This window comes from Athene cunicularia (assembly GCF_003259725.1).
Source record: "Athene cunicularia isolate RWA chromosome 9 unlocalized genomic scaffold, athCun1 chr9_part2, whole genome shotgun sequence".
NCBI classification, from domain to species: domain Eukaryota; kingdom Metazoa; phylum Chordata; class Aves; order Strigiformes; family Strigidae; genus Athene; species Athene cunicularia.
The window spans coordinates 1,459,136-1,529,796 of NW_020799111.1; the positions used below are offsets into that span (position 1 = coordinate 1,459,136).

Below are 70,661 nucleotides of genomic sequence, written 5' to 3' on the forward strand. Positions count from 1 at the left end.
ATGTATGAAACCATGGCTGCTGCTCTAATCCATTGGTAAAAACAGAAAGGTGCAGAGCAGCTCTGCTGCCTGTACCCTCCTGGGCTACAAACCCTTTGTTATCCTGCTCCTCTGAGTCATCTCCTTCACCCAGCCCTAACTGCAAAATGTATTCTGTATAAAGCTTCCTTCTGTGCCCAGCATTTCTAGGACAAAGCTTACTATGCCATGCCCTGTTAGAGTCCACCCACTGATGGAAGGAGTAACTTCTTGGCATGTCATGGCTTTTTTGATGGTAGCTGCCTTTCTTGCCTGATGATGAACACTCCTGGCAATAGAAGTCATGGGCAAGTAACATCATGAGAGGTCTCCAACCTCCTACAGGTAATGAAAAGCATAAATATTTTTTGGGGACATATGGCTAAAAAAAAAAATCACAGAAAAATGTATTTTGGCTGGCCCAAAACGTTTCTTCTTAACCTCTTTTTTGCATCCTTTCCTTTCCTCTTCTAAATCTCTTTATGCTTTTATAAGTGAAGTTAGAAACAGAAATGTCATTTTGAAATGAAAAGTAGAAAAAGTTTTCACTCTGCTGAATATGCATGTGAAGATCTTGGCTCCAGACTAGCTTTAAAAAACAGACCTGGAAGAAACCTGTCCTGAGTTTATCTGCTGCCGCACTCACTCCAGTTCCGTGTTTTCCAGTGTGTTCACTCTTTGCAAATATCCCAGATAAACCGTGTCCACCCAGCTCCCCAAACCCAACCCCCTTTCCAGGCAACACTTGCAGTACGGCAGTGCCTATCCCTGAAAATGGTTAACCCACCTTTTCACTCCCACATACCTGTTTCAGGGAAGCAGCCAAGGCCTGTACCACTTCCCAAGCTCATTTTTATTGACCTCTGGCAGGTACTGCAGGTGCTGTGCCTGGCAGTTTATCTCCTTCACCATGTAGGAGTTCAGTGAGGCCAGGAAGGAGGGATGCAAACAAAAGCGTTATTAGCATGTTATTTGGCTCTTAACGGGTAGAAAAGATTCAAGATTCTTTTGGCACAGTGGTACTTCTTTTCCTCCAAAAAAAAGAGAGGAAAAAGGACTTTAATTGAAGCCTGCAATGTTGTATAAATGGAAGATCTAAGTTTTAATTGAAAAATAATTATAACCACTTAATCATTTTAAATGAGGGCTGTAATTGCAGTCAGTTCATAATAGCCAAATACAGACACTTAGATTCCCGCAATAAAGCAGGGATGGTACAGCTTGATTTGCTAATAGCTCTTCCACTTCTTTGCTCTTTTGTCTCAAAGATTAATTCAGGCAAGGGCTATTAGTGCCGTTAATTGGTTCTGCAATTTAGACCTTGTGCTTGTGAATGAGTGACTGATGCAGACCTATCAGCCAATAATGTGAACACTTTGTCAATGTGTTTCTCATTGTCCAGCTGCACATAACTCCCCCGGCAGCTCCTCTGCCACCCAAACCCAGCTCCCCGGAGGGATCAAGAAGAGTGGGTCTCCTCCGGGGTGAGGGATTCACTTAGCTTTAGATAGGTCACCTAGATGCCTTTGAAATTACGTCCGGCTTATGAATAAAATAATTAGGCAGTCAGGGCGTCCTCTTTGGCAGGGACAAATCCCGTATTCAGGAGCAATCTTCACTGTGCTGGAAGAAAGAGGTTCAATGGGGTTTTGACATTGGTGAGAAGACATGTTAGACAGAGAATGGACATTGCTGGTGGGAATGGGCAGGGTCCCACAAGGAGCCCCCTTTGGAGGGGTAGTAGCGATAACTGAATCACCAAAGTCACGGAAAACAACACAAGCTGTATTCTCAAACAGGTATTATATATCACTTAAGCAGTCAGGGCATTGGTGATGGGCAGTGGGAACAGCTGGTGGGCACAGCTGGCAGGACTGGGGCTAACAGGAACAGCTGGTGGCATCCTCCCTGACAAGGCCCCTAGAAAAAAGACCTAATGACCTAATGAAGGCTTTGCCCTTACCATATCCATTTTGTGGGAGAAAACTGACTGAGATGAAGCTATGACATTTAGTCCTAACTATCATTTTAGGCCCAGCACAAGTGAAACTGCAGTTCTAAATTCATTGCTCCATCCTCCTGTTCTGTTTATTTTTAAATTGGTCTTCTCCCAGAACTTTTTGTTTCTAAGTTTTGTATAATTTATTGTTTCTTTCCTTATATTAATTTATTGATATTGTTATACTAATGAAAAACTACAGTATTTATGTACTCCATTACTTATTCATTTTTACAGTTTATTTACCATTTTCCATAGCTAATCTGAGGCCATTTCACAGAAAAAGCCAAACCCACCACCACCACCACGTACTGAAAATCTCACTGTTGAGTGTTGGCAGGTTATTTTCCTCCAGGGTTGTTTTATCAGCACAAGGAAGTTTTTCCTGGTTCCACTTCAATCTGGAAAAAAACAGAAGGAAGACGCAGAGCCAGGCAGTGCCCTGGGCAGCATGGGCAAGCATCACTCAGCAAGCATTACGTTGTCTCTCCCAAGGTCTCTCTTGAGGTATTGTCCTGTAAAAGAGGGAAGCTGGCTCTCTCCACACATCTCTTCATCGACACTTCACACAGCATAAAGGCCATTACACCCTGTAAGACAGACAAGTTCCAGCTCATCTGCCCATTGTAATATCTCCTTCAACTCCAGCATCTCTTATCCTTCCTCCTAAGCTGTTAGTTTGGAAAATTCACATGGGTTTGACACCCAGGGAAAGACTATGAAAACGGGGTGTCCCTGGCTGAGTGTCACCTTCCAGTGATACCGCTTTTCCTGTCTGCAGAACCACCCAGTCCATTTGAGGTAGAAGGTGGGGAAAAGCATCAAACTGCTTTTTGAGGTTTGGTGTGAGCACCAAGCACGTGAATATTCACAGGCACATCTCTAGGCTTTAATCTTATTTGTAGCATCAAATAAATGTTTACAACTATGCTTCTGTAGAGGTCAGCTCTGGTGCAGTTCTTTTTATCCTGAGATGAGATGCTGTGAGATCGTTGACCCTATGGAGATATTTTAATCTCCTGATGTTTTCTTCATACTGGAGGTGGCAGCTATTCAGAAGGGGTTTACACTGGCATTCTTCCATTATTTGTTAGAAATTAAAAAAAATTTTATCTTTACAGAAGGAATTTAGCAGACCTAGGGAAGAGGTTGGGATGATCTTAATTATTCTGTTTAAGATAGTAATTTAAGTAACAAAAAAATGAAGAAAAGCTACATTTCACCCTCCTTTTTTTTCCTTTTTTTTTTTTTTTTTTTTTTTTTTTAGGTTGTTTAAATTTGCTCCCTTGTGATGAACAAATCCTGCTGATTAAAAACACCTGTTTTTCATACCAAACCTTATTCTGTTCACTGGAGAGTGGACTAGTCCTTGCTGTGGGGAAAAACACAGCAAGGAATAAACTTCTACGGAACACCCAAGTAGGGCAGGATGCATTTTATTTCAGTGTTGGGAAATCAAGGAGAAATTCCTTGGATGAGAGGCACTGTGAAAAGCGAGCAGAGGAGAGAAAACAGCAAAGACAAGAGCCCAGGATAGTGTTTGATCCTCCCAGATGACCTAGGTGAGAGTCACAGATTACACTTCAACATGAGAAACAGTTGTTAAAGGTGCTGGTGGTGAGTTTTGAACGAGGAAAATAAGTGGTACTCATGTCAAGTTGGTAAGTTTAGGTGGCTGAAGGGGTTTAGTCCTTGATTATTTTCAGTGTGAAATGTTGTCAGCAGATAAAACTGTCCTTTTGGATACAGTTATGAAATTTCTGTTTGTGAATGATACTACTCACACACCTGGACCCTACTCTTCTGGCTGCAGTATATTGGCACAGTCATTGAAATAAACGGAGTGATGATTTGGCCAATATCTGTCCCCTTGCATGTATATAATGCTTCCCACTCAGGGATCGAGGTGTACCAAAGAGAAATGCTTTGTTCAGTCCTCTCTTGTTGATAGAATGTAAGGCAAATTTAGCCTTTTAGTTAATTTATTGATAACAATCCCTGGCTGTCATGAGTCTTTCCCATCACCAGGTGATCCCGGTTGTGACAAATACAGGGAGTGTATTTGTGCTCTAGTCTCAGGCTCTATATTTAGCTATGTGATACTGGAAAAGCTTTCTGTGATTAAGTTATGTTGACCGATACTGAAAGTAACTACAGCCACGACATGCAGCAGGTGAGGTGTGTTACCAGAACCGGATATTGCTATGTCCAAAAAAGGGTCTGGGATACAGAATGAATTATGAAAGTGTACATGAATCACCAGTGCTGTTCTTTTGGGGGAAACAAGGAAAATGGGGTAACCATTTAATGTTTAAACCAGAGGACTGTTGGTGAGACACAGGGCATTATCTTTTCCCTGTTAGGTGTTTTCTTTTGAACACTATTTTTCATGAACGATGTGTAACACACTTCAGTATTAGGCATAAAATTTTCAGAATTGATTTTTGAGACTCTGGAATAAATCATCTCGAGTTAGAGTGATATGTCCCTCATGGATGCTCTCAGATGGCAGGTCATAGCTTTATGAGAAGTAAAGTGGCTCTGCTTTGGATGTGGGAATGGACTGGATGACTTTCCAAGCTCCCTTCCAGCTTGCTTGGTTCTCTCAAAAAGGCAGAAATGAAATAATCCCTAGAGGCCAACCACTCTGTTCACAAAAGAGGTTAGATCTTCTTCAGAAGCAACTTCACAGGGAAGCCCATCTGCACGCGAGACCAAGCATCTGGGAGAGACCGAATGGTCCTTGAACAAAGGTGAATGTAGCCAGATGACAGCGACCCACTTCTTCATGCTCCCTGATGACCTTCCACTTCTACCACCTAAATGTCACCCCACCAGGCTCCATTTCTTCTGGCGGTTCTTCCTGGACCCTCCACATGCCATGTGTGAGTTTGGCACTGCCAAAACAGGTCTCATCATCTCTTCCCTCCCATGGAGAGCATCTCTCCAGCGACATCCCCCTCTCCAACTGCAAACAGGTTGCCACCAGTGGAAAACTGGACTAGGAAGGAAGTGGTGAGGGATGTAGCAGAGAGGGCAAAAAAAGACACTACCCAGCAAAGTGATTTTCTGTGATAAGGTCTCTTTGTCTTAGTAATACATAGCAGCATGTCTGCCTTGCCCTCATTTGTTGTCCTTCCAAACAAGTCACATTAATATATGGATGAGGGAGATAAAACAATAGCGAATGAGGATCTACTTTTGTTTCTATTTATTTTTTTTCTTGCTCTGCCTGCCAGACTTGGTCCTTGCACAGCAAACTGCAGGTTCACACCATCCACTTCTTAGAACTGCTGCCTTTCCTGTGGGCTCCCAGCTTGACCTCACCCAGCAAAAAGGTCCATCTGAACATCAGTGCACTGTCCTTTGCTATATGCTATCCTCTTTTATACACTATCCTTTGCTTAAATGTGTTGGTTGAGCAAACATCCCCAGATAGAGGCATGCTAATTAATGCCTCTTCACTTGGCTCAAAAGCATCGTCCCTGACAGGAAATTATTTGGTTCTCCATAATTTTTATGTTTCATCCAATTTAAACATCTCTGTGCTTAGTCTCCTGGAGCGCGGAGTTTTTTTCTGCAGAAGATCTCCACTGGCTGTTTCAGAGGTACCTGCTGGTCACTCTCTACCCTGTGCTGGCTGTACCTCTGCCTGGAGGGAATAAGGTAAACAAAGAGCGAGGCGTTCACGCCGTGCGTAACAAATGGCTCTTGGTACTGAGCAAGGAAAATTATCTCACCGAGACAAATAAAGGGAAAGGGTAGGTTTGTATGGTGAAGACCAGACCTCTCCTGACTCCCGTCCGTGACGTAGGCTGTGCCTCCAGCTAAAAGTCCCTTCTGTCCTGGCTGCCTGCCGCAGACGTGGCTTGTGGAGGCTTGTGTGTGCCGAGGACCTGCCTACCGAGCGCTTGGCGCCATGTCTGTGACTATATGCCAGTCCATGGGCTTTGTGGTGTCTGCTCTAGGAATAGGAGGCATCATCGCGTCAACATGCATGGACCAGTGGAGCACCCAAGACCTGTACAATAACCCGGTGACGGCAGTGTTCAACTACCAGGGCCTCTGGCGCACATGTGTCCGGGAGAGCTCCGGCTTCACCGAATGCCGCAGCTACTTCACCATCCTGGGGCTGCCAGGTAGGGCTTGCTGGGTGCGAGGGCAGAGCCATGGGCATGTGCCAGGAGCTGTGCTTGAAAGGTGGTGATGGGTAAGTTTTAGTGCAGAGTGGGGAACCCAAATTTTAGCCAAAAGGGGTCTGATGTGCTCACCCTGTTTGGATGATAGGTCCCTTGGAGGGGGACCTATCTGAAGCTGAACACCCTCCCATGGCCGAGCTGAGGTTCACCAAAACTCATTACAGTTGATTATGCATCAGGTTCCTGTGGTGTTCTCCAGGCAATACACCTGGAGCAGTGACTGCTCCGTGGGGTGATTCATCCCCCATACCATGGGTGGCTTGCATATATGCTTCTACCCCAGCTGCATGGCTGTGCGTGGCTTCCCACCAGAAACCACTAATATTCTTGGCATAAGGGAAGATTCTTTTCTAAGAGGATATGTCACAGTTCAGCTCACTCTATTTCTGTACAGGCTAACATCACCAAGCTGGATTTCTCCCTAATTCTTCTTTGGTTCCAGCTTTTTCTTCCTCGGGTATCATTCCTGTCCTGGTTGTGCCCAGAGTATCTAGGGGTGCAAACAATTAGGTTACAACAGGATTATCTGTGTTTTCTTCTTGCCTTAATACAGTGAGAATAAAAGGCACTTAGACTATTATATTCATCTCGTGTCTGTGCTTTGACACAGCAAGAATGGATGGAAGAAGTCAATTATATCAGCGAATCATTGCAGAACTTCTGCAAAATGGCATTTTGAAAACACACAGAAATAAGCACTGTGCACAAAACCAGCCTCTTTCACAAGTAGTCTGTGCAAATCAAACCAGTATGACCCAATGCAGTTGTGGCCTCAGACACCAGTAGGAGAGATGTTTCATTCCTCGAGCTGTATTTCCATGTCACTCATCTCTGGATCCTGGTTCCCAGCTGGTGCCTGGCATTAGCCGTACTGCTGTGTCCCCATGCAGGGGCCAGGGAGGCCTTTGAGCATCTTCTTCCTGCTGGAGTCATGGCTTTGAATGCCTCTGTTGTCCACACAGACTCTGGGGTGCAGACATACGTTTTTTCTAGAAGGACATATGCCTGATCCTGCCTGTGCATCCGGTTGTGCTGCCCCTAGCAAAAGCTGTGTGCGGTGGCAGGTATGAGTGACTGAAGGGTGACATCCAAAGAAGGACGTTTATGCAGGGCTATCGCAGTCAGCAAAGCTGAACAGTTTCACCAAGGGAAAACGCGTGCAGCAAGGGGCAGGACAGGTTGGCAAAACTTGACTCCAGCAGGCTAATTGCTTGTAGGTAGAGAGATTAAAGTTGCCATATAGGGAACAAATAGAGGTGTAAAAAGCAAATCCTCCCCACGCACACAGTACACCCGTAACACTCAGTTCTTCAGCTCTAAAAGCTTAAAATTACAAAAAATGTAAGTCTATAGCAGAAGCAATTAAACTTTTCAAGTGTTCAGCTCTGGGAACTACTTTAATCTTTGAAGAAACCAGAGTACTTGAGATCTGGGGGGTTTTGTTCTTTCAGAATGCCTCCATCATAAAAACAGTGCTTTTTTTTTTCAATTCCCAAGCTTCCAGACTGGTGTCTATAGCATGGGTATTAGTTTTCTAAAATAGAAATGCACAGCAACGTTGGGGGGATGGATTTCCTTCATTTAACAGATGAGCTGTGGGAGACTGGTCCATTCCTACAGGTCCCAGCTACCTCCAGCAGCCTCTGTGCCTCCCTCCCAGTTGCAGACAGAAACAAACATGTTATCCTAAATGTCAGGGTTTCTAATGAACCAGTCATCTTAGAGGGGAATTACCACGTGTGTTTGCTGGGCTTACTGCTGTCGCCCACAAAAAGGGATTTAAAAAAAAAATAAAATCCAAAGAATAAAACCACAATCTTTAAAAATAAAGGTGGGTGGAACTCTGAAGCCCCCAAAGTTGCTGTCCTCATCCTCAGTGGTGTTGGAGAGTCTGTATCTTCCCCGCTGGTGTGTAGGTATATGAGTATTTATGTGCTTTTGTTCCAGCAAGATCCTTTTAGTGACTGGAGCTATCAGCACTGTCCTAAAAAGTGCGGTGGGGTTTTTTTTCCTCTCCTTTCCTTTCTGTTTAATGAACAGGGCTTGCTCTTCTGAAGTCACTCCCTTGCTCTATCCACCTGTCTCCCTGTTTTTCCCTCCTGTTATATATTGTCTGACACTTCCAGTCTCTGGAGAAGCTGGTGCAAAAACAAGTGCACCACTGCTGTGCTTTATAGATTGGCTCCGTCTCCTGAATCCTATGGGCATTTCTTCCCACCCACCACCAGCAAGGGTCAACTCTATCCCAACCAGAGTGGGGAGAAAACAATGCTAAAAGTCAAATTAGTAATTTGCTAAGATATTTAAACGGATCATCCCAGTGTTTATTTCAACTGCTGCACCTTGATCTCCATTAAACCCCCCTTGCTAACCACACCATAGTTAATGGTTTGTCAGCATTTCCATTATAAACCCCTATTTATTATTCTGACAATGGCAATTTATATTGGGAACAATAGTGCCGGAGTGAATAAAAATAATAGGACTCTAGCAAAGCAGTGAGGTGACCTGAGTACATCAATGAAGTTTTTGGTTCTGAGGACTCTTTTTTTCTCAATCCCTTGCTCCCATAGCAAAGATTAAACTTGTCTTGCCCATCATCTATCTTCAATTTAGTTGGGAATTTTAATTTCAAATAGATTGAGGAAATATCAAGATAATAGATGAAAACGAGAAATAACACAGGTAGTTTATGGTCTCGCCCTCGCTGCTCAGCTATAAACAGTCTCTGGTGAAATATCTCACTTGAGAACTAAGCCTGTTTGTTCTTATTTTGCTTTCTCTTATTATTTTTTGCCACTTGCTTTGGTGTGTCGGCAGACCTTAGTGTGATTGTCTGGAGGACGCGATCTGAATTTGAACACACTGATAATAGACAAATAGCAGGAGCTGAGCTCTGGCAAGGCTGGTAGTTTTACCTAGTGCAGAAGTCACAAGGCACTCCCTGCTAAAAGGAACATTTCCCAGTTGCTTACAAGTTTGTTAAAACACAGTAACATGGGCAGTAATTTTCCTGTTGTATGGCTTGGTTCCTTTTCCCCAGACCACTTCAGGTAGACCGGTTCAGCCATTTTTGAAAGGACATTTTGTTCTCAAGTTAAAACCCCTTTTGACCCTTTCAGAAGGCTGAGGCACCTCTCTGCTGTGGACCAAAAGGCTGGTGACTTGAAAAATAAGAATATTTTTGTTTTTCCAACAGCAAACTTTGAAAGTCTGAGAACATCCTGTAAAACTTCTCCAACTAATAAAAGGGGTATGTGCTGCTAGAGAGGTCAGAGTAAAAATAGCCCATGGGAATGTAACCATGACTGTCCAGACTTTGGCATAAAACAACGACTTTCAGTTTTACTGGTGCAGAGTAGCAGAGATGTGTAGCTGTTCCGTGAGGAGAATTCATGTCTTGTAAGTCTTAATGTTGGTGTCTCTGTTTTTTTTTCTTCTATATTGATGTCCTGACAAGGTTTTCTTTTATTTCATAGAACCAACACACATTTTGTAACATAACCTTAGTAAAACCCTTGGTCTAGAAATTTTGGAGACGGGGAAGCTCACTGCCCAAGGAAACAGCATCTCTGCTCCCTGGAACCATTTCACGCCTAAAGTTTGTAAGGATTGGGACTGCTAATTGCTGAGTCATGATCCTCTGCTGGTCATGGCCACCACAAAATCTCTTCCAAGCTCTGCTTGCTATTTAAATTCCTTTAACCTAGTCAGTTCAGATCAAAATTTTGAAATGTCTGCAGGAAACTGCTGTAACCTGCTTAAAGTCTTTTGGGACCAAGTTTCATGCACAGAAGGGCTATGCACAGGTGGCTCAAGTGGGATGGAGACTTGATATAACCTACCAAGGGCGTGTGTGAGGCTGCCATGGATTTTCGCTCACAGCAGGAGCTGAAGGAGGTGTGGGGATGGGGAAAGAGCTAATGTGAGACTCTTGGAGAGTTCTTGGGCACTCTGATCACCAGTGAGTCTCAGGGTGAGGAGAGGTGGCAAAGGGCCCTGCAGGGGATATTAGGAAGCTATATGCATGTATCACATCCTCGCTACTGTCTCATGCCTTTATACCACAAAAACATACACATGAAAAATAATCCTAAAGGATCTTGGCTGAGGGACAGAAGAGCAACAAGGCAAGAGGCTGTGGAGATGTGGGGCTGGCTCACAGGCATGTAGGGAAGGACGCAGCTTTATGCACCCCAGCTCTGCTGAGGGACCTCGAAGGCCCCTCTGGACTACCTGAAGACCAATGGGGTAGAGTGGGTCTGAGATGGGATGGGGGCCTTCCATGACACACTTTCCCTGTTGAGTTTCAGAAAGGTCGGTCAGCCCTTCTCATGCTATGGACTGGTGGACCATACACTCCTGGAGGCTGTGGCCATTACAGCAATGGAGGGACAGAAAGAAAAGGGTGGCTTTGCTTTGTTTCAGTCTGAACAAGCTGGAATTGACTGGCAGGGTGTGAACTATATTTGCAAATTTTAAAGTAAACATGAGCTGTAGGTGATTTTTATGGGAGAGGCAGTGATAACATTCAGGTGTTGCAATGGGCCCAGTGAACGGTTTTGAGATAATATAGAGTCAATGCCTGGATAGATAAAGCAAGTATGAGCTGAAATAAAGGTTGCAGAGGGGAGCAGTCACAAAGTACCCTTCCTTTTCCTAGTTTGGGTAAGCCCCTGGAGATCTCCTAATACTCAAAGTGGAAGCCTGTTCTCTGCTCCTTGGTGAGGAAGCTTGGCCTTTCCAAGAGCTGTATCCCCACCACATCCCTTCCTTAGATACTACTCAGCATTACCATGTGGTGTGGCAAGCCCCCTGGCCCAAGTCTTCAACCACCTTGCTGGAGACTGAGCAAGAGGCACATGCTTGGGGAGAGATCCCCATCCTTAAACCATTCCTGGCTGTAGACATCTCCCAGGAGTGGCTGGATATGAACATCAGGTGTGGTGAAGATGCTTAGACATGCTCTACAGCTATCCTATCACCCAACTACTTTTCAGGTTGTGCTCTGAGCTAAGAGTTCAGGTAAAACTCCCAGTGATCTGCTGTTATTGGACTGGGTGCTGGGAAAATGGGGTGATGAGGGTTTTTTTCCAAGGAGAGAAATGTATTTTCCCCTATCATAAGTGGCTCAGAAACAGCCATTGAAAATAAGCTTAGAATAAGAACATTTCAGAAAGGCAGAGAAAATGGGCTAGGGGAAAGGTTGGGATGGACACAAGTTTGAGTTTTTTCTCCAAGAACTTTGCTTCAACCAACCACTGAGGAAGGTATTTGTGGGAGCTTTGAGATCTCAGTGTTTACAAGTGCGATGCTAGTCAGAGCATGAGAAATAGCAAGCAGCTAATGCTAGAATGGCGGGATAGCACCTTAGGCAATATTTTTAGGGATGAGCAAATAGAAACCCCACAAAACACAATAATTCTTCAAAGATGACAACATCTGGAGTGCTGAGCATGGTTGGGTGTTAGCTTACCTCTTAGCTAAGGACTGCAGCATGACCCTCGTTGCTGAAGCTGCTCTCTCAGCTCCGTTTTTTGGAGACCACGCATGAGGTTTCAGGGGAGAATATGCAACCCTGTGCTGGTTTATCCTCTTCAGAGACATGACTTAATCTGGCCCTCAAAATCAAAGACAGACTGGTTCACTCGAACTTTCTTGCCTATCTGGGGTCTGTTGATGTTTTTTTGATTCCTCCACCATTGCTCTGGGGCTATGATGACCCTGAGTAAGAGGGATGATGAGAAGCAGGATCCCCCATTGGCAGGAGGAAACTGTATCCCCAAGGAAAGGTTGGTGAGGCAGCACTGCCTGGGTACAGGCTCCAGCTCAGGGCACAATTAGGGGCAACCCAGGGGATAGTAATTTTTCCAGTAGGTGTGTTGGGGGGAGCAATGGGGCTTGGGGGTGTGAAATGGTGGAGGGGAGAGGAGAAGATCTCTGTTGACTTGAAGAGCTGCTCCAGCTGCACGCAACCAAAACCAGAAGAAAGAGTTAGAGGAAGGAGTGGTGGCTCCCCTCCCAGCAAAGCAAACACACGGGCATGGTGCCTGGGAGGTCCACCTCCACTGGTATTCATGCAACCACACAGATGTTCAATTTATCAGAAAAAAAAAAAAAAACAGTAGCTGAAAAAGTGGTAGAGGGTTTTGGGAAAAAAAGTCTGGAAAAAAAGTGTTTGCCTTTTGTATTCTCCCCCACTTCTGTTTTTCCTCCCAGGGTTTATTTTTTCTGTGACTGGTCCATGGGTCCATTTTTCTGTACAGCCCTGCAAGCTGCTGCACACTAATGATACAGGGTGACACCACTCTTGGGAATAGGCGGAGTATCTGTCCCTGGGACATAGTTTGAGGTGGTCTAGCCTGGAAAAAGTAATGTGGTCTCCTACCATTAGATGGCAAGAAGGCCAAGTCCTGGGGCATGAAGGAGAAGAGACCTGGAAAGCTGCCGAGGACCATAAGGACTTGCTTGGGTGCAGCCAGATCTTTTGGACTGGGACACAATTCGCTATGAGACAGTGAAGGATGGGCTGGAGAGCTGGCCACGCTAGAGAGCCACGCTGGAGAGCTGGCCACGTTGTTCCTCCCCAACCCTTGTTGTCCTCCTCGCTTCTAGGTCCTATCCAGCCCTGATTTATCACAAAGCATTATCCAAGATGAGGAACGTTAGTCAGTATGCTCTCTCCCTCACTGAGAGCAGCTCTTACCACCTCTGGTTCTTGAGGGCTCATGTCACTGTTTTTTGTTCACTCTATTATTTTTGCTGGGAACTTCTGACCTTTACACATGTTGGAGCTAGCCCTTCCTCTGATATAAACTTGCCAAAGTCAGTGAAAATGACTAAATGTTATTCAAATTGCTGGAAGCAAAGACATCTTGTGCCTGACCCAGCAGGGCTTTGGTGGCTGTGATTTGTCGCCCCTAGACATGTGAACTGTGCTCTGGCTGCTACAGCAGAGCCCAGTGCAAAAACATATCTGTCTGCTGCCCACCAACTTGCTGCACAGCCACGGAAGCAAAAGGGGTGTCCTGGGTGGTCATTCTCCAGAAGGCAGAAGCAATAGGCAACATGTAACAACTCCATTGTAACTCATCCATCCACAGAAATCAGCCTCTCCACTCTTCGTGGTGGCTTTCACATGACTTCACAAACAGGCGATGGTATTGACGGTGCCTGTGGCACAGAGTGGTACCGGGACTGGTTAAAGCGGGAATTTGTTTCTAGGTCAGGGCTAAAGTAAATCAGTCGGAGCAGGGTATTAGATGAGAATGGATGAGCGTGAAGTCTGGAAGGTCCTTGTAAGTCACTGCGCTCTGTCGGCAGAGTGGCATGGTGAATTTATATGGCTCCCCTGAGCCCAGCACTTCTCCACTGTGCAAAGAGATAATTAATTTTGTAATTTTTATATCCTCCACCCCTTTTACCAGGACCATCCCCCCAGCCACAAGCAGATAAGCACCTGTAAAAAAACACTTTCCAAACAGTCCCTGCACTCTCCCTCTCCTCCCCACACGGGTGTCAGTGGGACCATGTGGTGGCCAATGGGGATGGGGGTGGGAGGAGAACAGGGTTGCAGGAGCTTTGATGGGTCAGCTTGGGACTCTTGGCTCGGTGCCCTGGGTTGTGCCATGGTCAGCATCCAAGGCAACCTCAGTGATGCTGAAAGTGGCCGCAAGGACCAGCCATGTCCCTGTTTGTTCCCTGGATTGAGCTGGTGGCCCCACATCCTCCTGGACTGCTCCCCGTTGGCATCCCTCTCTTGTGCAGAGGCCTGCATGGGTGGCTGGGTGTAGAGAAGTCCCTATCTTGGTCGGATGGCAGATCTACTCCCACTCTGCATAAGCAGAGGGCCGGGGAGGCGGTAAGCTGGGCTAGGTGCTGAGTTCCCCTGGGAACTTCCCTCTGCCCTTCTGAGCACATTTGCACTGTGCCAAGCACGCAGAAAAAGCCCAATGGAGAGCAAAGGGTTTCAGTGGGGGGACGACATATGTTCCAAGTGGGTTGCCTAACACTTGACGGAGCATGGCTGCTTAGCTGGGGAAGGACAAGCACTTCTAAAGGACAAAAGCTCATATCTCTGGCCCTGCCAGCACAAACCTACCCAGCGAGAGTGAAACTGGACTATCTTGCAAAAACACTTTGAGCAAACACACTGCTCAATGGAAAGCATCTGATAAGGGCTGCTGTATTTCTGGTGGCTCAGTCAAGAGGACTTCGGCGCTCCCATTAGGTCTGCGGCTTCATCAGGGCTGTCTCACATCCTCTCTCCGGGGGAGACAACATGTCCACAACCATCTGTCAGGTGATGGGGTTCATCGTTTCATCACTGGGTGTTGCGGGGTGCATTGTGTCCACTGCCATGGATATGTGGAGCACGCAGGACTTGTATGACAACCCGGTCACGGCCGTCTTCCAATATCAGGGACTGTGGAGGAGCTGCGTGCGGCAGAGCTCCGGCTTTACAGAATGTCGACCATATTTCACCATTCTTGGGCTGCCAGGTAGGGGCAAAAGATGTACCAGGTTTAACCCAGGAGCTCTCCTGTAGCTCTGCATCATTTTCATCCAAAAGCAGGAGCAGATACCTTAAAGCACTTTGTGAGGAATAAAATTTCAGGCTACTCAGTGTATGAGCATAAAAATATGTGCATATTTTTTTACCAAAATAATACCTTTACTCAGTGGAGGTTACAACTTGGAGCATGTGTAGGTGATCTCTGGATGAGCATCATGGGTTCAGCTCTGTTGCTGGCATAAATCAGTACAGCTCCACTGATGTGAGGAGGGTGAGCATGTTTAAACCCACAGATATTATCTCCCTTTGAATCAAAATACAAGGAAAACAGTTGTGTGTAATTTTGCATTGTTATTAGAATAATGGTTTCTATGGAAAACCACTGATTTTTTTTTTTTTTTCCAAAGAGAAAACTGGAATTGAAGAAATCTGCCTGTGAGCAGCATGTGTAGGAAGGGTGAGAAGGGGAAGGTGTGCTCAGTCGCTTTACATTACCTGGGGAGTTTTAGCGGTTGCAGAAGTAGATTCCAGAGGGGTATTACTTTCTCATTTGCTTACTTTACAAATAGAGCTGTTTTTCCCACCCCACTGCGTGCAAGAGTATTCCAGTGCTCCCGAGCTAGCTGGACCCATGGGAGGGTAGCAGCCAGCCTGGCTTGCCATGCCTCCCTGTGACCTGTCGTGCCCATGCCTTGCCAGCTAACAATAAATATGACCCTGGGAGTGTTTTTCACTCTTGGCGCACAATTGCAGATAGGTACAAGCAAGCAGTAATGTACATAGGCCTTTTGCCTCTGTTGATTGGTGTAGAAAAGGGTATGATGTAGGCTCTCAGCTCTGCATCCTCAGGGATGCCAACCTTACTTCCCTACTGTGAGGCACGAGGGAGTGCTTTGCTGAAGACGGGTGCGTTGGCTGTGGTGTTTGCTTGAGAAAAACCTGTGACCATTACGAGGGGTGTGATGGAATAAATGTGTTTCTGTGTACTTCAGGATTACTATGCGACTTCTTTTTCATTTGGAAGAGCAAAACTGATGTTTGAAGTCACTTCTTCTATGGGACCATTTGTTTTAAAGAATAAAAAGATGCATATATTAAATTACATATACAAATGTGGCTTAATAGCTATACATATCCTTATAATGCCATGAATAGGTGATTGTGTTTCTAAAAGAGCAATGAAGCAATGGTAACCATCATTTTGATGCAAATTTATCATAATGAAGATTTTACTTTTTATGTTATTTCTAGGTAATATAGCAATAAGGCAACAAAGCTATCACAGACTTTTTCTGTTGTGTCTTAGAGATATTCTATTAGTTTTGTTCTCTTTATGTGCCCATTTAGCTGATGAGTACCTTAAAGCATGAAGAAGGAATGCCCCTACTTCAATTTGGTTAACTCAAAACCCAGATTTTTCCCCTAAACTTTCTATAGTCCATTAATCTTAACTAGTCATAAAGTTAGATTTCCACCTTTGTATTTTGTATTAGTAACAGAAATGCAGGTGATGTTAGTTCAGATGACTTTAAGTTGTTTGACTTCACTCATCTCTCACTACTTATAGTAACGCTGGGGAAAGAACTCTCCAGTTTCACTTACATCTGAAAAACAGTGATGCAAACTGTGCTTTCAGATCACCGACATTTATTTTGGTGAATAAGTTTGCATTTTTATTATTTTCTGTGTGCACCATCCCTTTGTATGAAAATCCGATGTGCAAAATGAGCAACCGTATGTGTGCAGGTATGAAGCAAAGTTATCTGACCTCATGCAAAATGTCTATGTAAAACAGCAGATAGTTTCTGTGCTTTACTTTAACTGTAGGGTTGTTTGCTACCTAGTGCTCCTGATACAATTTTTTTCCTTAGTCTCCCTGTTTGTCTAAGCCCTTCCACTCCTTCCTTCTCGGTGAGGTCATTCACCTTTGGAAAGCAGCTTTATTGAGAGGACTTTTGATGGATGCCCAAATTCACTTGAAACTGCAGTGCTCTTGTTCCAATCAGCTCTCACTTTCAGTCCCATGAGCCAAGTGAAGAGGCTTTCATGCCACAGCAGACCTGGGAGCACTTTCTTCTCCTTTCTGTCCCTTTGTGGAGATGGTGCATAAGTCAGCCTCATGGAGAGAGAAATTGCTGGTGGCTATTTTGTATCTTTTCTGTTGTGCCCTGCTGTGCTCCTCTCTCTCCTCTTTCCAACAGCTGCAGATTACTCCTTTTCAATGGAGATTCACCACACTGGCACACAGTGCTCCAGCAGAAGTGCAACATCCCAGGAGCTGTTTGGCTTGGCCTGCCTGTAGTGTCCTTCCATGGGCACCCAAGGCACTGTGAACATCTCTCCTGGGAACCTACAAAAACTCTCTGAGATCTTAGCTTAGGGTCGCTGCTTGAAGGGTTGAGACCACCGCAGTGATGGCATCTAGGAACCATAAGATTTGTAGGAAGCATCCCAGAGATGACTGTCTTGGGAACAAGGATCTTCTATCAAGATCTGTAGTGTCTTATGCTGCCCTGGAGTATCAGCCTCTCCTGCCTGCCATGAAACAAGAGCAGTTGCAAAGAAACTTAAGTGACTGTAAAGACAAATGAGTACTGTGATATTCTTCTCTTTGCAGCTTTCTGCTTTGCATCAGGTGCTGCACGAACAACCTTTGAGGGCTGATAAGGCGTATCCGCCAGCTTCTTGTTCTCTGATGAATAATAACTAATGAGCTTGCACCTGGGGGCTGATGAATGGGAGATTGAAAATCCCAGACTCGTTAGCACTTGTTATCAACTGATAAGGGCAAATTGAGTCATAAGAGTAGCAGCCCCAGTGGGATTGCCAGATGGGAGAAGGTGGTGTATTTCCAGCCTGTAGGATGGCAGACCGCTGGCTTCTTTGTGTGTGGTGGTGCCAGGTTCTGCTTGGGGTTGTGATACTCCACAAACAAGGAGACCCACATGGGCACCCCAACATTTATCCTTGTCCTCCTGTAGAGGGTTTATAAACCCTTCTCCCAACCTGTGCAAGGCCAGCAAGGTCTGGTCTCTGCTCTCTTGCTCCAGTCAGGCCTTATGGGATCCTTGGGCACTATGGTCATCCTGGCCAGCCCAGGAAAAGGGGTGACAGGCAGGCTGAGTGAAGTCCCTGGGGCTGTAGGGTATGTTGCCTGCCCTCCTCAGTTGGTCATGAGCCCACATCATTTTCCCTGAAGCATCAAAGCCAAACCCAGGGTTGCAAGAGCTCATGGCAGGCCAAGAAGAGCAGCCCTTGAAATACTTTTGACCACCCCCTCCCAGTGTTCTGCCAGCGCTGCCACCTTCCTGTCTCTGCCAGGGACATGTGCAAGAAGGGATATGTGCTACCGTATTAGAAAATCACCCTGATATTCAAATGCATGGCCTTTTCCATTTACTTCTCCATTTTAAATGGTGCAAGTTTCCCTTTGCTTTTCCATCTCTTTTCTACTCCAGGCAAAAGGAGTCTGGAGGGCTTTTTGTTACCTTCAGCTGACTGAGAGCAGTGCTCAGCTTCCACAGGCATGTCCCATCAGCATCACAGCCTGCCTCGAGCCAAGCATTCCCACCTTGATAGCAGTCTGCTAAACAAATTCAATGCTAGGGTATTTGCGTGTTGTATTAATGAATGTGGACAGGACTGACATCACAATTAACCATGGAAAGGATATGCTGGGGGAGGTCATTGCCAAAGCTTTGTTGCTCTCAGTGTATGTATAATATTTGTCAAGGTGCTTTTACTCTTCTCCTGTGATATGACTCTTAGTGTAGAGCAGGAACATACAGAATTCCATGTTTGAGTCACACAGTAGTTGGAAATACCATGAATAATTGGGTGGAGCTGTCTGCTTCCATTGCCTCTTGGGGAGGAAAAAAAACACTTTCTCAATCAATTAAGTTATGAAACATTTCATGCTTATCCAAGCTGTACACCAACTCCTCTCCATGAATTCCAGCTGAATAAATTGTGACTAGTGCAAATTTACAAAAAATTATGTCTAAGCCATCAAACTCTGTGGGAAGATGAGGCAACGAGCCACATTTCCAGAAGTGTCCCATGTAATGTTGAGAGTAGATCAGGTGCCCATTTTCCAAGGTTTTCTTATTTAATAGTTTTATTTTTAGGCAGAAACAATCTTTAAAAACCTCCCAGGCTCTGATGAATCTCATTTCGGTCACTCATCATGGCTCTTGTCAATTTGTTTTGCAGCAATGTTCCAGGCTGTGAGGGCACTCATGATTGTGGGTATTGTCCTGGGCATCCTTGGCCTCCTTGTGTGCATTTTCGCTCTGAAATGCATCCGTATTGGCAGCATGGAGGATTCTGCAAAAGCCAACATGACTCTGACCTCTGGCATCATGTTTATTGTTGCTGGTAAGTGGGTGGTATCGTGTCTTTCATGTGTGAAGCACTGCAAATGCCTGGAATTGAGGACTGGGCATGTCTTCATGCACTTCTGGTCATAGGTAGCAGATACTCTGGAGCAATCCAAAATGTTGATGCTTCCATGAAGTTACTGGCATTTGACTTCCAGTCTGGTCTCCTGGGGTCAAGTGGTTTCTAACTGATTGGTAAAAGAAAACTAAAAGTTTGTATGGGACACAACATCGAAGGCTGAAAAAACAGCCCAGAGATAAAAAGAAAACGTATGTTTTAATGTTATATGTATACTGTTGTTATGTATTATTATATCCTTTATTTATACATAATAGTTTTTTGAAGAGTCTCGGGCTTTATACATAATTATTTTATGAAGACTCTCAGGACTGTGGTAGCCTAGCTTGTGGGTTATCAGGAAGGCTGTGGGAATGCCTAGTGTTGCCCATCTACCTCAAAACTGCAAATGCTTAATACATCACTCAAAGGTTTTTCCACATTTTTTTGCAGATGACTAATCAAATCCATGTCCTAACGAAGAGAAGGAGAATGCCCCTATTTAAAATCTTTATAGTTGAACAGCATTTCACTTTTGTGGGGTTATGAGACATATGACACAACTTAAAGATGTACAATAGTTGTGTCGTATGTCTCATATCACAACTTTTCCTCTTTCCAACTTAGATGTACGAATATATCTAAGTTGGAAAGGGGAAACCACCTTCTGCAACACAGCTTTAATTTTGCACTTAAAATCTATCACTTGAGCCATTTGAGTCAGTGGTTTGAGAATTTGGCCAATGAGGATATTCTAAAAGACCACTCATGCATTGTCTAAGACAACGATGTGACTGACTCTTGGGATGGGTCATCCCTTGGTTGTGTTCACCCATTTCAAAATAAGGTCCCTAGTCTGAGCTAGCTGAAGAGTTGGGTACCCATGTGCCATGGTGGACCTGGCCCTTGGTCACACCTCTGTGATCTGGAGGTAGTGTTTCTTCCTAAAATAAGGGCTGCTCTCAGGACAGAAGTGTTAAAGACTGACACAAGTACCATGCTAGTGAAGTAACCTGATGGGGACCTGAAGCAGAAGCACCACTGATTGCTCAGACCCTCCCCAGTGCTGTGAGTATTTGGGTTTCAGGAAAAACACAGAGGTCTTGGTGGGTGTAGCAAGAACCAATAGGACTTGGTATGCCCAGAAAAGCTGGAGTCCATATCTTTTGGCAACAAACACTGATATGACCTTTATCCGTGTTTTGTACCCCCTTCCACAGTGGTGTACGGTACAATAATGACCTTCGTTATCATGAATCACTCTGCTAAGGAGAGCACTGGGTGATCTTCAAGATCTTTTCCAACCTAGACAATTCTGTGATTCTGTGATCATGTCATTGCTGTCAGGCTCGTCACAGACAGGCATCACAGCGATAGCCTGTGCAGATGAATGGAAGCTCCTACCTCTTGAGTCTGGTCTTCCAGGCTACCTGCAGAGTCAGGCAGGCATCACTACCTGGTGATGAACAGGTTGTGAACAAAATGTATTTCCTCTTTCACATGGCAGAGAGTGTTTTCCCATTAAAACAAACAAACAAACAAGAAAACCCCCACAAATTTCTGATAGGGAATCTTTTGTCCATGTTTTTCACTGTAAAAAAAAAATAAAAATCTTTAAAACTGAACTACTGGATATTTTCAGCATCTAAAATGATCTGTTTCTTAAACTCATTTTCTGTGAGAAAACACATCAGTAGAAAAATGGCATGACTTGGGATTTTGTAGTGTGACATTGTGTTCTTGCTGCTGAATTGTAAATGTGTAGAAAGCCTGGCAAAAATGTGTAACCCATTTGGGGTCCCCACTTCTGCTGAAGGTACATGCCATGACACAAAGCGGTGCCTCACCCACCTTTCCAGAGCTGTAAGGTGCTTCCCCAATGCCAAAGGTGACTACTTGTATTCTGTGGGTCTCAGTCTGTCCTTCTGTCTCATCTCAGGCCTGTGTGCCATCACTGGAGTGTCTGTGTTTGCCAACATGCTGGTCACAAACTTCTGGATGTCCACAGCCAACATGTACCAGGGAATACAGAATGTCCAGAACAGGTAGGTGGTCAAGTGGCTCAGGGTGCTGCACAGTGCACATCTCCCTCAGGGCCAGAGTGTGCTGTGGCTGATGGAAAGGCAAACTCTGGGTGCATATTAGTCTGGTCCCAGGACTTGGAAAATGTATTGTCTTTTTCTTATCTGCGCTGGAGATAATTTGCCCAAGCAAATCATCTGGGGTGTCTGTGTTCACGTGGCTCAGGAATGATGTTGAGAGGATAAGCTTGTATGTGGGATGGTGTTCATGGGAACTTCTGCAGGGCCAGAGGGAGAATGACAATGTTCAGTGTGTTTCAGAAGAAGCAGACCAGACCACTGTCACAGTACTAACCAGCCACTTCTCTGTGTTTTGTAGGTACACCTTTGGCTCAGCTCTCTTTGTTGGTTGGGTGGCAGGTGGCCTGGCCCTCGTAGGAGGCATCATGATGTGCCTTGCTTGCAGAGGGCTGATTCCAGAAGAATCCCGGTAAGCCTATACATGGCAGAAATGGGAAGGTATTGCATGAAACCTTGGGTGTTGGGTTAGCATACAGCCACCGCACCACAAGGTATGTCTAGTTTAATACCCCTCTTGCAAGAGTTATCATGATGATACACCTGTTTTGACCTGTATCATGGGCCAACAGTGACCATTTACCTTCCCTGTCTACATGACTTGCAAACAGAGGGCAGGAGAGATCAACCTTAAAATCTAAAATTTGCAGTGTGCTGGCTAAGTCAGGCCCATTAATTGTAACCTTGATTTCAAATTGCAGAGCAGATCATCAGCAGGTGTAGATTGCATCAGCTGAGCTATGATTTATACCAGGTAGGGCTTTGTATGCCTATGCAGCTGGTTATTGTAGGTGGGTCCTTCACTCAGCCAAGGATTTACTCTGGGGAAAGAAAGTATAAGTTTATGAAAAAACATAAAAGAGACTTGCAGCCTTTCCATGGACAGTTGGCTCTGCGCTCATATTGTGTCTCCAAGTGCTAAAACAGTAAGAAGCTGCCTAAAACCCAACAGCAAACAGGAACACAGTGTGCAACATTGGGTAGTCACAGACCCTCCACAGGCTGATGCCATCTTTCATGTCTCTTTCAGTTACAAAGCGGTGTCCTACAATGCATCAGGACGGAATATCTCCTACAGAACGGGGCCGTATAAGGTTGGTTCAGGCTATGAACCTGAAACGAAGACTAGGAAGGGTGCGGGATATGAAGAAGCTCCTCGAAGTGAGGATGGAAGACGCTCATACCCTTCAAAATACGATTATGTCTAGTAGACTTTCTGGGCTTGAGTTGTGCTATCTTTTATAAAATATTCTTAACTTCAGAAGCAAAAAGTATATGCAAACAAAGCAGTCTATAAATAGGGCTGTGTTTTCTATCATGTTTCCCCTACTCTGAAGTTGTATCCTAGCTTGTTATGAACATCGGTTTTATTGGACTGCCTGTTAGTATGCCTACCATAAGGAGGTCTATAACAAAAGTGATGCCTTTTTATGCTCTCAGAGTAGAACAGTTTGCTCATATTTTATATATAAACTCTTGATATCCAGGACCAGGATTGTGCCTTGTGCCCTTTTCTAATTCTTCTAATAGGTTGAAATTCCTGTTTAATAATGGTCCAGTTGTAAAAGAGATGCTACCCCATTGCCTTCTTCCCTTTGAACAGGCTTTCATGAAATTAGGCAATCCCCTACTTTCTCAGAGTCTGGAGAGAACAGTATCCTGTGACCTTGACACCCTCTGTTCATCAGAAAAAGAGTGTTTTGCTGAAATGATATTTTATCTTTGCTCTGGTTTTGCCCCCAATGTTGTTTTGGAGCAGGATGAAAAGCAAAAATTATAATCTAGTAGTCTCCTGTATTATTTTACTCTGTATTTTAAGTAAACTCAGTTGTGTCCCGTTGGCTGTGGGCAATGCATACAGACCCCATAGTCATGGCATTTCCCTCCCTGGTGACTGTTTTTACTCAGATATACCTCTGCTTTGCTGGTGGTACTACAGTGTTGATCTGCTGTGACATTTAATCTGATTTATGTTACTTAGGCATTTGCTATAACCCATGATACCAAAGTGTATTTATTTCTTCTGATGTCTACAGGGAACATGTATAATCCATTGTTATTGCTATGCGAGATATTTGCTGTAATAGCTGAAAACCTCTGTGTGTGACCGGTGTTCCTGCAGATGTCATTTTTAATGAAGCCAGAAGAATTTCTCATTTAGAATTAATTAGTTACATTTGGAGCAGAAATCCCAGGGAGCATTAGATGTGTAACTTCATACCGACATCAGGAATTTCTTGTGTTAATTCTTCCCACAATGATGTGAAGATTAACTCCTTAGTGGGCCATTGCTGCTTCTAGTCAATCTATCAGAGAGAAAATTTCTTTGAAGAAGTCAGAGGAAGAGACACAAGAGCTTAGGTGGGAGGGGAGAACTGTGTGCCGTTAGCAGGTCCTCCCATCTGGCTCCAGAGCACATCCTAGCAAAGCTCTGGAAAGTGCCTATGAACAGAGCAAAGGCTACTGAGGGACAAGGTAGAGAGAAAAAAGGAGTCCAAAACCTCCAAAACCTCCAAAGCAGCCATTTTGACAGGTATCTGCAATAGGTTTTAGCCCTGCTTGTAATGATTATAGATTCTCTGCAGTTCACTGGCAGAATTCTTTTGGTGAAATACTGATGTTACATTGAGTGGTTTCATGTTCTGGAGGGATCAAAGGTAGAACTGAATATTTCTTCAGAGCTGGACCTTTGGCAAGTCAAGCTACTAGTCTAGCTGGCATCCCCAGAGGCTTGTATGAATCGGGAGCAGGCTGTCTCATTGAACATCAGTGATCCCAGTGAGCACAAACAGTACTCACCAGATCTCCATAACCATCAGCTCTCCACCACCACATGGAGGTGCCTCTCCCGCACATGTCCAGGAGATGTGGAGACATTGCACCTCAAGCAGGTCAGTGAGAGGAGGAGGGAATGCCTGGCAGGGTGTGGCACCAGGGGTTGATGGCTGGAGGAGATGGCCACCTTGCAGAGAGGCGGGGAGAGCTTCCATCCAACAGAAGTTCTTGGTCCTACCTCAGGCTGGACGTTGTCCCCTTCTGCCACCTGGGTTAGATCACTAGCTCTGCTGGATGGCAGTGCTGACTCTCCCTTTGGTACTAGTGAAGGACTTGTTCTAAGGATCTGTTTTTAAAGGAGAACAATTTAGTTTTGCAGAGGCAAATTCTGTCCTATTTTTAAAATATCAATATTCTCTACTATGGTTTTATCCCCATCTCTCAGTATAGACTTAGCTTTTCTGTCTTTTTTTGCATACTGGGTTTATTTTTTTGTTTGTTTTGTTGTTTGATGGGCAGGATTTTTTTGTTTTTACATGAATATTAAAAAATAAAAAGTCTTTAATACCAAAATCACTGTTTTCACTTGTTGTTTCCTTGTCATGAAAAGCAGCTACCAACTTCCTGCTCAGCTAAACTCACCCCAGCTTTGGGTTTTGCAGGTTCTTGGGAGCAATATAGACAACTATGTGTAGTTGAGGGGAAAAATAAAAGGTGAGGCTTTTTTATTTCCTTTGTAAGATATACGTAGTTATATGCTAAGAGAAAATATCAGAAAAGCAGATGAATAAGCATCAGGGGTCCCCACCGCACTGACGCAATGAAATCAGAGGTCCTTGCTAGGACCCTGGGCTTGCTGAGGAGCACAGTCCTGCAAGCACATGGCTCTTTTTGGGTTTGAGGCCACTTTGGTCAGGCCAGCATCTGCCCAACTTTCAAGGTAGCAGTTAAACACTTCTAAATACTTCACTGCTCTTAGGAGGGCAGAAAAATTGCTGGTATGCTCTCAGTCCTGCCAGCCCCCACTGGAAAGGGGCTGAAAAGAATGGAATGTTTAATTTAGATAGGAAACACATTAAGTGGGGGTTAGGTAAAGTACACAGGGTAATGAAAAATACAGAAAAATGCCCAGAAAAATTTGAAATACAAGTTTCCGACTGCATTAGAACAAAATAAGGTGCACGCATAAAATCATAACGAAGCGCCTTTGAAAGTTACATTTTATTTTTATGCAACACAAATACTCTGACAAACTCACTGAGCCAGATATCTCTTGGTTTGACTCTGATGTGTGCCAGTGTGTGGATTCCTAATCTTCCAAAATCAGTTTTCATTTCCTTACCTCAGCCGAAAACTTGCAGTATGAAAAATTTTAATGCAGCGAAATTTACTGGAAAAAAAATCTCATTCTGAAGCAGAGAATCATTCATTTATGTGCCTGTTTGTGGTGTAATAACACCTGATATTACAGCTGCTCCCCTCTGTTTCTGGCCATAATGGACCTTATCTTGTGGTGGGCACCATGTTGAGTGATGAACATTGTGCATCAGGGGCATGGCAGCATGGAGAGAACCAGCACCTGCGGCCACAGAGCTGTGGTTCCTGCTGTAGAAAGCACACGGTGTTTCCCTGTCTTGAGATGTGGACCCAAATATCCCCTTTTCAGCTGAACCGATCTGTCTCCTGGAAGTCCTGCAGCTGAAACCACTTGCTTAGGGAAAGCTCTAGGTATTTACCGAGAGCGAAGTTCCCATTTCCAGGCTTTCCTCTGCAGCCCCACGAGTTGAGAAAAATGAGGATACCCTAATTATTTCTTGGATTTTGAGAAAAAAATGAGATCCGAGCCCCTCCCAGGATGTCCCATCATTGCCTTGGTGGCAGATCATCATGTCCCAGTGCTCTCATATCCCAAGGACCTGAACACTGTGCCACACCCACAGTCCGTGGTGCTGAGTGCCAGCCGCAGGGGAAGGGGTGATGCCTGGTCCATACGCTGCCTGGGGAGCACCCTGGGAGCCCCCCACCCAAAACAGAGCCTCTACACGCCACGCTGTGCCGAGTTCCCCAGCACTGCAGGGAGGCACTTTACCCTCTAAAAGGTGTGAATTTAGGCTTTGAAACTCAGTGTAACTGTTCGAAGGAGCACACTCAGCTCTCACCTGGTCACCCTGCAGGCAGAAACTTGTGGAGGGTAGGGTGTCGTACCAAGGCATGCAGAGCAAAGCCTCACCATCTTGCCCAGCTGTTTGGGAGGAGCACTTAAATATTTGCTGGGCTGAACTGAGCTTGCTGGTTTGACCCATTGCAACAGCAACAAGGAGGTTTGTGCCTCTACTCAGCGTCTTTGGCTGAGTAAAGCCTGGAAATAGCCAGAACGCAGATACTGCAGATCTCCTGGCCCCATAAATAAATCCAGTGTTTCCTCCTGCCATTTTTACTGTGAGAGAGGGAAGACACCCCCCACCCTCCCCTGATTATTTTGCCTTTATTGACAATAAACTGCAGGGAAAAGGATGCATTTGGTAGGACCTGCAGAGCTGAGGGAGATGAGTCAAGGAAATTGTGACTGGTGATGTGTGTGGGTGCACATGTGCCTGCACTCAGACATGGTTTTGTTTCCATAAATTTGACCGCACTCTGAAAAATGCATATCCCGTTTCAGAGGAGCTAATTAAATGTAGGCTTGTCTAATAAAGCAAACGCTGAAAAGGCTGTGTGTATTATCTGCCAGAAGAGCTCTGTATAGTTTCTTTCTGAGCTTCTGCAACATTTCTAAGTATGTGAGAGCACGGCGGATTTGCATGGACTTTGACCAAGGGAAGCAAAGACGCATATCTGAAGCTACAAATTGGACTATGAGATAAGAACTCTCCTGAAATCTATATGCAATTAAAAGCCCAATCTTCCTTCCTATAGTGACAAGGTTATTGCTTTTATATAGCTGAACAGAGATGAATGAGTCTACGGATTAATAGCACTAAGATTTATGACACTGTGCTTGCCCCAAATATTATGGGAGAATAGCTTCTGGGTGAGATATTCCAGTTGAATAAATTTGATAGGATTTTTCTTTTCCTTTATTTTTTTTCAGCTTGGTACTATTCGGGAGTGTTGTGCTGCATTCAGAGATTGATAGTGTTGTGGTTTAAATATCTACTAATTGTCCCATGCATATTCATGTTTTATGAAAGTATTACCAATAACTGGAGCCCCATAAAGACAAAAGTCATTGAGAAAAACAAAACTCAAAATATATTATTTTGAAGAGCATGAGACTCCAATGGGATTAAAATCTTGGTAAGGGCCTGACCACTGATTTCAGTGTAGCTGGGCTGCTTTGCCCCTGTTGGAAGGGGATCCTGCCTATGGCCATTTGTTGTCCTGTTACAGTACCTGCAAGCTGGAAGCTGGTTGTGCAGGCATCCGCTGGGGTGGTGTTTGTGAAAACCAACCCTTTAATTTGTCGTAGTATTACAAAGGTCCCCTTTTCACAGAGAAACCCAGATTTGTGTGGTTTCTCCTTCATTAAATTGGCTAGTTCTTTATCTTGCTGCCTCCGAACTCGTTTTAGTGTTCCCAGAGACTCCAGACGGGAGGAATCCAAAGGAGTCACTTCTGACTGACAGGAGAAACAAGGTGTCAACAATTAGTGAAGACCAATGAAACCCCTCCAAGACAAGGTTGAAAAATTAGGTGGAAAACAAAAGCCCTTGGGAATTTTAGGGTAGCAGTTTGGGTATGGAGGGATGGGGTTACAGGCCTGGGTGGGGGACGTAGGTCAGAGCATAGGGGTGAGGACTGGGCTGCTTGCACTGAAGGAAAGGTAAAATCATGCCCAGGAAAAGGCATGGATGCTGGACAGGCCCTTCTCCTCCACATCACGTCATGATGCTAGGGTTGCATCTTCCATCATTTCACAAAACTTCAGGGGTTTTCTTAGCTTTTTAGGAAAAGCCTCGGGGTGTTGGGCAGCATGGACAGGCACATATGCTCCACATCATGGCCTGAATCTGCTCCACCACTCTGTTCTCTGCTTGGCGGTGCACAGCCACAGCATGCTGGTGGGCAGGATTTGACCTGAGGTCCAGAGGCTTGAGAGGGAAGAGATGTGGTGTCAGGCTCTGAGAAGTGCTGGCAGCATGAGGCAAGATGCCTGGGGTTTGCATGGGTCACCTCTGCCTGCAGTAGCCTCCCCACTGCTTTTGCTCCTACCAAAGTCACGTTGTCTCATGGTGCTGCAGCATCACATCTTTACAGGGCGAGGCAAACGAATCTGACAAAAGGGAATGGCCTCAAGCTGCCCAGGGCAGGGTCAGGCTGGCTCTGAGGCAGTATTTCTTTGCAGAAGGGGCTGTTGGGCGTTGGAATGGGCTGCCCAGGGCAGGGGGGGGAGTCCCCATCCCTGGAGGGGTTGAAGAGTCGGGCTGACCCAGCGCTGAGGGATCTGGTGGAGTTGGGAACAGTCAGGGTGAGGTTCATGGTTGGACTGGAGGAGATTCAAGGTCTACAACCACGATGATTCTGTGATTCTGTGAATTTTGGAGGTGCCTCTTGTTCTATTGTTGCTCTCCTGTAGGAGAAGCTGAATTTGTTTCCTTAATGCAGACACAAATCTTTGTGCAAAGGAAATATCAGGACACCTGTCTGCCTACTTAACCTCAGCCGTGAGCAAGAGTCCCTGCTTGCAGTTCTGATTTTCTTTTCCACTGTGTGCTTTCTTCTGGCTTTGTTTTGGTTTGCATTCCCCTGGCTGCAATAATCTGCTTGCACTGGGACCATTCTTGCTCTGCTCAGTGCCAATGCACGCAGGACTTGTGCCACATACCCAGCAATGTGGCCCAATTTGGTGTCATCAAAAAAAGGACAGTACTCTAAAAAAGAGGTAGACAAGCAGTTGCTTTATCTGGGGAAAGAGTCCATACAACAACAGGAAAAAAATACTGAGTAAAATTTCTTTTTTGGACAAGATACACTGATGGAGCTGGTATCGTTGGAGTCACTTCCCCCCCTCCTCTTCTCTTCTCTGGAGACAGAGCCCATCACCTGTGATAACCCAAGGTGAATCTTCATGGCTCTTCCATGCCGACCACGCATCCTCTGCTGTGTGTCTCAGCACGCAGGGAACAACTTCCCATGGAACATGCTGGCTCAAAATGTACAGTCTGAAATAAAAATGCTCTTTCTGTATCTGTATTTATTTATTTGTCAGAGTATAAGCGTTACCTTTCACTCAGCACAAGGCTGTCAGCTATTTTTGGAGTTTCCTAAACTTAAGGGAAGTTTTCCCTCACCTTTCTGACACCATTTGGACTTGGAGCTCACTGCAAAGCTCAGTGCTTGAAAGCCCCTCAGGCATGACAGATGCTGGGAAAACGAATGTAAGTGATTCTTGCACTTGTCACCAGGTGAATAAGTGCAGGAGCAGCCAGAGCAGCCAGACCTGGACCTGGCAGGGTTTGGTCAGCAGCCGGCAGAATGGGTGTGATTTAGATTTTAGTGCCAGGCAAGGCACCTGCCTTGGCCCAGAGCTTGCCACGTAGTCAACATGAAACAGTTTCTGCTTTCTGCCCTGTTTGCTCTTTTGAGCAGAAAATTATTTCCCCATTGGTTTTGGACCATGCCAGCACCAGAGCCCAGCCCAGGGCTGCTGTAAGGTAGACAGCGAGGGCAGAGGTGTGTGAGCCAGGACAGGTTTCCTATCACCCCTCTCCCAAAAGCAAATGCTCACTGCTACCTCCATCTATAGTTTTTACAGGTAAAAAGCTCAGTTCTTTTTCTTGGTTACCAATACCAGTGCTCTGAAAGGGGTGAAAAGATCCCTTCTAAGAACAACAGTTGTTAAACAGCATGAAGTAATACATCTGGCAATAGCACTGTAAGCTATGAATAACTCAAGCCAGATATCCTTAAACTTGAAGGATTAAAATGTAAAAAATCCTTTTCAAGGTATGCAGCTATAGAGCCACACCATATGGGTGGGTATAAGCATGCAGGTGAATGTGCATTTATCAGAGGACATGGGGATTTGCAAAATATCAGGGGTTTTCTGCAGGTTTGTGAACAGTTATCTGAAAGGCACTTTTGCTCTTCAGTGAAATTAAATTAATTCATCTTGTTCTGCTCAGCCCTGCTTGGGCTTTCTGCTCCCTAGCATTAAAACCCACATGTAAATTTTAGAAATAAGGAATTGTAGAAGTTTGAACCAGTGATGGAGTGGTTGGAAAAAAACCCTGAAATTAAGAACTGACAGGTTTTCCTGTTGCATTTTCCAAAATTTCATGCTTTTAAGGGATCAAGATCATAAATGCACTGCTGCAAATGTACAAAATACAGAGAGAATTAGGAAAGTGAACTTAATTTACACAGATAAGCAATATCTGCAGAGTCAGGCTTATGTGGTCATGTTTACAGTGCAAAAAATCATTCTTTGGGCTGGAGTTTCCACTGATTCAAGGAGGCAAGGAGGGAGACAGAAGCTGTGGTCTGTTACTTTGTCCAAGTGCATTCAGAGCAGGTTCCTCCTGGAGCAGAAAACGAGACCTTTTCCATTACCCTCGGGAGCACCGGCAAAGAGATACAACAAGAAGGAAAGCTGCTTTCTCTCCTCCGTGACTTTGTTTTCTGGACTTCTTAAAGAATAAAAAAGCCACACACAAGTGCCAGACTCTGTCTGGTACAGAGCTGGACCCAGCCTGTGGGATGCAAAGTCCAGGGAGAGCTGCTTGGGCTCCAAAAGCTCATGGTACCATCGGACATTGTGTTACTGCTCGTGTGCATGACGGAGGGAGAGCAGAAATCACTTCTTTTCGGACCATGAGCATTTATCCTCGGTGGTGCAGTTCACAGCGGCTGGCCAGGGAGGACCCAACACCCTTGTGCTGTCTGGGAGAGGCCCAATGTTGGGATCTTCCAAAAAAGAGGGGCAGCCAGAGCCCGGGAGCAGCCATGGGAAGGCTGCAGAGCGGTTGCTGCCCGTTTCTGGTCTTGTGGCACCATCCAGTGGCTGCTGGCAGAGGACTGTCACTTCCCAATCACCAACACGTGTGCCCTCGCAGCTCAGCTCCCCAGGGCTCTGGGGACCGAGGTGGTCCCCTCAGCATCAGTGGTGGCTCGGCCAAGTCCTGCACGGAGGAGGTCTCCAGGTCACTGTTGTCACCGGCAAACTGGGGAGGAGCACAGAGAAGGGGAAGGGGAGGGACAGGGACAGACCCACAACCCACATTTGCACCCTGATGCAAAAATTAGAGCAAAGAGGACCAAATGTAGTTGCATCAGGACACCACCCAAGAGACCCCTTTTCTATTAACCTGGCTTACAAGTTGTCCCATAAACCTTATGCTTCACATTTTAATTTTTTTTTTACTCTGCCAGATGAAGGCCTAGAATGTCAGTGTCATGGAATCAAGGAAAAAAAAATCTTCCCAGTATTTATGCTGGGCCTTCCTTGGGTAATTTTTTTTCTAAAAAAAGCATTTTGATTCTGACACTGCCACCATTTTAATTACAGCAGCTCTCTCCCATAAATTGAAGTTATGTTTAAGTCCCATTTTAGTAATTTAATAATTTTGCGATTGCATCACTCCAATTATCTCTGGATTTGTTCCAGAGACCTTTTTTCAATTTGATTCTCTGGTGCTTATTGTTTTGTTCTCAACTGCATGAATACTGATTTTTTTTGCCCCCAAGGAGGGTGCATGGACAAACATCAGGGGAAGGACAGACGTCTGCAACCGGGTGAAGCTGCCAAGGGCCAAGCCTCTGCTGCTGTAAGTTTGAACTCCCTGCACACAGACTATGCCCTGTGGCAGTGCTGATGGGTAGGAATGAGGAGAGGGTATGACATGGCTTTTTTTTTTTTTTTTTTTTTAATGGAAATTATGTCAGAAAACATCCCTGTGGCCATGTGCACAAGATACCTGGATTTTCTTGGTAGGTTGGCTGGTTTGGGGCGATGCTGAGCTCACAGCTGGGAAGAGTTTCAGCCTGCCAGGCTGTCTCTGTGTCATTGCATCCAGGCGTCTCTCCAAGAGCCTCACCATCGTGGATGTGGCTGTCCCTGTGCAGGGCAGATCAGGTTAAACAGGGAGCCCCAAGGCACGGTGATGTCACAGCTGGGTGAGGAGGGAGGGGACCACCAGCCACCCCATGGAGAGTTGGCTTCTAAATAGCTTAAACTCACTAGTGCTGGCTGGGCCCAATGCCAACAGAGCTGTTTCAGGAAGCAAATGTTTTGTGTGTAGAACAAACCACGGGGATTTCCCTCCCCGAGCAAACACTGGGTGGGCAATGTTCTGGTGCATGCAAGGATGCTGGAGGAAACCTCCATCTGCACACACAGCCCAAGTTAGCAGTGGGTGACCAGCACCAGAAGCTCTTTTTTGGCATGGCAGACACCACAGTCATGTGCAAGGAGTACTTTTTGCTGTCCACAGTTAATGCATAGGTGAGAGGTGGCTCCTACTGTCCCCCAACTTTCTGATGGGCCATGGGTCAGCCCCCATACCATCCTCTGACACACGGTTCACATTGGGTTTTACAGTTAAAACAAGCTTTCCTCCTTGTGTCTGACAGCCCTTTGGGTCCTGTAGGCAGTCTGGTTTCCCCCTGCACAAAGGCAGGGCTGCAGGATTTATTGTACCCTAGGAAAATACCCTGGCAGCGTCAGGCACACAAGTTGCTAATGAATAAAGCCACCAGTGCCCCATTGCCCCATCTGGGGATGGGAGATGGCGGGGTAAGACTCAGCCCACCTCAGCCCCAGGAAGAAGGTGACACAGTGGCACTGACAGTGCTAGCCAGGACTGTCCCCACCACTGCCCTGACCCACAGCAGTTGCTACATGAACAGGTGGTACCTGAACCAGCCGTTTCCTCCAGTGAGTCCAGGTCTGGCCTGTTGGAGTCGGTCTCTTCCCCCAGCACCACTGCGGGAAGTGCTGGCTCTTGCTTAGGACTGAGCCTCACCGGGGCCAGGGTGGGCTGCTTCCCTCCCAGCATCACTTCTGAGCTGGTGCAGAGAGAGGTGGGTCAGGCATGGGGTTGCTCTTGTGTCCCCCTTCCCCACTCCTGAGGCAGATGCAGAGAGTCCCTGTGATGCTCTGGGCTGTGACCTGGCCCAGAGCAGAGCAGCCCATGGAGAAGCCTGCATTCCCCGTGGACAGGTCCATCGCATCCACTGACTGCAAACACCTCACTGCTAACATTGCCAACAAATAATCACATTCATACCTTGCCTGATATTGCTTTGCTTAAGTTTAAAACCTGGATCTGGTTTTCTCTTGCTCCTGGAGCAAACAAGGAACTCCTTTTCCTCACCTGCTCTTGGTCACAGGTAAGCTCCTCTTCCTCTCTTCTGCACCTCACACCCTCTCTACATTGTTTCTTCTCTTCACAGTCTGCACAGTTTCTCCAAGCTTTTATTTTACATCTTTAATACTTTTGCTCCAAAACCCCAAGAGAACTCCATCCCCTTGCAGAACCTCTGCAGGGGGAAGAAGGAGCCGGACACCAGTGGGAAATGCCCCATATTTGTCTCCAGCACCACATGGTGGGTACAAGCCCTCAGGTCTGTCTTTGCTGAGTTGTTTGAGTCAGCCCATACAGGCAGGGACAAGACAACCCAGGAAATTCCTTTTCCAAAACAAACCCCTCTGGGGTGCCACATCACCCACCACCAATTGCTGTTTCCACAGGTGCTGGTGGCAGCACTCAGCATACTCAGGGCCAGGTTGTTGCTGAGGGTCCTGGGCACTGTCCACCTGCCTGGAGACCAAAAGGAGATGATGGACTCACTTCTGCCGTGGGACAAGTCCTTGGTGGGGATTGATGGCTTTGGAGGTCTGCAGGGTGCCCGAGATAGTCCTCGTGGTGTTGTGGGTGGAGCGGGATCTGCTCCGAGGAGCAGGCTGCAGGATCACCGAGGCTTCAGGCTCTACTGCAGCTGGCATTGCCATGGGTTGTGACCCATGAAGGGACCTGGGGTTCTTTGGGCTTTGAGCTGGAAGGCAGTATTGAGAGCAAAGAGAATCACCACCCACCCACCTCCAGGTAGCTGGGGAAGCCACGGAGCCCAGCTGACATGGGGTTGTGTAGAAAAAGGGGGAAAGGGATTTGAAAGCACTGCCAATCCTGTATTTAACTCTGATGGGGCATTTGGGGACAGCTGATGTTTTTCCTGAATATGTCAGGCCAACCCATGTAAGGTCAATATGCAGAGAGAAATCTCAGAGACTTGCATCACCCTAAATGCCCTTTCCTGCCCTTCTCTGTCTTGTTGCCCCAGTGGTAAGGGGACAGCATCCCGTGGCCATCAGTGGGTGGCCACAGGTCCCCATGGTCAGTAGCTAGAGAGGACAGGAGGTCACCTCACCTGGAATAATGGAGAGCTGTCGAGGCAAAGCACTGCTGGGCTTCTTGCATCGCCTTACTTTCCCCATGACTGCTTGGAACAACTCATCCCTCAGATGGAGGAGACCAGGAAATTTCTCAGCCTTTTGTTGCTGCTGAAGCCTGACCATTGCCTGGAGGCTTTTGTAGGTCTGAGTGGAGATCCCCTTCACAACCTAAAGCAGAGGGCAGCTGAGGAGACTGACATTGTCCTGACAGCACTAGCTGGGAAAACAAGTGCTTGGCAGCACTACCCATATCTTGAGAGCATCTTGCAAGCTCAAAGCCCAAGGAAGCTCTCACCAGCCCTGACACCCATCATTTCCCCAGCATGATGTTTCCCATGCAAACAGCCCACACTTGCAAAGCCATCATCTGATTTGGTAAATGACTGCTGAAGGGTAAATATCAGGTATTTTTGGCAATATCTAGGCTACAGGTTAAGTGCAGGATTTTCTCTTGGGAAGTATTTACATCTCGAGGAAGTTTTGCAACCATGAACGTCCTGTGCTTGTAAAGATATAAAATGATGAGAAGTGAAGGTGAGTGTATGCCTGTGGGTCTGGATTTGGGTAACTCTGCTGCTTTTGACACCACCTCAGTGCTCGTGAATAACATGCTGGGGAAAGGGGGGACATGCCAGGGCTCCAGTCTATGTGAAATAAAGCCAGAAGTGCTCCTCAGGAAACAATCACATGAGAAGTCATTCAGTCACTGCTTTCCCTCTGTGCCTTCGGACCCGAAACAGAAATGCTGCCATGCTCAGAAATGTGGTTCCATGGAGCAATGTGGCTCCCCAGCACCTCTGTCTGCTGCCTGCCTGCTCACCGCCCTTGCACCAGCTCTGCAAGGTGCTAGGTGGTGGTGTTACATTGCCCAGAGCTCAGGAAGACTTGCAGGAAGTACTATTTAATATGCTTGGCATGTAAAGGACTTGGACAGTGAAAGTCCCCTTGAAATTCCCATGACAGGGGCTTCTGTGCCCTCAAACACCCTCCTTCCCTAGAAGAGAGGGAGCCCTGAGTAATTTAGCATATGAAAGGCTGCTTGTGAGAAAGATTTGCTGGAGACATGCTGATGACCAACCTCAGAGATGGGACTATAGCAGTTTATACCCTGTGCTGCTGTGCAATTCTGCCTCCACCTTCCCATTTGCCTCTCAGGATGTGATTGCTCCAGGTGAGGATTTTTTTATGCCTGTTAGTGTTTCGGTTGCCACCCCCCAGAAAAACAAGACAGTTCATAGCAGTCTTTGTGTCCCTGCACTGCCTTGGGGCTGGCATTGCAGATGCTGGCACTGAAAGGACAGACTTACCCTCTTGACCCCCATACTCTCCAGCTTTTCTTCCAGCACTTCCTCGAGGATGGGGCGAAACTGCTTCAGGAGGTCTGGGTTTCTCTGCAGAGCTTCCAGCAGCCTCTGCTTCCCACTCAGGGTGGCCTCCTTCCTGTCTGCAGTAGAGGTGGGTGCTGGTACCAGTGCAGCGACATACGGGCTGTGCCCTGGGAGGGGCTGGTGGGACCCTTCTCCTCTCTGAGGACATGGGTCTGATCAGTCCCAGAGCAAGCAACTGGTTGCTCTCAGCAACTACATCTCTCTATGAAGGGGACACTTCCACCTCTAACTTGATCAACTCCTTCCCACAAAAATTACTTTGCAAAATCCCACCCACAGCCAGGAGCTGCCTGGAGCAGCTTTCCCTGGTGACGTGTTGGCAGCAGGGCTGGTCATGGTGCTGTTGTACTCTTCCCAGCTGAGAGGGGACCAATGAGCTCACCAGCTCTGCCCTCAGCCCACCACCTCAGCACCACCAGCTTTGCCCAGCGCCCCCTCATCCTCACTGAACAACACCCCAAGCCAAACGCCAGCTTCATCCTGCTGTTTTGGGGATAGGGACGGTCACAACTCTGGCACCCACCTGATGACTCTTCATCAGCCACCGCTTTAGTCACCTCCCGGGTCACTGCAGGGAAGAAAGGAGCCTGTGAGGGTCAAAGAGGAGCCAAGGCCACAGTACAGAAACAAGCACTGATCATCACCTGGTTTTCCTATATGGAAAGTATGGACACACCTGTCCCTTTGGGGATCCGAGGCTGGCCCAGGTCTGGCACCAGCCCTTAGAGAACATCCCCGAGGGAAACCCTGGGGTGCTCGCCTGCCAAGGCCACCAACTGGGGGATGTCAGTGGGTAAACATCTACCCCTCAGGACTGAGGTCAACGATGTACCCCTTGGGTATTTGCTAATAGCCATCCCTGTTTTATGGCCTTTTTTTTGTTTTCTGAGCAGCAGCACCTGGCTGGGTCTGTGACTGCGCCACAGGAAAGTCTCCTTTCTTTCCTTGGCACTTGATTATAGAAAACCCAGACTATAAAGAAGAAACCAAAGCATGCCTTAGCTCCTTATTTTTATGCAAATAACCACTGGCATCACTTTGGAGAAGGCAAGGTCATCCATTTGTTGTGAGTGCTTGATTGAAATCCCATTACTTTGGGGAATGGCTACAATGAAAAAACGCACCCAAGGGACACATTAGTCTTGTGCCAGCGACCAGAACTGGTCACTGTTGTTGCATCAGATAGTCAAGGTACTGGAAGGTGTCCACTCCATGGCTTCATGTGAGAGGACATACAGCCAACTCCCTGGAGAGGCTTTTCCTGGACAGGCTTTTTCATGGCACTCTTTTGTAGAGGGATGCAGAGAAGACGTTTTGCTCTGAAGGGCTGTTAGCTATGAAAAATTTATCTAGACTCAAATTGATTCACTTTAAAAATGCAGTCATTACCTTCAGGTTTGCTTGCAGAGACCAGATTGATCTGTAATGAAACAGACAAGGCATCATTCAAAGATCATTTCTTTGTCTCTAATTTTTGGTAATTTTTCCTCTCTCTGCAGAGTTATTATTATTAAATGCATTCAAAAAAGGAGCAGAAAATAGCAAGAGCCTTAAGTGGACACATACACTCCTCAAGTGTGTAAGCAGACCATGCTTGCAAGGGGCCATCTTAGGGGCTTTCCTTTCCATAATAAGATCACTAGCACACCAGATGCCATCCTGTTATACCTCATGTGCTATTCATGGATCTCATAACAAGTAAAAGACGACCCAAACTGCCATGCAAAGTGTTTCTCTGATGATCTACATCTCAGTGGGCATGGTTTGTGCTGATTATATTTATGTAATGCTTTGTGTTTAATTAGTGTAAAAAAGAGCCAAAAGCACTACAGAATGGGCTTGAAATTGGGCTTAGTCTTAACTCAGGAAATATTTTAATGATGCTTAAACAACCACTTAAACCCTCTTAATGAACCAAGGCCCCTTTTTTTATTTCACTTGCCGCTTTCTCCTGCGACTTTGAGACCCTGGGCTGCTCCCGAGATGGGTGCTGAGGGCATCCATCTGCTGATGGACATGGTCCAAAAATGCCCACTGGTCCTGGGATAGGGCGACATGGAGTGTTTTGTTCTCTTTCTTCAACAGAAAGGGGCAAAAAAGGAACAAGAAGACTTGAACATTGTAAAAATGGACTTGGAGCCACCTCTTCCTTCGCCATCAAGGGCAGCTCTCTGGACTTCCATTCATTATTGAGATGTCCTCCAAAGGACAGATCTGGCCTTGCAGAAGATGTACAGCCAGCTTCAAAGTCTGCTGGTGGCAAGCTTGTGTCTTCTCATCAGCCATGATAGGACACAGCTTTGGTTGCTGCATTTCCTTTATTCTTTCTGTAATAACATAACTACACTCTCTTGCCCTGGGCTTTGAAGTCCAGTCAAGGCTCATTTAAAGTGTGTAGTCCTGCTCTTTCTGCCTACCACTTGCCAGACTGATCTGCAGAGAGGGCATCCTCAGTTCTTCTGAAGTGACCTAACATCTCTGGGTTTTGAACCATAAAGGAAACAAGGCCTTTTCTGAATGAAGTGCCTGGGAGCTGCCAAGGACATCTAGCACCTACCTGAAGCTCCTGTGTGTGGTTCTTCCTCCACAGGTCCTTCAGTGCCTGCCTCCATTCTGCCCTCTGTCAAATGAAACACAGACATTTCCCTCCCTGGGTTGTAAATTGGGTTTTTTTGTGGCTATGGGCACCCGATTGCATCCATGCTCAGTGAAATTCAACTTCCCTTTGGGTCCCAAAAGAAAGCTGGCACCATAATGGCAGTGTTGTTCCCAACTCACTTCCATGCTCAGAGGTACCATGCACAGTAAAGCATTCTTCAGATGCTTTTAGTTGTGGAGGAGGTTGATGCATGGGTAAATAAATTCCCTTTTCTTATTTAAGTGCTTTTCTATATGGTGACCATCTGCAGTGCTCTGGTGAAGACGGGTTTCCCTGCAGTAAGCAGGGCTGACCTGGGACTGTGACATGCCCTCTGCACCCCCCCAGGTCCCATTTCTGGACTGGGATTGTCAGTGCTCTACACCAGCAGCAGCCCATTGATAACTGAACCTGAGCTGAGACCAGACAAACGTAAATCAGGTGCATGCAGAGGTGTGTGGGTCAATCTCCATCCAAACTCACGTCCTGGGATGCACAGTAGGGGTAAGGACATGGGTACCGCAATGCTCACCGGCACTGACACCCTCTCCTGCTTGCCCTGCAGCTCTGCCCGGACTGGTGCCCACCACCGTGCCTCCTCGGTGTCATCGTCCTGCAGGGTCCCCAGGTTGGACTCCGCCACCTCTCTGGCCTGAAGCTCCTGCAGTTTCTGGAGTGGGGAGAGAGCTGTGTGTTCCTCAGAAGGTTCCACTTTCCTTGTCCAGTCACTGCTTCTGACCCCCAAAAGTGGCCTCTTTGGGCTGTGAACCTGTGATGCCACTTGGTCCATCTCCTTGGACATCTCCTTGCCTGCCTTGAGGAGCATATGGGATACTTGCTCACCCCCTCCACGGCACTGCTCCTGCTGGCCAGGTCCTTGAACGCTGTGAGGAAGAGCTGCCTCAGGCCATCTATCTCTTCATGCAGCTTTGTCCTCTCCTCTTTCCACCTTTCCAAATCTCTCCTACCCTCCTCTTCTCGCTGGCGAGCTCTCTCCATTTCCTAAAGAGAGTGGAAAAATTGGGACTGGAGACATCTTGGCTGCAGAGCAGAAGCACCAAGGGCTGGAGCTTCTGTCCTGGTGCCAGCAGGATGAATGCTAACGCTCTCTTCCCACCATCACTGTCAGAGCCTGTGGGCACACCACGGGGTGGCTGAGGCAGCACAGCCTCCTGGGCAGGCACACTTACACAGTCCTTATTTCCATGTGACATTTCCCATGGGAATTTTTGGAGGCAAATTTTCTGAAGAAATAAACACAAGTCCCACCATAAAATATTTTTCAGCACCTTTTTCACCTGTGCTTTAAAAACACCCCATGTCTCATCGCTTCTTCTCCCTATTTTTTCCCAACAGGCAGTGGTGCTCTCGCACTGTACCTGCTCCCTGCGCATCTTCTCTGCTTCCCTCTCCACTTCCAGCTGCTGCTGCGCCTCCTGCAGTTTCACCTTCAGCTCCTCCACCTCGTGCTCCATTTGCTTCACCTGCTTTGTCTTCTGCCTCTCTGCAAATCTCAGGGGAACAGAGGTGCTGTAAGCAAGGGTAGTGATCTGACGGCTCCTACTAGGATTTTGCTTTGGGTGGGGTGCAGAATCCTACTAAAGCATCAAGCAAAACCACTGTAGGTTTCAGGGTGGAGAAGTAAGTAGCTGAGCTGCAGGAAAAAAACATGATAAATGTGGCCTCTGATTTTTTTTAAAAAGATATTTTAAATTTTTGTAAACTTGGAGGGATTAGCAGCTCCTGGAGCACTGTGACTTTGCACAGGGCTTGCTCTCTCCAGCAGCCGAAGTGCCCTGCTTGGACATTTCAGGCTGCACAGGGAAAGGTGCCTCTGGAGCAAAGCTCAACCTGTTGCATTGCATCAGCCCTGGGCTGGCGTTTCAACCTTCCAGCAAACAGCAACAGCAGCTTTTATCTGCCAAGTTCAAGAGTTGGGTGCAAGTGAAGCTGTAAGGAGGCTCCGCAGCTCTCACACAGCACGCTACACCTGCAGCTTTCAGAATGTTTTACGAAGGAGCATCAATTCTTTCCCAAAGAAGGGGCATGAGGAAGGTGAATCCCTCTCCCACACTAGCAAAACATGCTCCAAAACTCCTCAGTGTAGATCCATCCCCATGGTCACATGGAATCTTTGGGTGAAGAAGATCCTTAGGGAACTGAGGCACAGAGATGAGCTGTAAATGCACATGCAGCCTTGACTGTATGTCCTACCTGTGCTTGAGGGAAAGGCAGCAAGCAGAAAGAATTCAGTCAATATTCATAGAAATGGAGAAGAAGAAGGAATTTATAAGAAGTTGTCTTTAACCTCTTATGGTCACTCTGGTTTGAAGCACCTACATCCAGTGGGGGAAAACCTGCCTAGGAAAGTGAAGGGAGAAATTGTCCCAGTGCTCACCTGCCTTGGTGACCTCTGCGTGCCGGCGCTGAATGTGGGCTTGCAGGAAGGAATCGTTCATGAAGGCTTTATCACAGAGGTAGCACTGGGGAGGGTGCAAAAGTCAGCAGAGGAACCAGCATGTGTAGAAAGGGGAACTCCCCACGTCCCCTGCCTGGCAGACAAAGCTTTGCTGCTTTAAAGCAAAAGGGGAGACATCAAGAGATGTGGCTGTCATGTTGAAGATACATAGGCAAAGGGTATTAGGAGTTTCTTCTGTCTGAAGCCAAAGAAAAAACCTTTCAGGGGTCAGGAGAAGGCAGAAGCCAAGATGATGCAGGGATACTCTTGGTGAAAAAAAAATTACTGCTTTCCCCAGCAATAAGGTGGCCAAAGCAGCAGTGAGGTCCTGCTTATAACAGGGTCCTGCTCTGGCTCTGGAGGAACGGATAACTGTACTTGTGGGGATGACTAGGCTACATGCACCTGAATCACCTGGTTTGGGTGGCTTTTACTCTCCAGGAGTAAGTGAGCAGGTTGATTCAATGATGGAGAAACAGCAGACAAAAAGGCACAGGCAGTAGGCTTCCTCTGAATGGGTGGGAAAATCTTGGAGGGCTTGAAAAGCAAAATAAGCACCAAATTCAGGAGCATCCACAAATCTTTCACTGGTCTTGAGGATGTTTAAAGTCTCCCTGGCATGAAGTGTCCCCGCAGAACACAGGCATCCTGTGAGCCCTCCCCAGCTAGCCCTCTACAGACCCTATGTCTCACACTCTGTGCAGCTCTGACTACCTGTAGTTAGCACAAAAAAGGGAGCTTCCCTAGGAGGGGTTTTGCATCTCCATGGAGGTGATGAACCAGTGCCAGGCAAAGCAGCAGGGCTTGCCAGCACCTTTTCCAGGGCCAAGGTGTAACCACAGCAAGGCTACAATGGCAGGGTGCTGCAGCAAAGAGCATTCTGCACGGGGATGTGCTTTGCACCTCTTACACCTTTCCACCACGCACCTTGCAGTAGGTGTGGGGGCCAGCTTGCAGGAGGAGCTGCTGCATGGCAATCAGCTTCTTCCACCTCCTGTTCTCCTCCTTCACCCCCCGGAGCTGCACCTCCTGCTCTGCCACCTGCTGCTGGGTGTACGCCAGCTCGGCGTGGGCAGCTTGCAGGCGCCGGGCGTGCGTGGCCAGGCTGGTCCCCAGCCGCTCCTGGCAGTGCAGCAGGTACTCGATGCTCAGCTGGGCCATCCTCAGCACCTTCAGCAGGATGGGGTCTACCGGCTGCCCGCAGTGGGGGCACCGCTCCCCATCGAGGTCACAGAAGGTGACACCGGTGATGTGCTCCTGGAGCGCGGCCACGTCCACCTCCCGGGCCACCCGCTCCACATCGATGGCACTGAAGCAACGCCAGTCCACGCTGACCCGGCGGGTCTGGAAGTGGAAGGGGGGGATGTCCACTGGGATGGTGAGTCCTGGGAATGCCCCTGGCATCCCTGCAGCCCCAGGCACAGGCTGGTGCAGTGAGTCTGCAGAAAAGTGCTGGAAGGCAAAAGGGATGCGTCAGGGCTGACCCCACAGTCATCCTCTGGCTCAGATGCAGCCCCCAACAGCCTGCACACGCCACGGGCACAGGGGAGCGGATCAGAGCTTATCTTACATGGCAGCAAATAAAAAACCCTTCCGTTCCCTTTCCCATCCAGAACTGCTATCTACTGCTTTGCCAAATTCCACAAAAAGAAAAATTCTGCCAGTTTATTCACCATCTGCTTTTGGTAAGGGAGACTTCTAAAAGTGTCGCATTGGAACACTTTGCAATAACCCATTCTGAATGAACTTGTAAATCCCTCCTGAGTGTACCTGTTTTAGGGAAACAGAATTAGCCTGTTTTGAAAACAATACACAGTAAACACTGGACATGTTTTAATATAATAGCGTGCTGCCTTCCATGGTGCCCTGCTCTGAGCTAAACCTAGAGCACTCCCAGAAGTGGTGTTTGCTTTTTTGCCTAGCTGTATCCTGAACAATAATTAAAACTAAAATGATAGTTTAAATACATAGTTTTAAATCTATGAAATAGACCTATGTTGTTCTTAGTCTCCAGCTAGGGATTTACTGCTGCCCCACGTTATAATTTCTCCTCTTCTGCACCCACTCACCACCTTTAAGATACGTCATTTTTTAAAAAATGCTCTTTGCTGAAAGGTCACTTACCATATTTTTGGATGCAGATTGGGCTCCCCCCCAGGCTGGGCGCCCTGGGACACAGAGCAGATCAGCCAGAGCAGTGTTGGTGTGTTGCTGGGTGTGCTGTGTACGGTGGTAACACGAGTCACAGCCAGCCCGCTGCCCGGCACACGCCCGTGCCTCCTGCAGAGCCTGCAGCTCCTTCTGTGCTCCCGAGATGAGGACAAGCAGGGTCAGGCAACCCAGGGAGATGCTGAATAACAGTGTGCATGGTGCAAGAAAGCAAAGCTTTCCTAGGCTTTCCTCCACTGACTCAGAGGAACAGGGGGCAGCGGTTATCACTGCCTGTTTGCAGCAGCAGAGTATCCAAATCAGGGTTTTTTATCTAATTTCAGTCCTCAAAAACCTCCCACTTACATTTCTCCAGGGCAAGGCCCTACCAGACACACAGGGTGATGGTGGCGTGGGCAGAGCAAGGGCAGGGGGCTGCTGGGCTGCACCAGCTCTGCATGCAGGGGTTTTCCAACTGAGAGCCTAGCAAAGACACTTTTCATGGTGCCTGCATGTGTTGGGGGATAAAATGATCCTGTCCTCATCTTTTTTTGATGCCGGAGCAATCACACGGTTTCCCAGGGATTACTGGGCGTTGCACAGGGTGGAGCTGGTTAATGCAGCAGGTGGGGTCTGCAAGCCTGTGAGCATTTTCCAGCCCATGGGACTGTTTTTCTACCCCTACCCCAAGGTCTTTGCTACCTTCACTGCCAGGGTTGCTTCATCTGCATGGTGCTTCTTGTCTCCTTGGAAGGATGGTTTGCTCTCAGTCCAGCTCAGCTGCATTTGGACCCACTGCCAACTCTGCAGTCTCCTCCGGGTCTCAGAGTGTCTGCTCCTCCGCTGCTAATAACTGCCATGTGTAAGTCCCTAAACATCTCTGCCTCTCTCTGGTCTGTTTAAAACAGCTCATCAGGCACCTAAATACCTTTTTTGCCTGTAGTTCCATCTCTCACCAGGGCCTCTCTGTGTTGCATTTAAATACTAGGGGTCCACAACTGCTTTGAAGCAGTCTGGATCAAGCTGGGTGGCTCTTTTAAGCACTTTTTAGCTCTACACCAGTTTTACCTGACCCTCCCTTCTTTCTCACCCTTTTCTCTCTTATTCCACTGCCTCAGTACATCAGGAAACAGGAAAGCCTTGAGTCAGGGCTGCAGCTAACCTAGGAGGAGGTCGCACACTGGCACATACAAGGCATGAAAGCCTCTGGGAATGGCTGTGGATCAGTGTGACATTGTAGTTAAGCAGTTTCCCTCTAGGGTTTGCTAATTTTTTATCTTTTTGGTGCCTATCAGATCAGCAAGCCCCTTGCCTTCCAGGCTTGTATGGCCAGCAATGATCATTACTGTTGTTACTGCTCTGATATATATATTGATATATATATATATATATATACTGTTAGCATCACTGTAATGCCAAACAACCCAGTTCATTGCATCAAGCAAAGCACATATATACCCATGCATACATATATATATACACGTATGTGTATATATGGGTGTAAATACAGCCCTGACTCATAGTTGCATGTTACATAGACCTGCTGGGTAATGGTGCGTGGTCCCTGCAGGTGAGCTTTTGTTGTATGGAATAACCACTCCTAAAGAGGAGGGGTTTGGAGGGACCACTAATTAAAATCCCCTATCTACTGCGTACCCCAGGGGTAGGCTGTGTGCACAACCTGGTTAATATTAACAAGGTTTTCACGCACCAAAGCCAGCCGTATCTCACCCGGCCGTCAATGCTGCCCTGTGATTGCCCCATCGCCTGCTTCAGGAGTGCCTGTGGGTGCTGGAGCCTCCTGGGTTTTCCCCTCCATTTCTTACAAAATGCTATATATGTCTCCAGTTGTGCAGCCATGGCTTCAGTGGGATATTGGTACAGTAAAACCACTGCAATATGTAACCTGGAAACCCAGCTCTGAAGATTTATTTCTTCTCTTCAGTTCTTACTTGCATTTACCTAGGATGGGTCCTCAAGTGGTGTAAAGCAGTAAAAGTATTTTGACTTCCATGTTGCAATGTAATGCAAGAGGAGCTGATGTGATGGAGCTGCTGGCAAAAGCCATCTTTATCACCCACAAGGGAAATGTTGGTATTCCTTCATCAGGACTGAGATTTTTCCCACTGTGTGATGAGGACATCAGTCCTGAGAGGTGCAGGTCTGTCACAGAGGTAGCAGTTAGTACCACCCAGCAGAGCCTAGAGCTGAAGGTGGTCACTGGCACCATTTCCGCTCCACTGCACAAAAAACAACTCCACTGAAGTGCTGGTAGAGCTGCTTTCAGAAAGCATGATGGGTTTTCATTTCCCAGGCTGGCAGACAGTGTCCCAGCTCACAGTTGCTGGGTCAGGCTGTTGCATGGTCCTTTTCCCTGCAATCCTCAGCCTTTGGCAGGGAAATCTTTCTTTGCTTCCTCCTACCCCACCGCCACTCTGGTGCCCTTCTCACCTTCCTGGACTCCTCAAGGTTTCTTCACTCCCTACAAGGTCTAAAAATCCCTCTGCTCCCCTGCCAATCGAGGAGCCTGTAAACTTTGGGGGGTGCCTTACCACAAAGCAGAGAGGAGTCAGGAGTCCCAGACACTGCTCGTGACCTGCTAGAGCCGCTTCCCCACCTCCTCCAGACCCTTCCCCAAACCAGCCACCACCTCCCTCCCCTTCTCAGCTTCTCCTCCCACTTGAAACATAAGCTCCTGGGACTCACACAGGGTGGGCGCAGGAGAACCCCCCATGCGAGACCTTCGGAGAGGTTGGCTGTGCTTGATGCCATCAGCCCTGCTTTGCTAAAAGTCCCAGCTGTGCATGCAGGCGGGAGAGAAGCCAGACAGGGGCAGACCTCATCTGCAGCGGAGCTGTAACGCAGCAGAGCCTCGGAAATGTTTCTTGCCTGAGCTCATCGGCAAAGGGAGCTCGAGTGGGTCAAATCTCTGCCCGTCCTTCAGCCCCGTCCCTCCCTTCCATGGACACAGCCATTGCCCAGAGAGGGGAGCCTGGAGAGTCGAGCTACAGGGCAGAAAAAGGCAAATACTCACTTGTTGCCAGAGACAGAGAGAGAAACTGAAGAGAGGGGACGTGGATGGGAGCGGAGTGACGAACGTGGGCAGTGAGAGGCAGCGGGGGCTGTCCGAAGCTGTGCAGGAAAAAGGAAGGACTTCGAGGGCTGTAACCCTGCACTACTGCCCTGCCTCCCCACAGCCCGGAAAGCCCAAGTCGTGGAGGAAAAGCAGCTCCTGGAGCCATAGACAAGGAAAACCCACTGTGACGGCATGGGAAGCAAAGCTAAACCAGTGTGGATGGCACTGGCGTGTGAAACTCATGGCCCCGGGCTGAGCCGTGAGAGCTTCACCCTGGGGGAGGAACATGGGGCTGGAAGGAGCCTTGAGGCCCGTGTCCGAACACAGCACGCAGCACATGTAAACCCTGTGCGCAGAGGGCTCTCTATGCCAATTAATCCTGCTGCGATTTCTAGATGCAGAAACCAGGCTGCGTATTGCAGCATGCTCATTAGCTGCTGTGTTTACAGAAGATAGCACTGGTGCAGATGGCAAACATTCGATGACGGGCGACCGATCCACCCCCGCCTTTCTGCTCCCAAGTTAGAAACAGCTGTTCAGACAGACTCAGAAGAGATTTGCAAGCTGGGCTTCTTTTCAGGGTGTTGGGTAGATTGGCATTACCCTGAGAAAAAAGTAAATTCAAGGGGATGCATTGCTCTATGGCAGAAAAAAAAGTAACTGAGTGCCCTGTTGGGGTTAAATGGGGATTTTCACACATCTAGACACAGGTGACCAGAGCTGCTGCACCTCATTTCCAAGGTAGTTGAACTCCATTTATTTGAAAGGGATCTGGGAGCCCTGGAGAGCCATCCCTATAATTTCTTGGTGCTTCAGCACCTCCTTTCCAGGGGGAAGTGTGACTGTGCAGCCAGAACTGACCTTGGAGGATGGGGCAGTGAAGCGCCTTCCTGAAAGGAGCCAAAGTAAAAGTGCAGGAGCACAAGCATTTGAAAAATGGGACTCATTTTCCAAGGGTGTGCAGGAGAAAGCAAGCTCAGAGGAGTGGTGGTTTATTAACCGTTTTATTTTCACTTGCACTGGTAAGGTCCTTTCCAAAAACGCAGAGTGTAAATTCGTGTGAGAAAAACACAGATTATTAAAAAGACAGTTGTTTGGGCTTCTCTCCAGTAGCAATTACTGTCATCCATCCTCTGCTATACATTTGCATTACACTTGCCTCAGAGGCTTCAGCCCAGTCCAAAGCCTGTTGCGTTTGCAACTTTTCTGACGTGGGTAGCTGCCAATAGCTCCAAGAGATGCAGAGATGAAATTCCTCCCAGGAAGCCATGCATCTCTTTAGGAACTTTTCCCTTGGAAAAGCTCACTAGTAAGGCCTGTTAAGTCTGTTTGATTCAGGGAAGTTTGGTTCATGAGCACCGATAAGGAAACAGAACCGAGGCAAAGGTGTCCATAGTGTCACTGCTAGCTCCATCCAAAGGATACCCGCTATTCTGCACGTGGTCCTTCGCATCCCAAGGGAGTAGGGACGGTGGGCATGAAAAGGTCATTCTTTCTGCTACAAAGTCAGCCACTGACACCATTGGTGACTGTGTTTTGTGATGGGGAGGGCTGGAAGGATCACCCTCCTCCTCCTTACACTGTGTCATGCAGCATCCTCAGAGAGTGTGAAATCCCTCAGCTCTGCGTTTTGGATCAGGTCCTTATACGTGGTGGGACAGTAGGCTCTGTACAGTTTTTCAGCCAGTGTGTTGCTGCCCGCGACCACAGCTTTCCGGTTGTGGTTCATGAAGTTCCACAAGTGCAGCGCATAGGAGTGGTTGAAATTGGGGCTTTTGTCCCACACTCTGTAGTACCGGTGCCAGGCTGGGTACGGTATGGGGTAGAAACGCTGGGGGTTGAGGAAGGAAATGTTCTGGCAGCTGTGGTCTTCTGTGCCTTTGAAATCTGTGAGATTGCAGATGGTTTTGAGCATCCTTGTCATTAAAAGGGGCCCTTGGTTCCCCCAGATGTTCCCATTGTACTTGAGAACAAAGTTCTCCATGCAGTCCCAAATAAATTTGTGGTGGGCAGGGAAGCCAAAGATGCCGTTGCTGGAGAACCGTGACTTCTGTGCTGCTAGGAAGCTTTCCTCAGGGATGGGCCTGATGGAGATGACATCTGTGTCCATGTAGATGCCCCCATACTTCCAAATAAGTGCCAATCTGCTGGCATCAGAGCTGACGTGGACCCAGTTCTTCTCCTGCTCCGGAACCACCTGCAGAGTTGGAAAGGTGAGACAGTGATGCTGCTGGCATAGAACTGACCATTGGATAAAAATAGCAGCATAAAACAGCACCTGCAGGCCTGCAAGTGTCACTGACTGCCTTTTCTTCCTCCAGCTATTGAATTTTATTGGAATAAGGTAAGGGGGCAATGCAGAGCAATGCTTTCTTAACATAAATGAATGTAGGAACATTTAATGGGTGTTTTGATGGAACCAAAAATGTTAAATCAATGATACCATGAATCACTGCTTGCTATTTCTGTAGGACACAACCCACTTAGCACACTCAATGATCACTCCCAGCTCTCTGAAGCTGGAGGGTTTTCGTTGTCACTGTTAGTTGAAATAATTTTTTCTCGGAAGAAAGAGTTTGGAGGAAACATTCCTGCCCTGCACTGAGTTGGAGCCAAGTAAATTTGACGAAAGCTTCTTGCAACCAGTTTGCCAGGAACTTATTTGCAAGCTGGAGCTCACAAGATCCCACCTCGGTTTTGCATATTGCTGTTACAATACATTGCTGAAATCTCTCCTGCATGTTATCTACTGTGGGCTCTGTCAGTGTGTGGCAGCATTAACAAGCGCTCAGATGACTTGGGCAGCACATTTTGTTCAACCAGCTTCTGTTGATAACGATTATTAAGCAATGTTTTATCAAAACATGTATGCAATCTATTTTTACATCTCATTTGCCAAAAAATCTGATTCTCCAGATAAGGGGGGAAATGCTTATAATGTGTTCAATAAACAGATAGATGAATACACTGCAAAACATGGCAAAAATGAATCTATTCTGAACCAAAAATATAAACCCTACTAATTACACATAGCTAGTCCTACATTCTTCCATTCATTTTAAGCAACCTTTGGACCTCTTTCCCCCTCTATTTATAATTATTTTCTCCTTATTATAATGCTCACCTGGCTGTACCACTGGAGCAGAGGGGTCTCCTGGAAGATTGTTTCCATCTGGAGAGGAAAAATGAAGACATTCTTCATAGAAGATAAAAGTGAGAAAGCTGCATAGCTGGAGTTCAAGTCCAACGCTGTGTCATTTGTAAGTCCTTTCATGAAGAGGATGATGGGCCGGTCCTGGTAAATCCTGGCAGCAGACTCTACAGAGCAGGACACCAATGGAGGTGGCTCTAGGCGCTCTGTTGTCTCCAGAAAGATAATGCTTTTTCCAAGGTTCAAGACTTGCTCAGGTGTCAGGAAGTGCTTGGGCATAGGCATATAGGAGAAGAAGCAGCCAGACAGGAGGGAGATCTCGTACAAAATGCCCGAGACAAGGAAAAAGCAGAAGCATATCTGGATTTTCTTCAACATTCTTGCTTTCGCTGGGCCTTTGGGGTCATGCCTTGGACATGGATGCTAAGGAGAGACAAGGAACAGCAAAAATATATATCAGTGTTATTACTTAGCATGGCTGGGAAATAGTAGGATGAGGGCAGTTTGGTGAAGTTCATTCATGCCTTTTCCCAAGGACAAGCCTGGCAAGATGCCTTACAGTGCAGAGTGCTCTGTCCTGTGGGGTGAAGTGCTGGGGTCCCACCTCCTCATCCCCAGCCAGGCAGAGGGGACCAGGAGAGGTCTTGGGACATGCAGAAGGGACATGCAGCTGTGTCTGATGGCACAGCTATGCAGTCATTGAGCTAGCAGAGAGGCAAAGATCAAGGGAGAGGGCAGGGAGAGCAAAGTGAGAAGGATCACCTCATCCCATGCCAAGGCAGAGCCCCCAAGTCCATCCCCCAGGGCAGGCTGGTGAGACCAACTCTTCCCAAGCACTGCAGCATCATGCCAACACGTGTGTCCACAAGCAGATGTCCAGGGGATCTGAGGAGCAAAATGTGCCAGTGGAATTAGGTGGCCAAGGGGGCTGTGAGTACCAGTGAGGGGAAGGAAGGTGATGATTACACTTTGGGATTGTCAGCCAAAGCTAAAACATTAGTATGCAAGCACCAAAGTCTTTTTCCCACTCTGGCCCTTCTGCTCACCCATCAACCCTGAAGGTCATGAGGGACTGGTCCTGCAGGGATGGGGTCTGCAGAAGGACCAGAGAGAGGCAGATGTAAAGATAGAAAGCAGATGGTTTTGTACAAGCAAGGAACTAGTACCTACCTGGATTATAGTTCTGACAAATCCACATTTCCAGCTTGTTTGTTTGCCATCACAGGCTCCCTTAAAGCCCAGCTCCCTGGTGAAGACACCCAAATTGCCTGGAGCATGCAAAAAGATTTCTGAAGGCAGGAGACTGACACACAGAGGAAAACTGGCTCTGCTGCAGGCTGAATCTCAGTCCCAGGAATGTTTTGGGGCCAACGGGACCCTCCTAAAAGGACAAAGAAGGGGCAGGTTTTAGGTGAGACCCATATGATACCTATATCAGCCTGGCCCAGCTCCTCATTCCTGGTCTCACCACAACACAAGCCCATACCGCACCAGGGAGTTTCTGCCCGTCAGAGGTGGGGTTGAATCTTATCTGCACTGTACTGACAGGCTTGTGACGCAAGGAAGTTCCCTCCGGAAATGCCACCTGGATGCTTCTGAGAGCCCACATTCGCTCTGCCATGGTCCAACAGACGGGGGACACTCTGAATGACAACCCCATGTCCAGGTGACCCCTGGAAGTGTTTAAAAATTGACTAATTAAAGGGAATGGGAGGAAACACAGCTCTGTGTGCTCAGATAATTAATGAGACGCATTACCATGTCACACAGCCAGAATATAGATAAGTCCGTGGCGTAGCAAACCCATGGAAATTCCCCTGCAAGCGCTGAGCACATGCTTTAAGCTGTGGCAGCTCCTGATCTATTTCTCAGAGCTGGATCTCATTGAATTAAATATTAAAGCAATGATTGTTCCCATCAGTACAGCTTTCCATGCTGCATAGCAGATTTTGTTGTTTCCACTTCCACTGCAGTTTCTCTTTACACCCTGGGTTCCCATGACAGCATGGGATGAGATGCCAGGAGTGAAGTGGGTGACAGTGCTATAGCCACCAGGCACCAGTGTGGCTGTGAGTAAGATCTGATGGACAAAGCAGCCTGCAGAGGAGGGAATGCTGCCACTTTCTCTCATTGCCCAGCCCTCTGCAGAGGAGCCCCTGCTGTGAGAGGCAGCACCCCCATGCCCAGACCCTCCCTGCAGATATCGAATTTGGACGGAAGGCAGGGAATGGAGAGCAAATAAAAGCGGTTTGGAAACAAGTTGTTCCCAAGCCTGCAGATAAAGGAGCCTGTACTGCAGAGCACCACAGCCCCGGCGATGTTTTCCTGCTGATCCCAGCATGAGGGGGCTTGGGAAACTCCAGCAGAAGTGGGACTAAAATAAATTACATTACTTAAACTACAAAATTTCCTTCCACATTCCCCTCCTGCCTCTTTCTCAGACACATGCTTCTGACTTGCTCCAGACATTTGAAAACAAAACAGAAAGAAAAATTTGCCCCAATCTCAGCTTGGCCAGATTTTCAGGTTTTATTTCTTTTTTACCGGGCCCAGCTCTGATCTAAACCCTGCCTGCTGCTTGGTTCTGTGCTGCTGCTCCAGTGCAGTCCAGGTACTGGAGCTCCCTCCCTCTGTTCCTTGCAATTTTAAAATCTTGATGCCACTCTCTTGGCAATGTTTGCTTGAAGCAGAAAACCCAGGCTTTGCTTTGATTAGAAATGGGACCATCAGGACATTCCCATTACCAGATTAATATTTCTTCTTTGATGGCCTAAAGATCCGATGTCTCAGGTCTTTATGAGCAGCCTAGCAAAGCTGTGCTCGCAATAGTTGTTCAAATTTAAAATAGTCCGGGAGGCATTTTATTTGCAAATTGTGGGGAGAGAATAAGTAGACACTCCAACAGATACAGGCTCTGTGTATGACATTGTGAAGAGAAACACGAATCTTCATCGTCTCATTCTGGAAAATTGTTTTGCTTGGTTGGTTTTCCAAAACCCCTATGTGGCGAGTTATGAATTCTCATCACATTTGACCTGGAGGCTGCTGTTATCAAAATGTTCACTTTCCTGCTCAAGTTAAAAGGACTGCAGAACCGAATGTTAAAAATAAATCCCAGCCATTGAATAGATTACCCTGCTGAGTGGGTTGCTTTTTTGGATGCAGCAGACAGCATGCTGGTTTGATGGCCCATCTTGTAAAGATATTTCTTTTCTCGGGGCAATTTCAGTATTTCAAGTGCAGGATGAAAACGGGTGGGAGACTACAAGAGAGATTACTACAAATGCCAGTGCACTACAGCACTGTTACTGCTGTGTGATAATTCCTCTGAGGTGTCCGTGAGACACGTGCGGCAGGAAGGTACAGCAGCATTTTTCAGTAAATGCCACTGAAGGGAGTAAATCAACCTGCTGGGGTGCTGGCAGCCGTGCACGCCCCCTGCCCATCACAGCCTGACCCCACAAACGCTGGGGTCCCTGCAGTGGCAGCCTGGCCGAAGGGCAGCCCACAGGGCACGACCAGCCCCGAAGGGACTCATAACACAGGCTCAGCTTGCACAGGGAATAAGGCTTCTCATTTACCAAAATAATATTTTTAAACAAAAGAATAACAGCACCTGCTGCTTTCAGTTTGCACAGCCATTTGACTCAAATCTGATTTGAGTTTTCAAATCTGATTTGAGTTTTAGACTGTCTGAAGCGAGTCACCTGCATTAGGAATTAGTTTATGCACCACAGGTAAATAATACACATATCACAGCCCTCCGGCAATGCCAAACTCCGATGTCACTGAATCCTCATTCTCATGGCTCCTGGGCATCCCTTGCAATTCAAAAGAGAGACTCCCATCCTCTTGACTATCCCCAGTACTGCAGCTTTCCTCTAAGAACCAGTGGGTTTTGCATTTGGGTCTCCACCCATCCAACTGGGTGACTGTCCTTATTTCTTCTGGCAGAGAATAACCTGAAGCAGTCCCTGTTTGTAGCACACACAGTGTTACTTGAACATACACCGGGGTTTTTTTCATGTCTTTACAGAATCTGCTCAAGTAAATTACAGCTACAATCAAGTTAGCCCACATGCATGTGCTTCAAAGCCAACTGCCTCACAGATTTAACATCAGCACATTAGGAAACCTCTTTCAAACGGAAAACTTGTAGAAGAATAATATATCATATTCACTGCAGACTGTAATTAATGCAGTTGTTCCGACCTCCAGCAATGCAGGCAAATGAAGGGGCTTCTTACTGCACAACTTCTCATCCACTTTCTGATTCTACAACCTGACATGTTTAGAGACAAGGCAAAACTCACCTCTTGGCTGCAAAAAGTAGGCAAAACGTGCAGTCTGTTGGGAAGCGAAGCCAAGCTGAACCACACTGGAAGGTATCCACAGCCGGTGCAGAGCCCTTGGCCTGTGCTACAGGAGCTGCACGGCCTCTTCACCACCTTCTGCCCTGCCAGGGCTCGGAGCAGCCTCATGGCTTGCTCTCCACCAGCTCTGGTGTTTGCATTCTTGGTGTGCTGAGATAAGACTGAGCAAGGAGCTAGGGCTGTGTTTTCAAGGGTTCAGGCACACAGGAGCGTGCAGTGCGAGGTCCTTCGGGCAGCCAAACATGAGCCCCCCTGGTCTGTGAGGGTCACAGGGGGATGGGTGGGACTGAGGAAAGTGAGTGCCAAAAGGCAGACCATTTGCACCTTTTGCGGTGGTTTGCAGCGTATTTAGCCTTTTCTCTGTATCTAGAACCATGCTTATGGAGGCTACTTTAACATTCTTTGCCCTCTAGCAAAGAACAACTTCACTGAAGTGTCATTGTTTCTCTGAACACTTCCAAGGAAGGCAACAGGGCCTCCTACACAAACACATCCCAAATTACACCACGCATCCTGAACTGTCTGCCTGACAACCTCCGTGTCAGATATCAGGCAGGTGGGAAGATTTGCTGCTCAGTCAGAGACTCTGCTTGTCCCCACAACCTGTCCCCGGAAGGATGCCTTGAGGGGTACAGGAGCACCATCAGGTGCCCCCAGGATTGGGATGACCCACCTCATGTTGGAAGGATCTCCCAGAGCTTTCCTGGCCCTCGGGTCGAACTTCAGTGGCCATCCTGTGCTGGGACAGTAGAATTTGTAATGGAGAGGTGGAGCTGTAGCATCAAAAAGAACTCCCCACACATCCCTCCTGCAACCCTGACCTGGGCTGGACCAGTGCCAGCCTGTGTGAGGACACCAGAGCATCCTGCTGGGATGCAACCCCTGGCTTCCAGTCACCCACAGCAATTAGGCTCTTTGCAGCTCCCTTCCTGCTTCTTCCCTTCTTCTCTATGCAGGGTAGATTTACTAGCAGGGCCAGAAGCTTTGTCCAGCCAAAAAATGCCGGCAGCCCCGCATGTTGTGTACATGTAAGCATGGCAAAAACACTCATTTGCCACTCAAAATACCACCAGCAGCAGCCACTTAGTGCCACCAAAAAGTGCTCACCTCATCCCCTCCACAGCTTGTGACAGCAGCAAAAAGCCAGCCTGCCCGCTTTTCAAAATTAGCCACCGAATACGCCAGGGCGTGCCCGTTTGCTCCTCAGGGCACCCCACCTCGCCCTACCACAGGGTGAAAAGGGCCTGCCCCCGGCTTTGTTTGCGCTCTCGCTTACGTGTTTTCCACTTTGGAAAGCTGGCAGAGGATGCAAGAGCAGCTAATGTTGCCACAGCCAGGCAGAGCAAACAGTCACCATGGAAAGCTATTGAGATAGTCAGGGCTTAATCAGCAGACAGCACCCTGGGTGAAAGTGCCAGGAGGGCTCCAATTCCGAAGTCATCCCTTGAGCAATGATGTAGGTGAGGAGCCCTTTGGCAAACATTCACTCAGGTCCATCATTTGCCGTCTGACCTGCAAGGAAATTGGATGGCCAGTGTCCAGCTCCACAGCTGGGAGCTCCTCCAAATATAAACATATCCATCCATCCGTCTGTCTGTCCGTTTGTCCATCCCTTCCCAGTGCACGTATATTGTGCCTGCTGAGCCTAGAGGATGCATTAACACAGGGGAATGCATGGGAGCAGGTGGCAGCTGCTATTAAAAGTTTCAGGCCAGCTTTTATCTTGCACAGTGTGAGAGCATCTCCCTCCTGCACCAGCTCCCCCTGTTGCCTTGATGTGCTACGGAATCCCTTGTCTTGGGGTTAGGAGGGAATTTTCTATGCAACTACTCCTGCAGAAGGGGCGCTGTAATGTTACAGCCTGGACCAGCCTGTATCACTGGCAGATGAAACTATCAGCCAAAATGCACAAGCTCAACACATAGCATTAATGCAGGCTGACCACAGCCCTGTATGCTTGGTTGGACCATTTGGAAAAACACTTTAGGGCAGAAATGGGGTTATTTATCTTAGAGGATTCTCTGTCTACCCCTCCACCTCTACAGTCAGACCACCAGGATTTGGCTGGGCATTCATCTCCTAAATAAGTGTATTTGCCTCAGAAACATGCCGTTGAGGGCTGGATTCATCCTGTCTCTCAATGTCAGACAAACTGAAGCAAACCTTCTCAGCCCCCCCCCCATCCGGATGCTGTGAACTGCCAGCACCTCACCAGGACCCTGCCCCATTCTCCTGGTTCATGGTGTGATGGGCCAGATGCCACTGCCACGGCCTTGCCTGTGCCCTGCCAACCCAGCACATGAGTTTGGGTTCCTGAAAGCCTGCTGGAAAGGCATGTGGGGGATGACAAGCAGGCTCACACACACCAGTGAGCCCAGTCTGCATGGAGCTGGGGGCTGTGCTGGTGGATGGGGCACTGCCAATTTACTTGGACTGAGACCGCTGCATGCTTCACACCCCCACAAAAATAATCCCACAGGGAGCAGCCAAAATTCTGGTGCCGCTCTGCATTGCCCACTATAGGAGCCCCTTTTCTGCTTCACTGAATTGGGAGCCCAGAAAAATGTGAGTCTGCAGTCAGAGCCAGTGCCAGGCCCCCTGCAACCCCAAGAGCTTGGTGGCATGGCCAAGGGAGGCAAAAATCACAGTGCTGTCACACAGGCAGTCTGCAGCAGGCTGAGGCCCCAGCTCCCATCAAGGTGACTAGTGACAGAGCCCTTCACCTCTCCATGCTGCCGCACAACCAACAGGCACAGAGAAGTATGTCAGCCTTGAACACCATGGGATGCTCACCACGGTTATGGGGAAGGAGTTGCACGAGCTTTGGCCCCACTCTGCCTGCTCAGGTTTGGTTCACAGGCAGTGTTGGCTGCTTCTAGGGGCACATCCAGTGTATTGGGCTGCAAGATGCTCAACTGTTTTGTCTGATGCTGTGCAGCAGGAACAGTTGTCACTGGCACAGCCTGGCTTTCTGCAAGAGCCCACCCAAGCCTTCATCTTCTCCATAGCAGAGACCCTGTGGAGATTTCTCTTTATACAGAATAACCTTAGAGACAGTAGTCCTACACCCTTGCTCCACTCAGAGATGAGTTATGTTTTATTTGTGAGCTTGGAAATCTTCTTCAGTTTTGCTCCATGGAAGGATGAACATATCTGCTCTGGAGATCTCCTCCAAAAATGGAGGTGGATATATGTGGCTGCTTGAGGATGATCCAGCAATGGCTGAGCATTGCTTTCCATGAGCCCAACCAGTTGCTGGTCTGAATTTGGCTGCAGTAACATTCAAAAGGATGATTTCGCACCCATTCAGAAGAAAAGCCAGGGCCCGAAGGCAAGCATCCCACGCAGGCACTTATGTTCCCCTAGAAACATAGCACATTATATTTCCATATATACTCTCAGCATCACCTAAAAAAGGCTGTTAAATAATATTAAACAATACCTCATTTTCTAAACCGTACCAAAGGCCTGCTCAGGTCTGTGCCTGTGATCATTGCCAAGTGCTGGGGATAAATAAGTTCCTCAGGGCTTATCACCCTCACACACTTCCTGTATCTCCCTTCTGAAACACAGACATTTGTCCCAAATGAGCCAACTGATGCTGTTGTTTGCCAAAGTGGCTCCAAAGGCCTCTTTCTAGAAAGTTTCAGCCCATCTAACAGCCATCTTGGGAAGTTACAGCATTCAAACTCGAGTGCCCATCTCTCAGGGGCTGTGGTCAGTGCCCTGTGCACAGCCCAGCTCTTTGCCATCACCTTTCACTGTCTTGCTGTGCACTTCCAAGAAAAGTCTGGCTCAGCCGTCCCTATAAACTGTTAAATAGGGAGATAAAGCAACTAGACCTCTCTTCAGGGTTGAGCAAATGCAGGTCCCTCAGCCTCTCCTTGCACATCCTCCATAACCATGCTGATGGCCTTCCACTCCACCTTCTCTGTTTTTCCAATGTCTGTCTTATACTGGGGGCCTAAAGTTGGATGCAGTAGCCAGTTGTGGTCTCTTAAGTGTCAATGCAAGGGGACTAAACCCTTCCTCGCCCCACAGTGTTCCGTTTTTGAGTCAGACCCCTAGAAGACCAGTCTTAACATTCACAACAAGGGGAAGGAACATGACTGGTTTTGCTCCCTTCATGTGCTAATCCCTTTAGGCATCCTACTTGCTGTTGTTAACTGCCAGCATGTATATCTTTTGGTATTTACTGAAAGCTTGTGTCTTTTTTAGAGTTATGTTGATATGGTGGAAAGCTGATTTGCTCCTTTTGAGCAATGGAGAAGTTATAAAATAATGCTTTGTTAGTTATTTTACCAAAAATAAATAGCTGTCGCTTGGGCAACAGTAAACCACTTATACCTTACATGCATATGGACAGAAATTAAGTTCATATCACTTTGTTATGAGCAGAGGGACCCATCTCTCAAAGGCAAGCTTGCAGTCAACTCAGAGGAAGGCAGGGCTATAGGCACTAATGTACAGAGGAAAAAATATCAGAGGAAGGAATGCAAGGAGCTGAATTGTGCCAAATGTCAAGCAATTGTAAAGCAATATATTTGTGCTTAAAGGTTTCCATATTTATATTTCTAACACTTGCAGTGTCAACACAGCTTTAGAGATAAAGCAAGTATAATGACTTCAAAGGCATCCACCATATCTGCAGTACGAGAAGAGTTTACTTTTAGATGTCTAATTTTACTTCGTTAAACTTTTTTGCAACTTCTCAGTTTGTGATAGCATCACTCCCTGCAAACACATATATTATTATGTTTCCTCTGCTTCAAATTAGTCAGCCTTTGCAATATTAATTACACATCATCATATGAGGACTTTGGGGAATTAACTCATTTTAAGTTTTTTCTGCATTGGACAGCCTTCGTTTTTTTTATGAGGCACTGATAACTGAAGACTTGTTGCTGGTACAGTATAGAGGGAGATGGTTTAGTTGTGGGTGCTTCTAAATCTGCCTTTACATCACAAAGGCTTTTTGTGCTGGTATATCAGAGCGCAAACACTATTAGACCTTGGAGGCCTCACTTGGAAAACCACTTTCTAAAAATCTCCTCCCATTAGAAACAGCTCTGTTTCCTCTGACCAGAGCCAGTGTAAACTACCAGTTTACAGGCTACAGATTATATTTCAGCTGCTGAGATTCAGGCTGTGTCAATCCTGCAGTCCCTGCAAGGCAAAAAACCTCCACCAAGCAGAGCCCACCAGCAATCTGCAGGCTGTTTGCGTGTGACCAGGGTGGTCCAGAGAAATCCACCCAGGTCCTACCCACTGCTGCAAGCCCCGCTTTGCCAGACCCTACAGAGCTCTCACGCCCTAAAAAAGAGAAATGCTAGAGAATGGTAAAACTCCAGACAAGTGGTTGCTTTGCCTCCAAGAAAAGGTGTTTTTATAACACAACAAATATTTGTAAACGCTCTGTAGCACCGTGCCCTGAGCAGATTGATCTGCCCCATGTTGATTCTTGCCCTCCCTGTGCTCTGTAAAATGGGAACAGAGACATGATGCCATGCCCTGAATAATACCAGAAGGAAAACGTTGCCTGCACCACCAGGTGAGCAGGTGTGCCCGATCCCACCACTGTCACTGTGAGAAGGTGGATCCAAACACACAGCAGGGCCAGGAGTCAGGCGCTGAGCAGTGGCGGGTGCACGTCTGGAGCAAGGGCATTAGAAATCTACAGGAAAAGTCTATCAGAAAATCATGCTTGATTTTATTACCATTTTATTGAAAGACAGCAACAAGAGCTTTTCTATATTCATGAATTCATCAGATTCATATTTCAAAAATAATAAATGTTGTTATTATTATTATTGGAATGAATTTCTCTATTATGTACTGAGTGATTGTAACTACTTACTGCCTCCAGCACAGGAACCACCTAAAGAATAATACAAGCAAATAATATTTCTGTAGCGGTTGCTACAGGGTTGTGTTAATTTTTTTCAAGTGAGAAAGGTATTAACCAAAACAACAGCAACAATCATAACAGAAATAAAATCATTATAAGGTTGTGTATAACACTAACGGGTTTTTTCATGTAAATTTAGTTTGGGGCACATGACTCATGCTTCTGTGAGATTTTTCTTGATTTCTTGAAGCTCTGCCTCTAATAACAGCTGCACACTTTCTGCCTGCTTTATCCTATGTACAGAGGAAGGAAAGCAAAACAAACCTCAGCAGAATGACTTCCTGATCCAAAGACTGCAAAGGAGGACTGCAGGGAAATTTATGAAGGAAAATGGTCATACAGTGTTGCTAGACAAGTTGGACAGTCCTGACTGTCTTGCTGAACTGGAGTTGTCCTTGAAGTCACCTTTGAAGCCATAAAAGGCGAAACCCTCAGTAAACAACAGTGTTAGCAGCATGTAGAACGGGATGCTGCGGCCACAGCGGGGGAGTGCCCTCAGACAAAGTTGCCTCGTGGGACGCTTGCGCTGTGCCAGTGGTGAGGAGTCACTGTGGCGCATGAACCGAACTCGGGGATCAATCACGAGTTGTTATTGCGCGCGTGATCATCACATGTTCTACGTTTATGTTCTATATACTGGCCAGTTGCATAATAAGTTTGTAAATCATACTGGTGTGCACGCTTGTCACCCAGGCTCTACCCCTACCGTGACAGAGGACCATGAGGCTGTTTGCTTCAAACCCCTTATCGACACCTCTGAGCCCGTTTGTTCCCGTGGCCCATGTGTGCCTCCTTGGCTCATGTACTTTGGACGTGGGGCTTTCCCTATTCCTGGGTACCTTCAGTACTGCAGATTTTATTCTCACGAGCTCATCCATAAAATGATGTGCATTGACAAAGAGCAGAGAAGATGAACCAACTGACAATAAATTATGCACTTGCAAGTGAAATCTAAATAACTAGTGGCTAGAGCAGATCAGCTGTGATCGATGGCTTTCCTCCAGCTAGCTGACAGCCTGGGAGTGGAAAAAAAGGCAGAAGGGGCTGCAGAGCTGCCTGGGAGGCACTCCAGTGACTATGCTAGCATGGACCAGTCTCCTCTGCCATCACAGAAGGGTTTATGGCAGAAGCAATGAGTCCCTCTTCACCCTAGTTATTTCCTCCCCACAGTGGTTAGCAAGTCCCCTCACTGCCTCTGTCAGGCTCCATCCTGACCTCCCTTTTCACATGATCAGTAGGGTTCCTGTGCCCAAAGAGCTGCCATGGCATTGTAATACAGAAAATTATCAAAACACAAGACTTTCCAAAAGGCTTCAGTTGTCAGCGTATTTTGACGTGAGTCCAATAGGATGGATTCAAAAAAGATGGGTTCCCACCATGCCAAAATACAACATTTGGTTGAGCATCTGCCAAAACAAAACTAGCAGACTGCTGGAAAGACTGTATTTTCCCGGGGTTTTTTTTAGGCATGCACAATGGCAAAGAGGATCACTGTGCACATCTTCAGCTCCCCAGCCTATGTGAGCAAGTACCCGTTGATAGCTGGGTCAGCAAGAGGGGACATATTACAAATGCCAGGCAAAATTTAAACTTATGGCCCCAGTGTGATGGCGAGTTGCTCTGCTGTCATACTATAATAATATTAGCATACCCCTAATAAAAATTCAGGATTTTTCTCCACAATAATCTGGACTAATTCTGCAACTGTATGGAGCTTTGGTCCATTGCAACAGAGTGGAGGAACAAATCGCTTCCATTTTACCTTCATTTCAGTTATGCCATGTCATTATCTGATGAGAAAAATTAGAATTACATTGTTAGCTAAAATTCTTAAGGGAATTTACCCTCATTAACTCTGCTGACCACTTGTGCATCCATGACATCAGAGAACGTGTGACACCTTCCCATGAGCAGCACTCAGCACAGGCATGTTTAGAGGAAGACCTCTCCCAAAGGTAAGAAAAATTTTTGCAATTACTCTGGAGTTGCAGAGGTGTCTCTGGAGCCATGAAGATCTATCCTGCATGGACAACTTGTAGCCATCCCTTCTTGCCTTCTGGCCCCACTCATTGGAAATTTGTGCTGGTATGAGGGATGGAGATAGGCTCCAGACATTAAAGGGGGTTTATAAGAAAGAAGGGGACAGACTTTTTAATAGGGCCTGTAGTGATAGGACAAGGAGCTATGGTTTTAAACTAAAAGAAGGTAGATTTAGACTTGATACAAGGAAGGAATTTTGTCTGTGAGGCCGGTAAAACACTGGCACAAGTTTCCCAGAGAGGTTGTAGATGCACCATCCCTGAAACATTCAGGGTCAGACTGGATGGGACTCTAGCAACTTAATCTAGTTGAAGATGTCCCTGCCCATGGCAGGTGTGTTGAACTAGATGACCTTTAAAGGTCCCCTCCAACCCAAACCATTCTATGACTATCATCTCCAGAGAGTGTACAGAAAGATGACAGGGATGGATAAAAATATCAGAACAGCAGAAAGGTACATCTTCAAATGGCGGAGAAGATAGACCCAGACTGAGTGTGACCATGCACATGTAAGGGAAAAAGAAAATAACTGAAGGTTTCCTTAGTAAAATATATAAATGTAGGCAGCACGGGGGTATAATTCCCTCCAAATTAAACAAATAACTAGTTTTTGATGGTGAAGGTGATGTGGATTAGGGAGCGAAGGCAGACAGTTACTTGGAATAAGAGGTAGGAAATGAAAGCAGCCACATCTGCAGTGAAAGCAGGACAATGGAGGGGACCCCAATGAAGCCTGAGGGGTTGGGGAAATCTGCATCCCACTTGGGGAGAAGCAGCACATGCTGTGCAGAGGGGAGAGCAGAGATTTCTAATGAGTTTTGTGGGTCAAATGGCACTGATTGAACCCCCACAAGCAAATGGATTATAAGGAAAGTAAAGGAAGATAAGGAAAATGAAAAGCATGAACCAGCCAGCTACGGCTGTGTTAACCCGTTTATAGTTATACACAAGATTGTAGGACAAAATCTGAAGGAAACATTAATTAAAGGCACCGAGAAAAATGAGATAAAGTGCAACACAGGTTTACCAAAGGCAGTTTGTGCCAGACTGTGCTGACATCTTCCTTTGATAAGATAATTGGTTTTCCAGACAAGGGAAATTTGGTAGATCTAATCTATCTAGAGTTCAATAAAGCATTTGATATGGTGCCGCATGGGAAATTATTAGTGAAGCTTGAGAAAATGAGAATTAACAGAAGAACTCTGAAGTGGAGACTGGTGCAGAGGCAGCAGCGGGATTGTCATGGGGAAAACTGGACTGGTGAGATGTTGCTGATGGGTGTCCGAAAACCCTGTCTTGAACCTGATCCCGGTAAAGGTCCTCCATCTCTAAGGCCGGGAGGAGACTGGTGAAGTTTGCTTACTTACCTGGATTTTCTGCAGTGGGACTCAAGTGAGCTCAGAGCTTATGACCTTGAATGCTGTGGATGGGAGCATCGCTACAGACTTTGTAGGGATTCACCTGCACCATGAGATGGCAATGTTGTTCCACCAAAGAGCATCCCTCTCTCATCTTCCAGCTCTAGCTTTCACTGTCTGGACATATTTCAGTATGTACTCCAAGAAATATCAGTGACTGCAACTGTGAAATGATGATGATGGTGGAAGCTAAATCAGTTCCTGTGTGGCTCAAGAAATGTGGCTCTGGACAATCAGCCTTCGTATCTCAAGACTGAGAAGGCGCTGGTGACATGGGAAGGGACCACGCTTAAATACGTCAGATGAGAAACAAGGCAGCGCTATCTTCACTGCAGATCCAGCCCAAATAACCTTTCCCAGTGTACAAAAAAACTCCCCCAAACCAGGCAATGTTGCTCAGGGTAAGTGCGAATGCGTACGCATGTGTGCATGGCAGAGAAAGAGGGAGAGGAGGAGACAATTTAATATAGAAATAAAATCTGCTTATCCTTCCCTGTATTTTTAGCTTAAATCACACCCAAATGCCATCTGATCAATTCAGCTGAAATGAGCCCTTAATCCTAATAAGTCTTGATCACCTTTCTAAACCTTGGGAAACATCAGGGAATATGTTTGCATTAAGTATTAACACCTTGAATCAAATTTCTTTGGCATGTATCTAACTTACATAAGCATAAAATGCTCCCATTAGTATTAAACAAGAAATTGGAGAGGGCCAAAGAAATGCTTTGGGATGCTTATTCTCCCCACACATCAAGTCTGATCACTCCAGCTCCTTCCTCAAATGGGAAGGTATGGAAGGTACATTAAGTCTTTATAAATTCACCAGTTAAGGCAGCAGTGGGTTGCTCTGCCTGGGCTGAGCTAAATACACCCCATTTGGGCCCCTTCTGTGAACTAGGGGTGTTTTGATCCAATGTAAAGCGGAGAAGATCAAGCAAACAAGAGGCTTCTGAAGACACCTAATAGGAAAATAACTGATGCTGTAACAAATTTAGCGAAGGATAGGACTCATGATTTTCTTTAATTCTTTGAAAAAAATCTTGGAGCTCATTATTCCTCAAACCTAGAACAATTTTGTTAGCCTTAATAAATCTCCAGGGGGACTTTTAAATATTGAAATTGCCAAAGGATGCTGTTTCAGAGAAACGTGGGTGTTAGCAGTCACTGTAACCCTTCATTCAATCATTATCCATTATGATGCCTCCTGAATGTTGAAATTCATGCGGTATTATTGCTACTTTCTAGATTTCTTACCTTTATTTGGCACCGCTGCAATCACTTCTTTACCAGTGGTAGCCTACACAATAAAATTGTACCATTCTCCCTCTCATTTTACAGCTACCCAGGAATTTCTTTAGGTCATCTATCACTTACTAAATTATGGGTTAGAGCTGTAAGAGAGGAAGGGCTGGTAGGCAGAATCTCTTTTTACAGTAGTCTTGCACAAGCCCGGCCCCAGCTGCTCCAAATTAGTGTGGACCCAGTGGTGTAAATCAAGATGTATTTATCTGAATGCAGTCATGATTATTTTTCCCAACTGAATGTTTGATGGGGGGGCTTTTTTCTGGTAACCTTTTCAACACCCTTTGAGCTCATCATTAGGCCTGGTTTTGAGAGTCCTTGTGGTGTGTGAGTGTCCTTGGTACTGATGGGAGAGGAAAGGTGTGGGAGAATCCTGAAGGTGGTAGCATTTCCATTGCTAACCAAGAGCAAATTTACTGTCAGCAGCAGTGAGAGCATCCAAAAAATAAGCATGGTGCTGGAGGTGCCCTGTGGAGATGGAGTGAGCTGTACCAGGGAAGGTGATGGGAGGCACCTTGCAAATGGGTGTGAGGATGAGGATGGAATGAGCAGTGCAAAACTGCCTGTACTAGGAAATAATGCAGTGAGAAGAGAGCAAAGGTTATCATTGCAGCCTGCTTCATAGCTCAGTTCTCGAAGGTGTAGGTCAGCTGGGTGGGAGACCACACTCACGTCTCCTGCCCAGCTCTCTTCTGAGAAGACTGAATATAACCCATAGGGAGTGCATGTTACCCTGCGGGTTCACTTCCAGAGCAGGTGGAGGTAAAACTTTAGCAGGATCTCAGTTTCTAAGGGATAGACAAAAATGGGGCTCCCCCCCTGGGATCCACCTGCAAGCCCACATGGATCTCACACCCTTGGCAATGTGAGTCTGAGTATTTGGTCTCCACTTTCCACACATTCTCCTGTAGGAGCAAACACTGGCTTTGTAAATCCTTTGGAGCTACATCCTATGGCACGTCCTTACATCCGGAGCACTGTGCAGATCCTGAACGTGGCTGTGCAGATATTCCTCCTCTTGTTAGCATTTTCCTTACTGGAGCCCTGCAATGACTGAACTGTTGTAGGGCTCCCCTCCCATTTAGCTATAAATAAAAGGATCAAGGTCTTGACCTCTGGAAGCTCGCTGTGACCCCACCATTGTGCAGCCATGCCCAAAACACTGTATTAAACTGGCAGGGAACATAAATCTGGGAGGAACTAATGAAGACCCCTAAGGCCACCGTTCTCCATAGCTGTCTTGTTAACATGATCTAGGAAAGACAGGAGGAAAAAAAAAAAAAAAAAAAAAAAAAAAAAAAAAAGCAGAGATAATAAGTGACTCATCAAAGTCAGGGAGAGACAGCATATTGTCAAGGAGGTGTTACAGTGCTGGATGAAGTATTGCAGAGCATTGCACCTGCAACCGAGTACCACTGCCAAGGGGACTGGGGGAGGGCAGTTATCCCTCCAAAACTTCAGTGACCTTCATGGCCCAGCCAAAATCAGCATCATCATTAAAGGCAATGAAAGGTCCCATCCTGTGATTCATCCCTCTTCTCACTGTCAAAAGCAGAGCAGATGTGAAAGCCCTTTTGTTTTTGTCTTCATGCCAGTAGGGACTGAACAGCTTGTGGATGGTGTGATATTAGGGTCTCTCACTCATTTAAAGGCCTGAGATCAATATTTTACGAGAGGCAGAAGAACTTTCAAAGGCACCTAAGGTGGCTGGGGCAGAGGGCTGAGGTGTGAAAAACTGCCTGGGGTATTTGTTTTCCCAGTGCTAGTTGCAGTGTTTGGAAATTTGAAATCAAATACAACAGGCAGCATCTTGCAGCTTGCACTGCCTTCCCAAATATTCAGGGGTTGGTACCCTCAGGGGCAATGACAACGGGCATGGGTTGTTCTGTTGGTAAAATTAGCCTCTGCCAGGTCCAAGATCCTTAAGCTGGATATGGGACTCAAAGTCTTTTGGTGAGGAAGATGGCAATGACAATGGTTTTGGGTTCAACTGTCGCCTCTGTGATAGCTGATGGGCAGGCCTGGTGTGCCCAGGCAATTGTCCTGGTGAGATGGCCTGGTCAGTAAGCCTTGGTGGCCAGGGCCACCCACCTGTGGATGATGGCAAACCAGAATTGGATGCAGCAGTGAGTCTCAGGTCCCCAGACTTGCATGTCCTTGCTCTCGACCTTTCAAATTGACTGGCAGATGGATGGGAAAATTGTATGGGACAACAGAGAGTCAGGTAATGATTTTTAAACTGTTTCCAAGCCAGCTGCTTTGACACAGTTCTCAGATGCTACAGGACAGAATTACACTGGCTTTCTAGGTACTGCAGGTGCTGATTTTCCCTAAAATTGTATTTTGGCCTCTCACAATGCCGTCACTGTCCCAGCTGCCACTGGGGATCCCAGTGGCACCAGGAATCAGGTGGGTTCCCATTGTGTTCATCTGTCAGTGAGGACAACATGCCAAGAATGGATTAAACCTCGACACCAGAGACCTCAGGAGCCCTGGTACCAGCCTGTGTCCCTCACTAATCCTATTCTCTATTAATTTGTTATCCCATTAACACCTTGCACATTTCTTTCTCTTACTGCTGTGCTATCCTGAGAGACTTCTGGGGACCTTGTAATATGGTATTTTGTTGTTAAAAGTGTAAGCCAGCAAACTCTTCTCATCTGAGCCTAGAAATCCCTTGATACAAAGAAAGAAAACCGCTGCTTTGTTTCTTTCAATCAATACTATCCATTAAGATCTGTGTCTAACAGCTCCGAGTCCAAGTGAATAACTGAATGAGCTACCTCCTGCTCTCTTAAACCTTTGGAAATAGTAAATGCTCTTCTAAAAAGAACAATCTGATATCACAGCCCTGTCTGGACCAGGCAGGGGGGCAGCTTTCCATTTTGATGTATGAAAACAAAATTGCTCATGATTTTCAGAGAGCAACAGAGGACAGACAGAAACATGCCCCTGCTTCTCTGGAGAGCCCCAGAGCGGTGGGTGAAACACCAGCTGGGGTAGACCTCCTCTCCCCAGCACTTGTGCACTGGCATGTCAGAGATTGTAGGGAGTGTGAGGTGTAAAATCTCCAGCATCAAGCCATCAGTGGTGGAAATTGTGCAGTTTCATGTACTTTAGGGGTTGGCTGTGAGCTGAGCTTGGCCTTGCTGTGCTGGCCAGGTGTGGGCTGTGGCACAGCTGGGGATTGCAGGGAATATGTTCCCCCTGTACGTCCTGAGCACAGCTGACACGTGGTGGGCTATAGTGCACCCCAGCATGGGCAGGGTCCTGATGCTGCTGTACCTGATCTGAAATTAAGAGGTTTCTCTCCCCAGAAGGGCTCAGCCTTAGGAGCCTCATGGTTAAAAACCTTCTTCTCATTCCTATCTTAAGCATGTTCAAGTCCAGCTTATACACAGTTGTCCTTGTGCCTATTAATACAGGTGTAATCAATATTATTGCAATTAAAAGTAGTACCCATGTTGGTGCCCCTCTTCTCTTGGGGACCCCGAAACAGACTTCTGCTTTAAGCAGGGAACCTGACAGCAGGAGAGCAGGTTTACAGCCTAGGATGGCAAACCTTTCAGGTGATCCTGCCATGAAACCATACATGCAGCTCTCAAATGTGTCAGCTGAGGGATTCCTGGGAGGGGTAGGCAAATACTCATACATTGCACAGGCAACTGGAACAGCTGGAAACAGGTCTGGAAAAGGCTAAGATGGTAATGACAGAAATGGAGAGCCCATCTGAGAAGTGCTTGGTGCCTGGAGAAACATATTCGTTAAGCAGTGCCTGCTGCAGTACTTTACAAAACATGTGGAGCTATGAAATGGCTTTCCCTTCCCACCTGCTATCCCACAGGGTGTGCCACTGAGTGAACAGTAACTGAATGTGCTATGGGAATGTGATCTGTGTTCATTATTGATTTGAAGGTTCATCGGTTAGCATCAACGTGATCAATACTTTATTATTCCACCAATCGATTCCTGCTTTTTTTGTGAACTTTACCCAATTGATATACATTAAAAAGTTTAGCAGCATTGATAAGGTTTAAATCACAAGCTCTAGATGGAGAAGAAAAAGAAGGCGCTTACAACACAGAGGTCCTGGCACTGCAATATCTCAGGTGCAGTGAGACCTTACAGGCAGAGACTGCTTGGATAACCTGAGGTGCTCTTCTCTCCAGGCTGGACAGGCTAATGACCTCTTGGTCTCATAAAACCTAATTAGAGTTAGACCCTGCATGGAATAAGGTGAACAGGTTCAGGAGAGTTTGTGAAAGCAAAGTTGCTGGGGCAAACAACAGTTAAGAGGATGTTGCTCCCTGACCATGTTCCTTGTGGGCCCTTCTTGGCTATAGGGTGCTTCTTGTGGGATGGTGGTAGTGGGCATCATTCTCCTATGAGCAGCTGAGCTTGGGCTACCAGAGATCCTGCTGGGCTGTGACAGTGATGGTGGTGCCCCTTGAGGAACTGTCTGCCAGTCCAGACTCATTTCTCAACATTCTGGCATAGTTCTCCTATTTGAGTCCTAAACATCCTCATCTCAGGATGATCCTGGCCAACACAGACTAACACAAGGAGTAAGAAGTCTCCTGACAAGCCGGGACTGAAATTCTCTGCAGTCCAAACCCAAACGTACGCAGCGGTCTTGGAAAGAGATCAAGGAGCTTCTGGCATGAGCAGGACAACACCTCACTGCCTGATGTTCCCCTGGTCATCTGCTGGCAGAAGAAAACTCTTGGAAAAGATGCAGGTCTGAAGTGAAATCCAGTAGTTTGCCTTATGGTCAGATGCAAATGGAAAAGGAGCCTTACTCAATGAATTTCACTGTTGTAAGACAAGAAGTCCTCACACCCTGCCCAGGGGAGATAAAACCAAAGTGGTGCTCAGGTTGTACACGGTGAATTTTCTCACACCCCCTCTGCACACCCAGTGCAGTGCTTTGTTCTTAGGATTTCACACTGACTCCCTCTTCTTTTATGGCAGACTGAATCGCTCTGGCTGCTCGTCTGCCTGCTGTTGGCGTGCAATGTCCCCTCCTTTGTAAATACACGAGGGCGGTGAGCATGAGAATTTCGGTGCTGAAGGCTGGCCATGGTGGTGTTGGGTATACAGCCACTGCGGGGTGTATGGACACGAAATACTCATCTACCATGCTGTTTTGCTGATTAAGAACCAATTAAACTCAGACACCAGAGTGAAAAGAGTGTTTTACTTGTGGTAACCAAATAATGTAACAGTGTAATACAGAAGACACGCAGTAAGACAAAACAGAATAGTCCACCTAAAGCAACAAAGAGGAAAATACAGGGAAATGCATCAAATCACTACTACCTGAGAGAGAGAATAGTGATTAAGAAAGATACATCACCACTTGCATACATTATCATCCCCCAGCCCCGCAGGCGCTGGGCAGCCCTGGTCACAGCGAGGGTTTGCAGACCCTGTCCCAGCAAGTGGGAAATCCTACACGGTGCCTCCACCCGTAGGTGACACTTCCAAAGTCACTGTGAGCGGGTCCAACCTTATATACCAGAGATTGACAGGCCAGAATAGCTGATGTCTTTGTTTTGAGCGGAAAATTTCTGGTTTCATTCTCCTGTTGGATTCCACCCAAAGCCTGGCCAGGGCTCGGTGGGGAGAAACCAAGGGAGTTTCTAACAAGGCCAGATCCTTGGGTTCTCAGCCTTGAACAAGGCTGAACAAGGGAAGTTGCATACATTCTCTCAGCATTTCGTCCTCACTACTGATTATATTCTAAGCCGAATCTTTCACTAGTGAGCTTACATACTTCATTAATGATACAGACTAAGTTAGCAGCTTCGGCTTGGGGCCTGTGGTTCAGGCTGCAGTATTTCAATGCTTGAGCACTTTTTACATCAGTGTAAGTGTGTTGTTATAACTTAGTACAATACCTACTAGCACAATGGTTATCAGTTAGAAAATATACAGGATTCATCTATAGGTCAACTCTGGCTTGGCCCAGTTGTCCAAGCCTTAGCACTTCACATGCCAACAAACCTGGGAGCTCTCTGCTTTAGCTGATGCCCTGCCGAACCCAGCGACCATGAGGGCTGCTTCCTACAGGTGCTGTTTCAAAGCAGCTCTCCCACTTTATAACCAGGGGCCGGTTGTCTCTTGACTCCAATGAAGAGTCACATACCCCTTCTGTACAGCCCTTTTCTGGCTCTGAAGGCACCACAGACATGCAGAGCCTGTCCTCAGAGCGTGGCATTCCCATCTGACCTGGCACTTCTTAAATCCTGTGCATTCCTCCAGTGTCGTCCTGGTAAGGACATCATCTTTTGGACTACCCCCTTCCCTTTTTCTCTAATGGT

At 46.9% G+C, this 70,661-nt stretch overlaps 3 protein-coding genes across 4 annotated transcripts; 1 reads left to right on the forward strand and 2 right to left on the reverse strand.

Moving 5' to 3' along the window:
• The first annotated feature begins 5,936 nt into the window (after positions 1-5,936).
• Positions 5,937-22,475, forward strand: CLDN18 (claudin 18). 2 transcript variants are annotated; one of them, XM_026855520.1, is made up of 5 exons: positions 5,937-6,156; positions 18,944-19,108; positions 21,108-21,213; positions 21,569-21,679; positions 22,298-22,475. In XM_026855520.1, exons 1-5 carry the CDS (start codon positions 5,937-5,939, stop codon positions 22,473-22,475), a joined length of 780 nt encoding a protein of 259 aa, XP_026711321.1. The 2 variants fall into 2 exon arrangements, with proteins under 2 accessions (XP_026711321.1, XP_026711320.1); XM_026855519.1 differs by lacking the exon at positions 5,937-6,156 and adding an exon at positions 14,498-14,717.
• A 7,397-nt stretch (positions 22,476-29,872) lies between these two features.
• DZIP1L (DAZ interacting zinc finger protein 1 like) lies at positions 29,873-43,114 on the reverse strand. Its single transcript, XM_026855550.1, has 15 exons — positions 43,044-43,114; positions 41,847-42,371; positions 40,860-40,944; positions 39,841-39,965; positions 39,305-39,463; positions 38,994-39,131; positions 38,381-38,443; positions 37,213-37,243; positions 36,347-36,391; positions 35,743-35,879; positions 34,411-34,603; positions 33,834-34,038; positions 32,897-33,048; positions 31,959-32,098; positions 29,873-31,205 (listed from the first exon to the last, which is right to left on the reverse strand). Exons 1-15 carry the CDS (start codon positions 43,044-43,046, stop codon positions 31,074-31,076), a joined length of 2,133 nt encoding a protein of 710 aa, XP_026711351.1. The 5' UTR covers positions 43,047-43,114; the 3' UTR covers positions 29,873-31,073.
• Positions 43,115-47,728: 4,614 nt separating this feature from the next.
• On the reverse strand, positions 47,729-50,571 carry A4GNT (alpha-1,4-N-acetylglucosaminyltransferase). The gene is given in 4 exon segments (XM_026855387.1): positions 47,729-48,340; positions 49,268-49,717; positions 50,465-50,515; positions 50,518-50,571. Coding segments are annotated over 4 exon segments (1,167 nt in total).
• Between the last annotated feature and the right edge of the window lie 20,090 nt (positions 50,572-70,661).

Excerpts from the sequence above, each read along its gene's own strand:
- CLDN18 (XM_026855520.1), top strand. The coding sequence starts at position 5,937 with ATGTCTGTGACTATATGCCAGTCCATGGGCTTTGTGGTGTCTGCTCTA. Across the intron at positions 6,157-18,943 it reads CACCATCCTGGGGCTGCCAG|CAATGTTCCAGGCTGTGAGG; the intron begins GTAGGGCTTGCT and ends TTTGTTTTGCAG. Across the intron at positions 21,214-21,568 it reads ATACAGAATGTCCAGAACAG|GTACACCTTTGGCTCAGCTC; the intron begins GTAGGTGGTCAA and ends TGTGTTTTGTAG.
- DZIP1L (XM_026855550.1), bottom strand. Across the intron at positions 36,392-37,212 it reads CTCTGCAAGCAAACCTGAAG|TGACCCGGGAGGTGACTAAA; the intron begins GTAATGACTGCA and ends TCTTCCCTGCAG. Across the intron at positions 35,880-36,346 it reads GGCTGATGAAGAGTCATCAG|ACAGGAAGGAGGCCACCCTG; the intron begins GTGGGTGCCAGA and ends CCTCTACTGCAG.